Here is a 61,779-nt window from a genome sequence, read left to right on the forward strand (position 1 = left end):
CTGAAATGCCATTTATTATACAGCAGATGTGCTGGTAAGGTCGCAATAAATCACAGCAGAGATGCTTATCGCTATGAATAAACGAAGGCAACAGCGGCTAAGGAAGAGTACCGTCGAGGAGACACTGTCCCTTGCTTTATTTAATGCATAACAAGAATCTCCAATACATGAGCAATCAAAGTTTAAACCATGGAACAAAATAGTACAACAGAATTGTGTTTTGTGCTAAGCCCAGTCTGAACATATCTCTGTTACTAATTCAAAGCTGAAAAAAGACATGTTTTAGTCTTACATGTAAAAATCACTGGTTTATTCAACAAAAATTTAAATTCATTACTATTGAATGAGCAAGTATTGTATTTTGTATTGTAATGTATTTTCCAAAGATTAGGGGACCCAGTAGTTTCCTCTTGTGATTTACCTCCAGTTGAATCTATGATATGCAAGAGGACACATTTTACTGAAAAATGTTTTACTATTTTTTTTTGTCCCTGATAAATTATGTTTTATTAGTCGAACCAACTCTTTTTAAGATAATAGGCACAATTTGAGACGTAAAAAGAGCAATGGGCTATTCTGACGCTTAGAAAAGCGCAGCTGTGGGGCAGCTGTGAGGCAAAAAGAAAACTAATAGCAGTTGTGATTGTGAGAATGGTGAAATGTGTCAATTTCATCTAAAAAATTGTATTCCTCTCACGGGGACAAAAAAAGATGTCTGCCAGACACTTGTGTTATTGTCCCTCTATCTGCCTTTATTTTTCTCTCACCGCACACACTCCTGCACACACGCAAAGCTTCTGAAAATCTTTGCCATTATTGCAAACTCATGTATCCACTGCGCTGTTCAGCTCAATAATAGAGAAGCGCATATGGCCCAGGCAAAAGCGCTGCCCGTGGTGCTGAATGCAAAATCCCGGCAATTGACATGAAAAACGCAGGAATCCCTCAAAAAATGACAGATTAAAAAAAAATTAAAAATTAAAAAGCAAAAAATGATCTTTACACGATGTTTATTTCACGTCGTCTTCCCCGTGCCACGAGTAATCCAGCAGGATTTGATTCCGCCTCCGTTTTTATAGAGATCAAAAAGCCAGATGCGATGTGAAAAAAAAAAAGTAACAAAACATTTCAGGACACGGAGCAAATTTGGCACCATAAAAATTCCACTCGCGGTGCATCAGTTCTAGTGGTATATACGTACTTAGTTTAGCGGGATTCCAACTTCACATATCCTCCTCCTGCGGTGATGGGTCCTGTCGTTGCCCGGTGCGTCCCGCGTCTCACGGTCCGTTGCCGGGCTGCGAGGGAGGGGGAAGAGAACGAGAAAATGAAGGGGGTGACTGAGCCGCCTGAACGGGGAAAACACAAAGGAGGACATGGACAGAGACAGCGGGGCATTGAGGAGGGAGAGAGGAGGAGGAGATGCGCATAAGAATGAGCCCCGGATGAATTTTTAAAAAAAAAAGAAAGAAGAAGTAGTAGTAGTGGTGCTTGTCATGAATTGGCAAATTTCAACCAGCTTCTTTTAAAAGATATAAAGCTTTCAACGGACATCATCGCGCTGAGTTAGTGTGGGAAAAGAAAAATGATGCTGAACAAGTTCCGGTCTACAAGGAACGGTCTCTGATTTGGTGCCAACCCAAGGCACCCCCCCCCCCACCCCCACACCCACCCTCACTCAAAAAAAAAAAAAGAAAAAAGAAGGGAAGACAGCAGAGCGCGTGTTGGAATACATGCCAAGCATAATGCAGGCTTTCCTCGTGACATTGGCCGTAAAATTGGGGACTAAAGCAAGAACAAAACGGGTATTGATTAGTAGGATGGATTCCTGCTCTCAGTTATCCTCGCTCGCTGTCGCCCTGTTTGAAGTCCGTGGCTATGCAGACATCAATGGAAGCACAGAAACACACACGCACACACACACACACACACACACACACACACACACTCACAAATATCGGGTAAATACTTTCCATGATCCATACGAAATAGTCTATAACTGCTCACCTTAGTTTTGTTGAGCAATTGGAAAGCATCGGGGGGAAAAAAAGATCACTAGTTTGAATCTGGTAAATCTCTCGTTCTCCCCTTCTCCTCCTCTTCTTCTCTCTCTCCTTTTCTCTCTCGTTCTCACTCTCTCCCCCCTCTCTCTCTCTTTTCCTCTCCCCCTTTTCCTCACCCTCTCTTAGTGGCTGAACCGAAAGAGAGGAGAGAAAAGAAATGAAGACGTGATGAGAATGCGATCTCTCCCCCTATCTCTCTCGCTCTCCAGTGATACCGACTCTCTCTCTCCTCTCTCTTTTTTTCTAAGCAGTTTGTTTAAAATGCAAGTCCTCCACTTCTGCCCATCCTCTTCCTTTTCCACCACCACCTTCTCCTCCTCCTCCTCCTCCTCCTCCTGAGCCGCCTCTCGGGCGAGCCTTCAACAACCGGGTGAGAGTGTTCTCCTGGCGGCTTCAGGAGCGCGTCTCCGAAAGCACAGCGGCACGGGCATGTGGATCATATCGGCCTCGACTTGGTTTTCTCTCCCCCCCCCTCGTTGTGCGTCAGAGAAAAGTGTCGGACCGAACTGGGGAGAGGGCTGCGAAGAGATGGGAGAAGCAGAGAGGAGAGAGATCTCTGGCAGTGAGAGAAAGACGGAGGAAGGGAGGGGGGGAGCAACACGAGTGAAGGGGGACTGCTGCTCTATAGTTCTGGATGCTGTCGAGAGGAGGGAAGGAAGTGAAGTGAAGGGAGGAGAGCAGCGAGTGAGAGAAGCGCTGTAAGCTGCGGCGGCGGGAGCGTGCGTCAGTGAGAAATAAATGAGACCTGTGGATCCCAGACTGTGGACGCAGGACGCATCCTTCTTTCTTTGTGTCTCCCTGCATAAATATTTTTTAAATACTTGTTTCATTGGAAAGAAAATTATTTAGTCCCGATTTTTTTCTTATTTCTCTCTCTCTCTCTTCTCCTTTACTTTTTTTTCTCCTCAGGACACAGCCACATTTGTGGAGAGGTAGTCGCAACCTGTCACCCTTGCTGAGAAGACAAAGAAGGTGGCCGCGAATGTCTACAACCAGCAGGGCAGGGACTGCAAAATTACGGAGCATTTCTTCCTTCTATTCTGTCTGCATGTCTTCCCCGGTCTCGCCTGTAGCGGGCAACACAAGCCCACTTTGTGAGCAGGAAGATCCTTCTACTTTTTTTTTTTTTTTTTTTTTTTTTGCAGCTTAACAGAGGAGGGTGATTGCAGCGGAGAATTGTAATCTTCTTACAGGATCTCTGGTCAATACCTTTAGCATGGCCTCTGTACCACATACACAACCGGAGTTTAGACTTGCATCTTTAAAACTAAGATTGCTGTAATTTGGCCTATAGGCGACATTGAATATCAAATGTTAATAACTTCAAAGATTAATTTTAGAATGACTCATCTAGTGTGTCCTTTTTGTTAAAAGGAAACAAACAAAAAAAAAGGCTTGTTAATATTAAATACAATGTTCAATTGTTTGTATTGAACATGAACTTTTTTGTGACAATCACATCTAACATTTTCTGGTTTGACTTTAGTATTAGCCCTTTTACTAAACCAGTTCACACTGTAGCACATCCTGAACGAACTCCCCGCACTTCACCTGTGTTACATTCACAGTGATTGTGAACCATTGGTTTAAATGGACTTGGAAAGTCAAACACACGTCTATAAAAGGTCCTGTAGTTAATAGTACAAAAAATATATATATAAATAATTCTGCTGCTTTGAAGATCTCAGTGAGCTCAGTGGCTTCTATAATTCATAAATCGAATAAGTTTGGAATCACCAGGACTCTACCTAGACCTGGCTGGGCGTCAAAACTGAGCGGGTGACCAAAACCATGATGGTCACTCCATCAGAAATCGAGTGTTCCTCTGAGAGATGAGAATCTTCCATAAGGACAACCATCCCTTCAGCAAACCACCAGTAAGGCCTGTATGGTGTCCAGATGAAAGCCTGGCATAGCAGCCTCCTGGACGTTTGTCAAAAGGCACCTGGAGGACTCTCAGACCACTGGAAGCAACATTCTCCAGTCTGATGACACACAACTCTTTAGTAAATGCCAGGTGTCATGTTAGGAGGAAACCAGGCATGGCTCATCAACAAGCCAATATTATCTCTAGAGTAAAGTGGAATGGTGGTAGCACAGACACTACAAGACCTTGGCTAATAACGGGGCTGTAAATACCCCTCTTGCCTTCTAAGAAATAAAAAAAGACACATTGTATTAAATCCCCCATGCTATCCCAATTCTTTCAGAAAACCCAGACAAATGTCCTTTTGTAAATATTGATTTAAATTCTACTCCAAAAAATGCAACTTCTTACAATAATGGTTAAATTCTAACAGCTTGTTTCATTTGAATAGAACCTGTTGTCTGAAGGCTTGTACAAAGATTTGTTTCATAGTTAGACAGAAACAGTCAACTCTACACTTTTCTACTAGAGTTTTCCTGTTAAATGTATTAAATACTTCTGAAATTAATCTGCTGAGATATAAGGCAAGCGAGCAAATATCCCATTTTGTAATCCCTGCTGAGATTTGTCACTTTACGCATCATGGTGGATTAAATGATTGAGCTCTGGAGACATTATCATGTGCAGGGTATATAGGACATAAATTAATGTTCTCTGTGGTTGCAACCTTAAACACCATTTCATAGACCTCTGAGGGTCCAATATGTTTAAAAGGCTTTTCCTTGTAATACACAGCTTCTACCCTTGACTTTTCATAACTCAGAGAATCTCACTAAGTACATACAATGACCAACATGACCCTCAAATTAAAATAAAACAAATATCAGTGAATAAATAGTATGGGACCATGAATGATTTGTAAAAGGATTGAAAAAAAAATTCATTTTGGTTTAAGTGGAATCAGCTCCTTTCCTACAATATGCTACTTCAGGAAAAAATGTATAGGCCTTAGTCAATAAATACTTGAAGACACATCCACTGCCTGCATACACACTCGCAGGCAATCCAGTGCAGAAAGGTCAGAGGAGTGTTTGGGAGCAGCTGGTCTGTAAAACTGCCATTCCTCCTCATGAAAAGCCATCATTCACTCCGTCAGTCTGTCAGCTACTGTCTCACTGGGTGACATAAGGCCACGCCAAATCCTTCATTCAGTCACAGGACATCGGCTGCAAAGACTTTGTGTTTTAGTGCTGTTTGAAATTGACAAAGTGCAAATCAGGACTAATGAGTTTGTCAGCCAGAATGTACAGTGGACATTGATGTCACTGTGCTTGACAAATATCACACAAACTGTCATTTCCCCTATGTAAAAAAAAAAAAAAAAGTGAAGGAGGAAACTGAAAAGTTTTGACCAAAAAGGTTGAGTCATGACAAATGGTGTTTAACTTAAGTGGAGGAAAATAAAATGTATTCACCATAAGCTGTCATTAAAGGAAAGAATAATTTGACCAGCCTTGGAGCAGGCAATCTGAACTAGAATATTGTGCAAAAATATGAATATCCTTTTAACCTATTCACATTAAATGTTACAACAATATTGGGGTTTTGCATGATGAATCACAGACCGTTAGTGTCATATTGACTGAAAAAAATGCACAGCTTTTATTTTTGTTTACAAATATGGCGTTAATATGTATTCAGCGCCTTTTCCTTTGACACCCCTAAGCAAAATCCTGTACAACCAGTTGCTCTCAGATGTCAACTACTTAAAAAATTAGAGCCATCTTGAGTTTAATTTAATCTAATTTTAGATACGGTTGTTCTGTGAAGCTCTCAGAGGCTTGTAGGAGAATATTACCAAATAAACGTCATCATCGCTGACAGAAAGAATCAGAAACAGGCAATGACGAAACTACAGAAAAGTTTGAGAGATGTTTGGTTTAGAAACTGATATCCCAAGCTTTAGGCATCTCACCAAGAAATGGTCAATCCATCAGCGAGGCATGTATAAAGTATGGCACAACTGCAAACCTGCCAAGAGATCTCTATCCATCTACAATTAAACAGTCGAAACATTAATCAAATAAGTTGCAAAGAAACCCAGGGAACTCGATTTGCAAAAATCCCATGGCTGAGGTGTGGTATCTGTTGACTGAGAAATAATTAACTTCTAATGCATTGTACATATAAGAACATTATGAAGTGAAGGTCAAAAGTACAAAGTCATTGTTGAAAGAAAGCAAAGTGAACAGGTTCGGTTTAGGTATGATTAATGATTAACAAATGCCAAGGCAATTATTAGTAAAGTTAGTTATACTGAATCAAAGTTGGGGCACCATTTGATTATCAAGAATTAATAGGAAGATAGATTTTAGTCTCTGTCATTTACTGTTTTATGAATACCTGCCTGATGAAGTGGGATTTTATAGCACAATGGATGAAGCAGTTGGGATAACGGAGTCACAAGTTAGCATATTTATAAGGGCTGTGCAGACCTATTTTATGTGAAGAGGAAGCTAAAAATACCAATAAAATGGAACAAGCTCAGTGTTTAATCCTCTCATTGAAACAAAGTTTGCTGCAACTTTTAATCACAACCCACAACAAATTTTGGTAGCATCAAATTCAGCAACCTACATCACTCAGAACAAGGAAAGCAATATACAATGAAATAAACAATATTTGAATTACTGTATCATAAAAAAAAATCTCTGACACAACTTCCCACTGTGAACTGTTCTGATGAATAAGGGGACACTTTGAGTTTTGCAGCTCCGATGAACACAGAAGAAGTGGCGGTCACTAGCAGATGGAGAGAGGGTTTGTGTAGACTGGTGAATGTGTCAAGTGTGCAGAGCTTTGGAAGAAAACAAGTGACTATGCTGTGTGAATGCGGCAAGAAACATCAAAATCAACCCGAACATCTGTGGCCTTTTAAAGTCATCGCTACAAAATAAAAAGACATGAGTGACAACACTGTCCTCACAGACATCAAACAGCTCCCAAACCAAGAAGGAGAAATGGCTGACAATAATACCCAACCAAGACTTGAATTAGAAAACAAACAAAAATAACAGTGTTGTCACTGCTGTTGATGTTGCAACCAGGAAGATAATGAATGTCCATTATGTTGAGTAACATGTTACAAGAGAAAACAAAAAAATTATTTACTTAAAAAAATATTTTAACTTATGTACTTTTTAAAAGAGAAGAGAATGTATTCATATCAAAATTCTGAATTATATGAGTGCAAGAATGTCTAAAATGGAAACAATCAGTGTGGAAATAAGAGTCAATTCCTGAATAAATCTTAAATGTTGCAGTATTAAATATGAGATAAATCCTCTTTATCACCAGCTAATACTGAGGTAAATATGTTTTCTTTAATAATTTTACTTCAAGTTACATTTTAAATAACGCAACTTGAAATAATGAAATAAATTAATACATTATTAATTAAAATAAAATAAAAAAAAATCAGAAACAGGAAAAAAAAAAAAGTTTTGTATCCCATTAAAAACTTTCCACTCTTCAGCTGTCTCTTTTAAAGTATTCCATTACTGCCTCTCTGCTTGTCATCAGGGGCTTTCAGTGACATACCACATGCCACCCGCTCCAGCCCTTAGTGGACCCCAAGGGACGACGAGGGGCACAGTCAAGCAATTCCCAGCCTGTTGGTCTGTCTGTCTGTCTCCATGTCTTACCTCCTGTCACTCTGCCTGACTACTTGAGTCAGTGTAACCAACGTGTCACCTTGACTGCCGTTCTTGCTTTCCACTTACTTACATCCCCACCTGGCTGCCCACCAGCCAGACCACCTACCTCCTGCCAGTCTTTTCTGCCTGATGGCCTGCCCGTATGGCTCACTGCCTGCTTGCTTTCATGTCTCCCTGTCTCTATGCCAGTGTATCAGTCCATGAAGCTTTCAGTACACCAATCTGTCTCATAACATTCCACTATGGTTAGCACATGGTTGAGTCATAATCTTGATTAGCTTGTTTCACTGACCAACATAGACAAAATGAATTATAAAATGAAGGGTAAAAAAAAACAAAACAGTCTTTTAACATGTAAAATACCGTTCCATAATCGCACAACTTCAGGCTGTTTCATACTTGGAAAATTGAGCATGGTTGTTTGATTTTTGGTACATCAAACAGAAGAAAAATGAAAGGCAAAAATTTATTTGCTCTCCATGCTTGAGGGCCAAACTGTATGAACGTAAAAACGTATTTAATTATTCATATGATTTTAATGAAAGCAGCAACCTTGCAAGAAAAACTGACCAACTGTTTTATTTGAGGTTCTCTTTTGATAATGTATTCATCGGTTCACTGAATATATTACAGGGACTGTATAAAGTTGCTGACTGACAGGCTATATGAAAAAGCTCTCGATAAGGTTATGCAGAAGACATAGTGAGAATATGGAATACACAGCTGCTTTCACTTTAAAAGTTGCTCTCTGTAGTTCAGGGCCTGGCCTGGTTTGAAATTTCAATCTGTTTTCAGGGTAAGAATCTACCTTAGCCTATGTGTTTAGAAGCAGTGGCTGTTCGCAACTATGGTGTTAAAAAGCAGCACCGACAGTAATTCAATCAGCAAATGCTCATTCATTCTAAACACAGATGTTTTTCAGTAGTATAGAATAGTTTTCTTTTCCTCTTTCATTTCATGGTATCTTACAAGAAGTTTGAAGTGAGAATTTTAATTAACCCTGTATGATTTTAGATATGTCTAAATAATCATTTTACTGGAGAAGTTATTGCTTCTCAATAAAGTAAAAAATAAAACTAAATCTTGGACAAAGATTTGCTTTTGGTGAATTCTTATTGCATAAATTCCTTTTTTTTCCAGGGTGCATATTTGTGTGTGTGTGTGCGTATTTGTGTATCTTGTCCATTTGTTGGCAGACATGTCTTAGTGTCACTCACTAATCTGGTCACGTCTCAGTGATTGGGCAGACAGTGTAAATGAAGTTCAGGACAAAAGAGCTTCCAAATATAAAACGTAGACAAGTGTTCTTTATCCTTTGTTCTCTTTCACACACACCGTCTGACATTGTCCCTGTCTGCAATTATGACCTGAAAGCCCTTGTAGAGCTACTCATCAAACTAGGAGACATATTACCTTCCTAACCTTAGTCTTTGTTACAAAACTGCAGAAGCCATGTAGGAATTAATTTCTATGATGCTATGCCAAATTGTATTTCAAATTGCTTGGCACATCAAATAATTGACTACAGTCAAATTATAATATTTTTATTATCACTTCATTTCATAACACACAAGTAATAAAAAAAAATAGCAATTGCTTGTTGCATCTTAAAAATACAACTACTTATACAATACCAGGAGTATTTTTAGACTGATTACAGTGCTGTACACACCAGTATAATTTGAGGAAGATTAAAAATATGCATACTACTAAACTGTATTCAGGAGAACTAGGGTAAATAACATTCAGTTTTTTTAACATTTTAAAAATTTAAAAATGTAAATATAGAGAATCAATGGGGAAACAATCTGTGATGTTTGCCTGTGTCATAAAATTTAGTCAGTCTTTTAATGAGTATCTTTTCTGTTTCCATGGTGCATTGCAGACATTTCCTTCCAAATACTTCACATTGTTGACTTAAAATAACATTTCCTGTAGGTGTTTGTGTAGATACATTTAAATAGGGAAAATAAAAGTTTGCAACTTTTGCACTCCTAGTTTACACCTGGCATTTACATGCAGACTACAATAACACTTTTTTGGCCTGATAAATAGCTTGTACTTATATAGCTCCTTATCAAGTCTAGAGGACCCCAAAGCTCTTCACCCTACATTCAGTAGGAATACTCCATTGCCCATTCCTGCACACTGGTGTTACTGAGTCATGTTTATAAGCTGCCTTGCTTAGTAAAACCTCTTCATCTCCATCCACACATTTCCCACAAAAGTGATAATGGGCCTTTTTGATGGTCACTCTTTCTTGTATTTATACCACTCAAACCACTCTGTATGTAATTCAGCAATAGCAGGCATGTCTGTGTCATGTAATGATAATGGTTGATGTTGGACCCAAATGCAGAGAGAGAGACAGCAAGTTAATTTGAATGAAGATCTGATGAAAACTGAAAAAAACTTACAAAATCACAGGGAGCCAGGGCAAAACACAAACCATAAATCCAAGGGAAACACAAGGAATATCTTGATTCACTCCAGAGAGGAGTGAATCAAAGAGGTGTGATTAAATACTGGGAAAGTGAATTGTGAAACAATAGACCTGGGCTGATTGGCTAACTGATTGCAGGGAGAAAAGTGACAGTGGGAGAGGGAGAGTACACAGGGGTCTAGGAAATGAATCTTGCAAAATAGAATTAGAAACAACAAATAAACATAACTAGAACCACTAAAAGGGAATTGAAGTGAAAATAGAACCAAGACAGAATTAATAGAGATAAAAACTAAGGAGCACAAATCACAAAACCCAAAGCAAACTCAAACAAACCTCCTAACAGTCTGATGATGCCAAAGTTCTTCAAAGTTGGATTTGTGTTATCAAAGCTTCCCCCAATTTCCTCAATATGTAACAGTGCTAATTAAGTTGACTTATTTCAGACACAGGGCATGTCTCCAAAATTAATGTCTGTGTCCCAGTGCATTTGTACCGTGTAATCTTTCTTTATGTCGCTCTTGGAGCCCTGGCTTGTCTTGCAGAGTGACTTATCTGGCCATTTTAGTAAAGGACTCATTTTATTGGATCAGGAAACTTTGAAGTTATTACTTTCTAGCTATGGTAACTGGACATTCCCATAATGTTTGTGTAACGCTAAGTAAGCGTAGGCGCCTGACTACGGCCAAATATGGCAATAGCTGAGGACCCCGTGTGTGTGTGAACAAAACACCATCAGACAGGTAGTAAGTTTAAGTTGTATTCAAATTTATATATTTGCATATATTTAGAAATGTATTCAATAATAATAATAAATAATATTTTCCTATGAGTATAAGCAATAAACACAACAGGAAAACAACAACAAAAATTAAACCCCGATGACACCCAAGAGTTATTTTCGTATTCTAAGTCCGTGGTTTCATATGCAGGATGATTAATGATCCATCATTCAATAATCCGAATGTTTTTAGTCCAACATTCCAAGGCAATAGGTCTGGAAAAGGAAAGTAGTTTGGTTCAATAAAGTCCTACAGCAAAGCTGTGGTGATCCAGTAGCTCTCCATCCTGGGTTGAAACAGGGGGTGGAAAAATAAACCTGACCTAAACAAGGTCATAAATAAATATAATAAAATTAGCATTCACATTTAAACAGGGTTAAACTGTAATCCAAAAACAACTAAACATTCATCAATGAAATAATTGCTATATTCCATGAAGCATTTTTCAAGTTTCAGCTATTTGTTTTGTCAATGTATCTGTGTTCTTTTTCATCAAGGACAAACTATGTACTTTGGCAAGATTACAAAATGTTGCCTTAAATTGATTGAAGCATTAGGTGTTTCATGAGAGTCAAAAAACATGACTTAATATTCAAGTGAGTGTACCTCAATTAACTAGAATACAATTTAAAAGTTTATTTAGTTCAGTATTTAAATTTTAAAAATCACAATAAAGATGCATTGCACACATATTTTAAGTGTTTTTCTTTTCTTCATCGTGACTATTTCATGAAAAAGTACAAACAACAGGGATAACCACATCCTTGAGAGGTTTGTAGAGCAAGTTTCATTCAAAAGAATCGAGGGAATTCACAAGATGTGGACAAAATATGCATATTTTGTTCTTCATCTTGCAGTCATCCTAAACCCATGGCCAGATGGTGTCTTCTAAAATCCCTGTAGTGCGACCAACCTCGACACACAAGCAGGAAAGCTAAAAAATCTAGAAGCCTTCCATCTTGTCCTACAATTTCTCTCTGCCTGCTGTAGCCTCAAACTGTCGAAGCAAAAATACCCACAACATATCTACTGAGAGACCTAATTCTCACACCCAGCTCTCCCTGGAGAACAAGACAGCGAGAGACACAGAGGAACATTAGATGCTGCTTCAACAATATTTTTAGGGGCTAAATTTCGATGACAAAATAAAAAAGTGAAGGTGAAGTGGGGTCTAGTAAGGGAATGATAAAAATAATTTTACACACAAGCAGATAGTGAGAGCAGGAGATGATTTACATTTTACCCTTATAAGCATAAATACTAACTGCCTCACTGATGCAGATTTCCAACACAGCTTTGGTAACAAAAGCTGAGTTGAAAATCAAGAGAAACCCTCCCAAAAAGGGGGAAAAAGGACAAAACCTGGTTTTTGGCTGATGAAAGCAAAAACATAATTAATTTTAAGGGATTCTATATGGACTTTACCTTTTGTTTTTCTGTCTCTCACACTCATTTAAATGTTTGGTTGAGTTTTAATTTGTTGAAAAGATTTTTGTAATTAAGATTTTCTGACAATAGGGTTAGCAGTGGCATCGTTGGTTTAAATTAGCTGCATAGTCTCTTGCCTTCGGTGAACCTGAGTAGAAAAAATTACTGTCCGTGGTATTCTGAACAAGCTGTGTAACTCATGCTTCTCATTAAGATCTCAACAACTACTTCCAACTTGTTAAAAATGAAAACATTATGGTGCTCTGGTATTTTGTACATATCAAAAAAAAAGTTCAATGGGTCACCCTTAAATTAATAGCAAGCGTTAATATTGAAGTATAAATGTTTGCGCTCTTTTTTGTCAGGAACATTTAGTTGTGAGTTACCACAAAGCCAAGAGGGAAAGACACCAGGTCTGATTTTAGATGGGAAATTAACATCTGGTCAGTCAGTTAAAAAGAATCTGGCACTTTGAGCTATTCATTTTTCTTTGCTCTTTTCTGTTAATGCAAAAAACATATACATGCATGTCCCTGAGTATGCTTCCTTCCATGTGAAGAGTTACACATTCCATGGGATTGTTTTGAAGAGCAACAATTGAGACATATCTTGCAGGCATTTATTTTACATTAAAAATTGACTGAAGTTGTCCTTAAATTGAGTTCCAGTAGAATCTTTTTCTAGCCCTTGGCGACATGATGAAGCGCAGTGGGGGTGAAGAGAAACAGCAGGGGTGACTTCCATCTCTGCTGTTTCTTAGTGTTGATTTAGTGTACAGAGCCCTTAGAGGGGCAATTGTAGCTGTCTATCAATCACTGGAGAGGTATAATGACATTTCTAATCTTTCAAGAAGTTGGCAACTGAGAGAGATGATCATGAAGTCAGTCTGTGGATTGCTTACAAGTTATTCAGTCTAGTTTGAAGGGTTGTCAGAAAAAAACAACTTGTTTTTAAAAATACTAAGTATGGATTTAGCTTGAAGAGTCCTATGTGAATAAAGCAAAAAGCCAAAAAAATAGATGCTTGAGTCACACTCAAGCTGTACATTATGCCCAATCAAATACATATACAGGAAAACATCATCCACTGTATACTAAAAATAATTTTGACTCGCTTGCATAAAAAAACCTAAACTTAGTAAAAACAAGACGGAGAACAAAATAACCATCACCAAGAAAAAGGCAAATATAAACAGAAGATGTAATAAAACAATAAACAAAAAGCTGCTGAATTGCATGAAACAATACAAAGAGAACTAATGCGATCTGTGCAAAAATAAACTTCTGTAAAATAGTACTAAAATTTTATGATTCAATGTTCTGATAAAATGGCACATAATTACAAAGAAAGTCTTCTAAACTTATTAAATGAGGAGTTGTCCTGAAATTCTATCGCACTGTTTGTGGATTTAACATCTGTTTTAAATTAAATTAACAGTAGGATGCCCTTATGTTATGATCGGGGGCAAACTAGCATATAGGACTACCAGAGATTTCTCCAGTGGACCCATGAGAGGGTGGGCTGCTAGTTTAGACCGACATTGTTGCTTTGGGATGACACTGCCTCAAACTATGCCTCAACCAATGCATCTCTGTCTCTCCTCCGCTCCAGTTAGGCAGATCTCAGCACATGAAGGAGTGCTAAACGGCCAGCCAGCTGACAATGAAGAGCACAGATCAGAAAATCTAGTTTTATGAAATCTGGCCCACAAAAATAAATAGGTATGGGGCCTTAAGCACAATACGATTTAAGGGCCGCTCTTGCTTTTAGGAACATCACCATCACTCACAGCATTTTAATTCAGATTTGGTGGAACCTGGAAGAGAGGGCCAAGTTTAATTGGCCAAGCTTAAAAGCAATTACGAATTTGCTGAGAAATATTTGAGAACAAACTGGGTAGTTCAAAAACATGACTGTCAGGTCAATTGGCCTCTTTAGGTTCTCATTAGGTGTGAGTGTGTATTTGCGTGGTTGTTTGTCCTGCTTATCTCTGTGTTGCCTTGTGATGGACTGGTTACCTGTCCAGGGTGTACCCCGCCTCTCGCCCATTGATCACTGGAGATAGCCTTTATCCTCTCTCGTGAACCAGCAAGACAATGGATGAATGGATGGATTTTGCAAAGAAAAAAATCACATGTTTTTTTAATTTTTCAAATTATTCCAACAAATCATTGTAGAAAAACTTACAATAACAATATCTGGCCTCAAAGTACTTCTATTAGTAATGAATACTTATATCAGATTATTGTTCAAACTGTAGTAAATTACTGTAACGCTTTACTCTCAAGAGATGCTGAAATCAGAAGTACATTAGTCCTCCAATTTCCTGTTCAAGAAAACTCACATTAATCATCATCAGAATCATTAAGGTCTTTGTAGATATACACCTTACTTACTATAAGAAATTTGTGAGAAGGTGATTCTAGAGCATTGTGTAAAGCTGTGAATGTCATGGTTCTTTTGGAGTTTAGTCCTATGATTTTGTGAATTTCTGATCATTTTTGGATTTTTGTGGTGTGACTATTTTAGTTTTTGGTGAATTTGTTTCCCTGAATCCACAGTCATTCCAAATCAATTAGTCATTTTCCCTCTGCTCTTCCAGCAATGACACTTCCCCCACCTCAAACCTTTCACTTTAATTTGGTTTGAATCACTAGCTCCTTGTTCCATTGATTATCCCTCTTTGTATCAAAGTTCTCTTTGCCTTCACTCCTTCTTTAATGCATCATGACACCTACTGCGCCTGTGGTTTATGTATGTTGTTTAATTCCTGTTGTGGTTCCTGTACCTATCCATTGTAAGCTTGAATTTTATGAATTAAAACGTTTCATTTTGACTGTCAGCCAATTTGTGCCTCCTTTAGGTCCTCAATCACAAAATATGGCAATACATCTCCAATGCCCCCGTCACACAATGGAATTGTGTGACGGGGGCATTGGTATTAAAAATTGAGCGTGCCGAAACAGCTGGTTGTATTAGTCCACCAGATCAGTCCAGACTCATTATTCAGCAGGTAGAGGTCCAAGTTCATCAAGCTTTAAGTGAAAATAGAGATGAAGCAAAGCTGATTTTTTTTCTAATTTATATTCGAAAAATTAATTTAAGCACCAGAATGAAGGAATGCAGGAAACTGCATTTTGTGAGACACAGACTCACTGAAATACTGCCTACACTAAGCTACGTCTTTGTCAAATTCCCTTCATGGCAGCACTATCAGTCAAGATATGATGGCAACAAAACATAGTTATCACCTTTGTACCTCCAAGTAGATTGTGCTCTCTTTGGAGTTTCAGTCCACCATTTTTCTCTCTGCTGTGTTTCTTTGCTCTTTTACTGCAAGTTACTTTGGATCACACAAATCATGTCCTGCCTCACCAAAAAAAGTAGCCTTCACCAATTTGATTGGTTGTTTTGCAGTTTTGAAATGATAAAGGCAGAAGAATGAGTCCTAACTAATCATGCAGATTGTTATAACTTTTACATGTGATGTGGACATTGTTGGACTGAGCAGTGGTGGTTTCTGATATGGGCTATATGGGCATTTACCCAGGGCTGTACTGAAAGAGGAGATGTACAAAAGCACCATATTGGAAAAAAAATTGCATTACCCTGTGTTGAGTAGGAAACCCTATTGCTTTTAAGAACAGATAAGTTGCACTGTTTGCTGTCTTTCCAACTGAGCTCATGTTAAGAAGGAGGTGGATGTTACTCTGAGTGCTCCATTTAGATAGGCAAAACAGAAAATGTCAATACAGTCTTTTCTTAAACTGTGCAGTACAGGAGTTAGGGGATGCTAAAGTAGGATACTTGGTCATTCATGCAAGAATCACTGCTATGGCTACAAAAACAGGTACAAACTCTGGGTTTAGCTGTTTTATAAGGAACAGCAGTTTGACAAGGCAATAACAGTATTCCAACAAGAGAAAGTTTCTTTTTCCAAACAAACTCTTGCATAATCAGGAGAGGTACAGAGTAAGAGTTTTTACTTCAAAGATCGTCTGCTTAACCCTTGTGGTTGTGTTTATGGTCAAGCAGGATATCCAATATTTGAAATCAACTCTAGAAAGTATCTGTAATAATGTACATCCTTCGTAACGGTTAATAACTTCTAAAAAGACTGAGTGCATTTTTAGATAGCTTTAAACTCCACAATTTAGCTGGTTAGCTTTAAGATAATTTTGTCTGTTCAAAAATAAGCACAGATTGCAACAGCTTAGGGGGAGTAACCTGGTCATTTTGTTTTAGATATGTGCAATCTGCCCATCAATATTTTCTACTGCCTGCTTTGTGGATTTGAACAAAATGGGTGCAAAAAGTTAAGGATATTACATTGCTTTGTAACCCCCATTTTCTCAATGTGTTAATGGTTCCCAGAATACCAAATTAATACTTAAGCATCCATCTGTTCTCCAGCATGTAGTTCGGTTTTTCAGCTAACTTTGTGTCTGAACTATAAGTTTAGCTATTTTTGTATCTGTGAGTCAAAGTCTTTTTTGTTTGTTTTTTTTAGAGTGAATGGCACATCCCACTATTTGAAGATAAAATTCCATTTCTTTTTTCACTTTTCAATTTGATTTCGAATTTTCCTGAGGGAGCTATTTTTTCCCCAGTCTAAGCTTTTAGACACCATATGTTCCGCTTGTGGTTATGTTTAGGAATTTAAGTGCCTGCCAATCTGATATCTACTGCAAGGGCTCATCATGTGGTGATAAGCACAACACATCATTATCTCTATTCTATTGTGTAGAGATCAAGAGAAGCCAAATCTTCTTGGAACCATTTAATTTACTTCAGGCAACCTTCTGCCCACATTTGCTTATCACACTGCTTTGATTTGCAGATTGACTAGGCATTTACTCTTTTTGTTAGACTGCTTGCATTTCTTACCTTTACCCAGTAATTAACAGCATCATTTGAATGGAACAAAACTGTAATTTATCACAGCATTTGCAAGTGATTTATTCACAACACACCCCTCTGTGTAATTTTTCTAGAAGCTCACCTGAATCTTTTGCAGCTGTCCTCACAGATTTGGGAATCAACAGCGTAGAGCAATCAGATCTTCTGATCTTCTGATTGCTTCTGTTTTGCAATACACAGACTAAGTAATTATTTCACACAACTGACATGTTCCAGGATTCACTTGAGCTCATTGTTTTAGTCTTCAGTTAAATATTAAACTAAAGATGTGAGATTTGTGTTGCTTTTAACTGCTTTGCTTTTTAAAGCTTCCCCACAGTAGCAAACAATCAGCTCAACTCCCTCAAGAGAATTTGCTCCCGATTCTTCAACCTGAGATCATTCGGGTTATGTTTAGCAGTGGATGATGTACTGAATGCTAAAAACATACCCCAAAAGTCCATGAGATAATGGCTCAAGTGGCATTTGTGTCACGCAAACTAAGACTTCAGAGTTGACTCTGTCTAGTTTTGTAAATGCTAGAGACTTGAGGCCATCTTCCCTTTGGGATCAATAAAGTATTTTTGAATTTGAATTGAATGTGAATTTGAATTACTCTCTCTTTGGAACTCAAGTCTGATGAACAAACTTTATCTTGTATTAGCACAACAATGAACACAATTTGAGTACTAAGTATGACTGTCTTTTCTGAGTTACCCTACTAAATGGGTGCCAAGTAAAGTCAAGTTTATTTGTATAACACATATCAGCAGCAAGGAAGTTCAAAGGAATTTAGTATATAGAAACATAATACAGCAATTTACTATAAAACAAGGAGTAAACATCACATTTTGTCAAATACCATCATCAAAATCATCAAGAATAATCATTAACTATACATCAAATATATTGATTAATATTCCATTTATTATGAATCAAAGGGAACTTGTTAGCTTTGATGTAAAGGATCTCAGTACTTAAGCTGTCTGTAGGTTTGTGGAACATGAAAACTGAACGCTTGTTCTCCATGTTTGGTTCTGGCTGCAGAGCAGACTTGACTTGGTCCTGGAGGTGGTTCAATGACAAAAGGTCTCTCATGTATTTTGGAGCTAAACCATTCAATGATTTATATTGAATGGATTATACAGAAACTAAATTCTAAAATGAGTGTAGTTTTAATTATTTACTTAAAACAAGGTTAAGTATCTTTCTGAAAAGTTACTGTTAAGTTAGTCTTGTCTTATCTCATTTGCACTAGAAAGCTGTGAAAAATATTTAAGAAGATTTTATGTCTTTAGAGTGCAGTGCTGCCAGCTGTGCCACCACACAACTCTATTGGAAAACCAATACTTTCTTAAGTGACTTTCCAATGCAGAACATTTTTACTTATCCTATGTTGACAACTTAAAAGTAGGTATGCTTTAACAAATCATCATAGGGAGCCTACAGAACTACATTTGTGCCAGTGCCTAGAAAAAGTCAAATTATACAGTAAAGCAAAATGCATGACCAATACATGTACGACAAAGACTGACTCATAGCAAAAAGAGACCCATAAAGGTTGCAGTGTTAAGTCACTAAGGGGAAAACCTTCCTGCATCTGAAATTCATTGAGGTAGTTATCGCTCTGTTCATCTAGATTTATACTTTTCGAAAGCCATGAGAGACGATAAATGGTTTTCTATTCCAAGCACTTTTCTTTCTAAGTGCCCAACTTTAACGACTATGGGGTAAATGGCAATTTAGGTCTCAGCACTTCTCCATCTTAATGTATTTAGCCTTACTTTAGTGTTGAAAGTACAAAGTGTAAACTGACTGAAGAATTGATTTAGTGAATTCAAACCTGCCAGTTGCTGTATTTGGTTTTAGAAGATCATACTTGCCAACTTATTCAAATGTCAAACACAAAGTGATTGCACTTTAAAAGATACATAAAAATAACTCATCTCACTATAAATGTGACATTACACAATTAAATACTGTATATGAACACTAACATAAATTTGTGTGACCCTTTAGTCAATGTTTGCTTTTATCTAAAGCAATCACAAGTGGTAAGTCCATACATTTACAAGTTACAGACCACAGATTTACAAACCAGACCCCAGTCTTTGCTAAAATTCTTTTGAGAACACCCCAAACAAGACCAGAGAAATGGAGCAACCACAACGCCATTTTATAGCACAATAAAGTAACCATACTACCTTCAGTTGTTATAAAAATGCTGCATCTATCCAACATGGCTTAATATTATTTTGACTTTGCAATTTATCACCTTGAAATTGGGCCTCTGCCTCTTTAAGAAGCTCCTCCTCTTTCTGACTGTCAGCACACTTCAGCACACCATCACAACAACGTTTCTCCATTAAGTTGCTTCCAACGTGTTGTTAGGAGGTTTGCACTTATGAAGTAGTTTGTATGATGAGTTAGGCAGATGCACACTTCTACCAGGTGTTAGTTGTTGCTGCCACTTATCTGAAGTAGTTGAGTAGGTAAGGTGCAGGGTAGGGATGGTGTGAGGTGGAAGCTCGGCTTGGAGACTGCAGCTCCAGTGCTTGGTGAGAGAAAGTGGTTCTGCATCCCAAATGGCCGAAAATGGAAATTAAAGGATTTCTAAAGAATTAAAACAACACTTTGATTTTGGTTTCTGAGGAGGGATTAATATTACAACATGATGATGTAAAGCTAAAAATTATACATCATACTCCACCTTAATGAAAAAAGAGAGCCAAAAACCAGTTATATTTTAACAAACTTTACTATATAGGAAATATATTTTTTCTGGCTATCATCTTGATGAAGAGAATGTGATTGATTAAATCATAACTGAACTTTTTAAAACAAATGTTTTAATCAAGGTCAAATTGAAATATAAATTACTGTTTTAGGCTTAATGTGAATTTGGTAACTGGGCCTTCAGAGGGACTTTACAGATTTAATCCACCACTATAATGTTACATTTATACAAGCCACCAATACCATAGTAAACAAAAAAACATAGTGACCAAGGTAACACAAAGATAATCTAATCCGATTGGACAGAACTCCGATAATCCACACTGACATGTATGGGAAGCAACGCAGCCAAGAGAAAAGTTATAAAAAAGAGAATGGATTATTGGGCGTAGGTTAATAAAAATTGAACAAAAATCATAATTTAGGTTGTAGATATATTTTAGGTATTTTGATGGCCTGCAGAGAAGGCCTTGCAGGCCTGATAGGCCCAACACTGATTTTTACATAAATTGCTCACCAGTCATGAATGTCGCTGGTTCATATTAGACTACCTTGTGACCTTTTAGCCAAACAAGTTTTGATTACGATATACTGTTTCCTAAAACAGATAGAAAGTAAGGTAATGCTTGACTAAAAAGAAATGAAAGCTAAATTACATGGCAATAAAACTGAACAAGTTGGCTTTATAAACAACACAAGCAGAAGTATTAAACTTTGCAACATGGACATGGGAAAGTTAAAAATATATTCTTCATTTCTAGTGCTGGGCAGATTTTTATATCAACTGATGACATCTACCCACACTCTGCATAATGTATGCAGGCACTGAGGTGGTTTTTAAAGGAGAATGCCAATTACGTTGTCACTGTGAATGACACCAAAGTGGTTATACATTTAAAAGACAGTCAGTACAAGGTTGGCCATGTAATTAAAACTCTATGTTATCACTGGTTAAATGTTTAAGTTACAAAAAAGCATCTTCGTGAAAGTGAAATGATAACAGGTATAAAGCTATGTGGAAAAAAGAAAAGGGAAAAACTGGATGTACATAATATTTTCTCTTTGTCTTTTATTTCTTCTGAATTCTATATATTTATATTTGATAACTGTATAATGAAAGCAGATTTGACCAACCCTTGTTTGTGCACACAACCCTGGACAATAAAGCTGACTCTGATTTATCTTCATACTATATTAGATTTTCTAAATTAAAGTCACCAGAAGTGCTTTGAATTTGAAGAACGCCATGTCTCTTTGCAATAACCCCTGCTGCACCATCTGGAGACGTTTTTGAAAATAATTTGATGTTATTATGTTCATTAGAACATAATATAAAGAAGAATGCCATTGACGTTGTCATTACACAAGGACAGAGACATTGATTTCAACTGAAGCAGTTTATTGAAGCAAGTTCAAAAATTATGACTTGCAGAAAAACAAAATTAGGGTTGAAGAAATTCTGGCCCATAAATCTGCAGGAGGGACTTCCATTGTGCTCCAGCAATAATGCACAAGTCCTCTGGTGATGGGTCAAGTCTGGTGGTGGTCAGTGCATGAGAGACCAACCACAAAGCACAATGAGGTTTTTTTCCCCCTGTAAATTAGTTAATTTCATATAAAGGCTGAACACATGCATTAATTGGATGAATGAGAACAACTGGGAACATTTTGTCCCCATGTGACGCAGACAAATTAGTCCATGCACTTGTTACATTATTACAGGATAGAGTTTTACAGTTTTTTTAAACAAAATGTCCCCTGGAAAAGCTCTAAAAAATAAACATTCTGCTTAACCAAGGAGCTCAAGAGGGAGAGAACAGCTTGGAAACTCAGATACACTGTTGTCTCTGTGTTGCTCGGTAATCAATTGGAGATCTGTCCACTGCCTCTCTCCCATTGGCCATAGGAGAGAGAAAATGGAGAGATGGATGGTATCCAGGGGCAGGGAGGGGTTGAAATTCAGCCTGGGAGCTTGGTTTGGAGTGGCCTTTTATCCGATCGTGCACAAAAGTGGAATCACAATTTTAAAATGACAGAACTTTCTGTGTTGTATGAAAACACTAAGTTTTTTCAACAATCAAAACTACTGTGTGTGTTTATGTATTTAATGACAGACAGTCAACACAAATTTATTAACCCCTTAACTGTCTCCCTGAAAACGCTTGCATGTTGTCCAATGGGTTTAGGAGAACAACTGTGTCCTCATGACAGCTATACAAACAGCCTATAAAGCAAATGTTGGGGAACAAAAAACAACTTTCAAAGTTATACAGACTCAGACATCAAGAAGGGAAATTAATAATTTTATAGAATGTTTTTAGATCTGAAAAACCTGAGGCTTGGATTTTAAGAGGTCAACATAATCCTAAGGAAAGAAACATAAGTAAAGTAATGCCATCCTAAATAAAAGGCCTGTGCCTGGCCTTTTATTTTCATGGTTCCAGATCCACTCTCCTGTTTCTCCTCCTTCTGCTCATTTCTACTCTGACTGGAAACACCCTGTCCCTCTTTTACAACTCTTAGACTACAGCTGACACCGTTCTTGTCTACTTAACAGCAATAATGATAAACTGTATATGATTTTTGCAAAGAATTCATAGTGTTAGAGTACAAAAACGATAAGAAAATCAACTTAAGAAAAGCACTAAACAGACAGGAAGTTAATGACTCACTTTATATGTATATTTCTTGAGCTATCAAGAAAAAGGCTACGTATTAATAAAAAATAAAAAAAAACAGAACAGGACCACTAGATGTATAGTCTGAATATTCAAATATATTTTCTAAATTTGAACACACTTTGTCCTAAAATGTTTTTTTTTATAAAGAAATGTGTCTTCTGGTCAGATGGTGTACAATTATTTTAACTTACGGAGCAGATGAATTATTCATGCATGCATACTGATAGGCTGCCTTTAATGTCCTGTGTGTCCAGAACACATTGAAAATCAAAAAAAAAAACACAATATGCCAAGTCTGGGAACGGATTGTAGAGCCATGCAGACAGTGCTTGCTTACCGGGTGAAAGAAAACATCTGTTAATTTACTCATGATACCTTTTTTGGTTTTTTCTGTGTACTTTTTTCAGTCACTTCCATGTCTTTCACCTGTCTTTTTTGCATATTGGCTAACTTAACCCACTCCTCCTTACTCCTTTCCCTTTCAAATTGGCATGCAAACTATCAGGGAGACCCAATCTGACCTTTCACTGCATGTGAAGGACCAAAGTGGTTGTGAGGGCGGCAGTGTGGCAGCACTTTATTTATGGGGTAGGAAAATAAAAACACATTCCAACCACTGGCTGGTTTTGCCTTTAACACACCAGCTGCTTGGGTAACGTCCAATGGCGAAACCAGCCAACGATGCTGTGTCCTGACAAACAAACCACAAAATGAAGTGGAAATTCTAATTTTACATGTGGTCCAACAGTAAATATTGCTGAATGGGAGCCATAACAACAATTTCCAAGAGTTTCAACAAACAACAACACTACTGGAAAACTATCTAGTCAATATTTTTAGCCTCAACTCAACTCAAAATCACAGAGTTGTTCTTGCACTGTTGAATTTTCTTCCACATTTTAATTTAGATTACATACATGTTGCACATACCAAAAATCTAAAAAGAAATATTGGTAAGGTTACTCTAAAGTAATGCAGACGCAAACATTCTAAAAGTCACACATTTCTACGTATCCAACAATGCATAAACAGAACCACACTGTGGAGGCTTTAGAATAAATGTGCAACTTGCTTTCTGAAGGAAAATGAAGGAGAAGGACAATAGATAATTGTGAAACACCTTCACAGAAGATCAACTTCATAAGTATAATTATTTTTAGCTTTTCTCTCTGAGCGGCTATTGCTTCCTCTTTTTGTTTGATGTATGTTTGTATATAGATTAACTGTGGTGTGCCACATTTTTGAAAGGGTGAGTTAAACTTTTTTATCTGAACTCCAAGTCAGGTTCCAGATCCAAGCACCTAAAGTGAATAATGAGCCTGTTTTCATCTTCAAGAAGAAAATCCTCTGTCTCTAAATTCACTCGCTGAGGATAAATATAAGTAAGCTGGATGACATGAATTCACTGCTGGTTTTTTTTGCATCTATTCCTTTTTCTGAGGATATGGAAAAAGTAAAGTAGCTATATTATTTATCTGTCTTGACCTCTTGTCTTGAAAGCTCAAGCCAATAGGTTGAATAAGGATCATTTGTACAAGATTAAAGGACAGTTATTAAAGCCAAGACATACTTACAAAGCAATATAAAAGATAATATTATCAAAAGTGTTCTATCAATATTCAAAATTGATGAAAAGAACTTTGGATTTTGATCTTAACTTGAATGAAACATATTAATGCAAAGTTAGACTGCATTAGGCTTAAACCTGCTCTAGTTGCTGCTTCATTTTATTTAAATCTGAGATAGAAAAAAACCCAAACAGTGGTTTCTAAATCCTTACTGCTTATTTGAAATTTTTAGCACATATTGGGGAAAAAAAACCCTTTGAAGTAAAGAGAATCAAGGGTGCCTCAAACAGATAATGCTTGCATTGCAATGGAAATAAACATAAGAACTACCCATCCATCCATTTTCTAACACCCTTGTCCCTAGTGGGGTCTGGAGGGGTGCTGGTGCCTATCTCTAGCAAATTTTCTGGGTATTTTTTTCTTTTCTATGGACAATAGCACCTAAAATAGTAACAACAATAGAAGGGCAGCATATTCTTTGAGAAAGGTATTGCTTAAGAATCTAACATTGTGGACACAAACCTTTTGTCACATTTGTTAAGACACTGAGTCAGCTTTCATGTTTGAGGTTAGTTCAGATGACCAGAGTTGTGTCTGTTTGCTACAAGATTGAATAGTATAGGGTTACAGCCAATAAGCTCAAACCCCTGAGTTTTAATTTCTTGAAACTCAGAAATTGACATGAAGTAGTTACTCTGCATTTATACAATAACTGGAAGCCCTGAGGATGATGTAATAGTTTTGTAAGCTTTTGATGGGTTAATACTAAAAGTTCTCATGTGACGTTACACTTCAGTGAACTTTGTAACTGATGGCCATCTTGGCAAATAGTTGCTATGGAGTTGCTATAGCAATAACAAACAAACCACAAGCTTAGAAATAGCTCTTGCAAATGTAGCTTATAAAGCTTATAAACAAGAGAGAGAGAGAGAGACTGACTACTGGACCATTTTCTGTTGCTATTTTCCCATTTTTATTTAATAACAAGGTGTTAAAAAGGCCAAGAAACAACTGGTGACTTCTTGTGTGTCTATAACAAATAAAAAAACAGCCAATGGCACACAGCAAAACTTGTTTTAACAACTATTTCTAATAAGCATAGGAAGGAAGTTATTCAAACAGTGTAAAAATAGTTTTAAAGGGCCTTTTTTCAAACTATGATTTTCAGTGAACCCTCAAGTAAAACAGGCTATAGGCCCCAAGGATCAACATATAGCCTTCAGGTGGTGCTCTGATAATATTTTACATATTTAAGAAAAGCAAGCACCCACCTGTTACACATTAGACATTAAACACATGAACTAAACAGAAAGCAGGAGCTCAGTCAATGGGTAAAACTGATAACTAACAAAGTAAGAAGGAACACCCAATTGTAGTGAACAATCCCACTTGAAGTGCACCGCGTCAGGGAATCTGTGAAAGACAAAGAGCAAAGAGATTGTGTGTGGGATTAAGTAATCTTTCACAAGGAATAGCTTCAGTTACAAGCTTTAATTCCCTCTTTGAGGTGAATTTCTTTAGTTTAAAAACCTAGAGCAAACCAAAATGGCAAATCTCAACAGGCAAAACATCTCTTTTCGAGATATGAACAAAAACTTTCCAACTAGAGATGCTTTATATGAAACCTAACGTGTACATTTGTGTCAGACTGTATAGATTGACTTGTTAATGTGTGTCTCACCTGATAACTGCTGGTATTTAGGCATCAAATTGTGCCACAAATGACACTCATTAGCTTTTAACCTCTTCTTTACTCTTCTAGTATCGTCATTCAAAGTGACATACTCCTGAGTATCAGCGGTAAACAGCGGCCATTCACCTCCTTTAAACCCTGGATTTCTGAAAAGGTGAAACAAAATAGTTTTTAGGTTTCTCACAATCCCTTCATGACTGACTGAAAATCTGTTTAGCCTACCCAGACCGGGCAAAGGCGCCAAAGTGATGCATAATCTTCTTGGACACAGTCATTTCATCCCACGTGTACTTAAGGGACTCATTCAGAGGCATCCCAAAGACAAATTCTATCTCGTAGCCATGCATAACACCCGCCCATTTTGGCCAGGGATTTTTGGATGACATTTGGTCAAAAAAATACAAAAACGTATTACCGCCACGTTCTGCATACCTAAAAAAATAATGAAAAGTCAATAAATACATCACATTTGCATTTCCTTAGAAATATTGCCACAGTTCAGAGGTGACATATTTATTTCAGTGCAGATGAAGCCCCAAACAGAAATCTGACATTTGAAACCCTTTTGTCCAAAATGGAACTGCATCTCACTATTCCAGCCACATGCTTTATAGAGTACGTCATGGTGCTAAAAGAAAAGTATTGAGCCACCTCCAATTTTATTTTAGCTTTTCTTTTGGAGTATCATGAACTCTATAGTAGCTGTATATTATGCTTTTGCTACAAGCAGCATCTATAGAATCCATTATTTATTTTTTATCTTGAAAACCACTGATAACATCAAATAATTACCGTAGTTTAGTTTGACAACTAGAGTTTTTTTTTAACTCAAATTATCCATTCATAGTTCTGCACTGTAACTAACCAGAACAGGGTTTTTTTTTGTATTATTGATATTTTTGTAAAGATAAGAAAACATTCATTTCCCCCTTTATCCCACCTTCAACTTTTTTATAATTTGGCCAATTATAAACACAGCCTTATATGCACAGGCATATTAAAAAAGTGGCAGTGCTACTGAAATGTATTAAAAATTAATCAACTGAAACATTAGAGTAACTACTGATAGTTTAATAACTTATTTCTGGTAATTATGATAATTTTTGCTGACAGATCATGAAATCCAAAAATAATCCAAAACTGTGGCCTACAGAAAGGTATGTTAATAACTGCTTAAAAGTTATTTTCAAAATACATTTCTATTCTGAAAAACAAGCCTCATCAAAATGCACATTTAGATTTGTTGAATATGACTGTATGTGTTTGAGATTTTATGTCATGGATTTACACAAGACAACCTGTGTTTGGTTGTCATTTCAATTCAAAAATACTTTATTAATCCCAAAGTGAAATTAAGTAAGTTCTATAAATATACTTCTATAAAGTAGTTCTATAAATAGTTCTGTAAAGTTTTTTGGTATTGCTATCAGGGATCAAACATATGTAGACCACAGTAAGAACAGAGGATGTTTTTTCTATATAAAAGCATTTATCACTTAACCTGAAACCTGGAACTTACCGAGTAGCAAAGTCCATTACAGGACAATTGAACAGCACATCTCCAACCATCCTCCCCATTTGATCACGGTTGGTCTTCGTATTGTTTTCATCTTGCCAATCGGTGTAGTGAGAAATAGCGGTTTCTTTAACAATCTCACTTGAATTTGTCAGTGCTAGTGGTAAACCGTCCATAAAGTTCTTCCTGGTGATGAAACTTTCACCTTCAAGAGTGAAACCAGGCATTCCATAAAAAAGAAAGTAGGTTCCTTCATCTTTATTCAAGCCTATCAACAGTTCTTTTTTGGGAAGAGTAGAGCTGTTTAACAACGTCTGCAGATGAAAAATTATATGATTAAAATAATTATGTTGGACCCATCCTCAATTAAAAGTTTTCTTGTTGTTAGGTATTCATTGACAAGTTATTTTTTTTGTTACACATAGGTTTCTAAGACCAGTTAAAAATTATGTTGAATCGCATTGTTTATTGGCAATGAATGAGTGAGTAGAACATTAACAGGCAATAACCACACAACTACTGATTTAACATGTGCAAAATATTGTCTGTCCATATCCAACTTAAGATATTTCTGGGACCACAAGTTTACAGTGCCATACGGTGGAAAACCTACAGGAATGTACCACAAAATCTTATTTTAAAAAAAAATCATAAAATGAAGTATGTACTGGAGTTAAAAGATTTTCATTTCCCTTTGAAAGTTTGGAATTCCATAAGAGAGGAGAGAATTAGAGATCCTTGGTCACTGAGACAAGGTCTGCTGTTGTTGTTTAGCGAGAAGTTATTATTTTTCAAATGTTAACATAGCATTCAATACAATTCAAATATTGCAAGTAATATGTCAAACATTTGCAATTCTTCACTTTTTGAAGAAATCTCTTATACAAACACGTAGAGACTTACTTCTATATCAGATGGTATGACGTCTCCATCAATATGTGGGACAAATGGCATGGACAAAACTGAAGGCGGAACAAGATTTTCAAATTGCTTGAGTGACATCTTTTCAGGATCAGCATTCAGCAAACAATACTCCAGACTAGCAGGATCATCCACGGAGCAGCCTAGCAATTTTGCTAGTTTTAAGGATCTGTTTGTTGGGAAAGAAGTTCAATAAAGCAACTAGTTAGCACCAAGGAGGAATGACAGTACTATGTAAAGTAAATAATACTGAACATATATAAGAAAGAAAAAAAAAGATGGGTCAAAAGCTAGAATGAAAAATATAAGTTCTGGGTTTTGGGATGTTGGTTGTCTTGGTGTTTTTGGATTTATAGTTTTGATGATTTGTTTTGTGTGTTTGTGTTTGTTATTGTTTATTTTGACTGATCTTGTGCTTTAGATCAGTCTGTCCTTGGTTAATTTAGTTAGATCATGTTTATTTTTTATTTCTTGTGCTTAGATTAGAATGTATTTGCATTCTCACTTTTTAATAAGATCATGTTGTTCTTTATTATGATGGACAAATATTACTATTTGTAGATTTCATGTGTAATGCAGCAGTTTGACACTTTGATGATTAATGGAAATGGTGTGCATAATGAGTGAAGTGCCAATCTGAACAAGGTGGCTGTTAATCAGTGAGAATGCATTACGGCATTACTGCCTTCTCATTTATTAAGTTCCTGTTTCTCTTATATAACTGGTACATTTTACTACATTTAACTACTTCTACTAACTAATTCTGCTAATTCATATATCAAAGCATTCTGCTTCTTCTGGAGAGACATGCTATATCTTTTGCTGTACTTTTTGAAATATTTTCACTTTTGTGCAAATTTCAGCCCCATTGGAAAACATTGAAATTGTTCAAAATTCTGCTAAAATCATCTGCTTTTTTACAGCTTACTACTGCTGCCTACTTCAACATATAAACTTCATTCAACTTTAAACAAGTTACAAGACACCAAATTATCTTCAAATGTCTCAAACATTATTGGACGTTTTTTGAACTTTTCATGCTTGTTGACAAACAAAATGATGCTGTTCATACATATTTATCTGTACAGAAATAATTTATGCATCACGTACATGCATGTCTACTTTAAGGAACTATGACTATTATTGCTACAGTTCTTACAGTTTTCTGTCAAACTCTTCTGGAGCACAGACATTACAGCTTCTCCTATTTCTTCAATGTGTTTCTCTCTTGTGCTCTGTTTCTATCTCTGTGTCCCCTTACAAAAAAATCCTTTTTCCTATGAAATTCACATGGGGTCACATGTGGTTCCCATGTTCCACATGTGGTTCACATTTCCCACATGTGATAACATATTTTGTTCACGTTATCCACGGTTTATTCAAAAGGGGATCACATGTGATCACATATTTCTCACATATGCACCACATATGATCATATTTTTTTCAATGTAAAGATTGGGTGATTGTATTGAATATGTAATAAAAATCTCATTAATTTTACAAGTAAAAATCCCACCTGAAAATCACGTACCATATAAAAAATGCACATGTGGTTCGCACAAATTCTCACGTTTACATGTGATTTTGGAATACTTTGTGGTAAAAACCCATGTGATTCCCAAGTTTACACATGCGATTCCCATGTTTTCACATGCGATTCCCATGTTTTCACATGCGATTCCCATGTTTTCACATGTGCATCACATTTATATCACATATTTCCACATGTAGAAATGTGTGTATCACGTGATCACATGGGAATCACATGTGATTTTACCATGAAACGTTCCAAAATCACTTGTAAACATGTGCTTTCACATGTGATTCACAACAGTCACACATCATTCACATGTGAAAAGTTGTGTCAACCACATGTGCAGTTTTCATGTGGCACATGTGATTTTCATGGGATTCTTTTGTAAGGGTCAGCATTCTTCTTGTCTTCCTTTTGTCAGATGCCTTCTGCTTTTACTGGTTTTACTGTCTACCAAAGTCTTCTGCAAACTTTCATCAATTTTAGCAATTCATATATCAAAATGTTCTGCTTCTTCTGCTGAACAACTATATCTTTTACTAAATTTTACAATTAAACTGTTTCAACTATTTCAGGTTGCATAGAAACTTCTGCTTGAACATTTTCAAATATTTCAAGTTGCATAGAAACTTCTGCTTCTGATGACTTATGCTATATCTTTTGCTGAACTTTACTATTTAGCAGAATATTTCTGCCATGCATGACTGTTGCTTTCTTCTGCTTTTTTCCTAAATCTTTTGCTTTGTTATGCTCTTTATTGTATGTTCTGCAGATTTGCATTCTTATGGCTGTTTCGCTAGGAGCAGCAATTTTTCTAGTTCTAATTCAATATTTGAATTAATTCAATATATGGGCACAGAGTTGCACATTTACATCTACATAACGTGACAAAAAAGAAAATATCCTATTTACATCCAATTGAGGTCTCCCATATTTTTTTTTAAAGTGGGTTACACTATTTTTGGAAATAAAGTGGTTAAATTTCATAATTTAGCTTTAAACAATATAAGATTAAAATCATAAAAATTGGGTTTGATCCTCTTCAAGTTAAATGACACTGAATTGAGTAATTTTTCAGTGCACGTAGGTAAGCTTTTATTTAAGACTACAAATCTAACAGTAATTGGTGGAGAATGAATGTTATCCTGGGGTGTTTCTTAAAGTTAAAAGATAACTAAAAGAAGCAATTATTTCACTTGATAATATTAATGTTAGTCAGTCAGTTTAGAGTGCGGCCATGCAATTTTTTCCTGATATGAAAAAGTTATGGCTTTATGTCCCTCACCTCATTTTCTCCCTCCCTGTTTGTCCTGTTTGTTGCAAAAAATAACATGATGGATGTTTTTACTTCTGCAAATGTGCCTGTAGTATTTGTCTTAGTTGTATGTATTTTAGTATTATTTTAATGATTATTTATTTATTTTAAAAAATTCAGCTGATCATTATTAAAAAATAAACAACCCATCTATTTATCTTGTGTTGCTAATAACAGTCCTCCCCCAATCAGAACTTCCATCACACGGCTTTGATCAACTTATCTTAGTTTAGATTCAAATTTTAGATATGTGTTCATTGTAATTGTTGATGTTTATTTGTAGTTGCTTTAAGGTGAAGAAAATAACTGGGAGTAAACCATTAAATCTGATTGAGATGCTGTGGCAGGATTTTAAATGTCACTGATGCTTGGAAGGTAAATGGCTAATGGAAATCTTGTTACACTTATAGGTGGCACAACCATTTATTTTTAGTATATCAAGCAGGAATTACTTTTTCACATAAAACTAGGCTGGTTTGGATTGTCAATTGAAATTAACATTTGAAAACAGTTTTTTAATATTTCCTAAGGTCATATTTGATATTACAAATAGTTTAGTGATCCATTAAGTCCACTAAAAAGCCAAAAGAGAAGAAAGCTCTGTCTATTTCAAGACCCTGTATTTTTGTACTAATAATGCTAGTTTTTTGGACACTCATTGCACTGCATATGACTGGAAAAGAAAGCTTGGAATGAATGTATTTTTTTATGCTTCATTTCTAAGTTGCCTTCAGTACTAGGAGCCAGAACTGCTGTAGAACATGTTCAAAATTACCCTTCAATATCAAATATTTTTTACTATATGGTCATAAGATATTTTGAAAGGTAATTGTCATACTTCAGAAAAAAACAACTAAATGATCTACACAAAATATCTAGGAACAACTAGCTCAATACTAAGCACACATACCTGTCATATATCTCAGTTTTATTTGCTATGGCCCATGCTGCATTAGGGGAGCCGCTCTGCATCACAGCCCTTTGAAAGAGGTACTGGCTGCCTGGAGAGAGCAGGTGGAACCCCACAGATGCTGCTCCAGCACTCTCCCCAAATAGTGTTATCTGGGAGCAAAAGTAAATGCCAGTGCATTTACATTAATTCATTCACGGTCCATACAATATTACTCTGATTTTAGGAAAAATAAGGACAATATTATTTTACCTTGGTAGGATCACCTCCAAATGCAGCGATGTTATCGACCACCCATTTAAGTGCCAAACGCTGATCCAGTAGACCTTGATTTCCCTGGATGTTTGGGTTGTTAGGAATAGCCAGAAAGCCAAGAGGTCCCAGTCTAAAAATCATGACCACAAGAAAAAATAAAAAAAATACTGAAAGCATTCACCATATGTCAATATGGTGACATATTTTGCTGTCACTTACACCTTGTGTTCAAACTGACCATTGTTATCATTTTTGCAGATAAAGCGATGTAAAGGATACTTTATCGAAAGTATAGCAGTAACAAGAAAAATTATGACAAAATATGTAAAACGATTCAATTCAAATTGTAAAATGTGATTTGATGAATATACTATTATGATATATTCCACTGATACTCTTTTTATTAATCAGACTTTTATTAATCAGAATTTTGCAGTATAGTATTGTTATAATGTTCGCACGTTTGGGGTTCAGAATGAAAATGGTGATCGCAGACTGTGCACCGATTAGATGTCCAGATGACCCCGAGCCAATAATGAAGCCAAGTGATGGTTTGACTCTTTAATCAGCAGAATACAACTACTTAACAGGCCAGATGTTTGTGGATTGAAATGTGTAGGTGTGTGGTTCTACAAAGAAAATGAATAAATAGAAATTACCATCCACCACGAACACAGATGCTCTTTTACAAACACATTATAATCACATTACTTGTCCTTTTCATTACTATTAAAATTAAATAAAGGAAAAGAAAGCAACTAAATATAATATGGTTTACCATTTTAGAATAGAAATTAGCTTAACCTAGCCTTTGCTTATTCTAAAAAAAAATCTAAGAGAAAATGTTCAAAGTACTAAAATACCATATAATGCCACTCAAACATAAATACACTGCAACCTACCACTCATATGGATGCACACTCGAAAGAAATCACAAAACCCCCCTCAAACATCACGCCCGCTGACCTGCACAGCTTTTCAACAATGTTTTGCTATATGAAAAAAAATATACTACCCACAATGGCCACCTGGTGGCAAAGCTAGGAACTACAACATGGATTTCAGAACAAGTATATAGATAGATAAACATCAACTACCTTTCCGGGACTATAGAGCGCACCTTACTGTAAGCCGCACCTACAAATTAAAAAATAAATAAATAAATAAATAAATATAAAAACTGGAAACGTAGATATATAAGCCGCTGGTATCTCCTCCGCTCTCGGTTTTTCACAAGGACACAGCAGAGGGCTGCGTCCTTAATAAATCTGCTATTAAGGACGCAGCCATGGATTCGTGCAGCGGCTGTTTCCCTCCTGTACTGCCAGATCGATACTCCTAAACTTAAAAGCAGCATCTTTTTATTCGTATTGTTTCCATGATGAGAGGGTATGAATGAGTTTGAAGAAATATCTTCGTTGTGTCTGCTTGTTCTTCTGCTTGTTCTGTTGTTCGTGCCTGCTTGTGCTTGTTCTAAATGAAAATGAGCACTTTCTTCTTTTATTTCCAATTTGGACTTCCAATGATTCATTTCCTGCTAAAGAGCCCCCTGGTGGTTGAAGAAAAATCCACCGAAAAGCCGGACCGGACGATAAACCTCATGGTTCAAAGCCTGGGAAAAAAGTAGTAGTAGTAGAATTTTTTAGTGATTTCACTTCTTCTGGCTGTTGTGGAGTGAATATGAACATGTTTATATTAAGATGAATATTGAACTTGCTCTCATAGTATTTGAGATTATCAGTTCAGTCAAACAGATGTATGAGATGCCTATTGTAGACTTTGTAACAGCGTTTCTCCAATCCTGGTCTTTTGTTCTCACTTTTAACTTCCCTGTTCTCGATGACTCTCATGTCTGAACAAATGAGTCAGAAAAGAGTTGTAAAAACTTGATTCTGTTGACATAAACTTTTTCTTTGAAAGCAATGAAAACTTGATGAAATGCTTTTGAGCAGAAACAGCCAAACACACAGAAAGCCGTGTCGCAAGAACTAGGATTGGGTACACTCGTGGTTTCAATTGAAATGTTTTCTCACCTGTAATTCATAGATACCACAACAACCTTCTGAGATTTACACAAGAAATGGCCTTGGTAGATATCCAGGGTGGATGTTCCTGACATAAAGGAACCTCCATATATCCAAACTAATACAGGAACACTATCTGCAGGTTGGGGTGTGGGTGTCTTGAACATAGGGGCCCAAACATTCAAGTACAGACAGTCCTCACTCACAGGGGTGTTTGGATTCCACATCTCTGCACCTTCAAACCCTGCAAAAATATCACATTGTTATTAACAATAAAGTTTGATTACAGCCAGAGTAGTTGCAAGATTATAAAACCTTTGAGTCCATTGAATCCTTAGCCTTTATCACAAGCATTTCACAGATTAGATATGCTGAACTACAGTAGCTCTTAACTATTATAATCTTAAGGTTAAAGTCTATTTAAAGTCTAAAGTCTATAATGTGCAAAGTTATGAATCACTCCATAATTTGTTGATTATTGACAAGCTAGGAACAAGGCATGGAAGGGAGCTTTTTACAAGTTTTCACAGTTACAAATAATTCCTGTAAATTATTTGAATGTCTTTAAAAGCTTTTCATTGGACATCAGCTGCTTTTTCACTTATTTTCAGCACCAAAGTTTTTAGTTTAGTGTTGGGCTGTTCATCACTCAGTAGAAGGCTGAAAATTATAATGATAGCTTTATAAAGTTCATTAGGATACGAATTTCAATCAGCACATAAGGCAAAAGTTCAGTAACTTTCCTCATTAACATGAGTATATTGTTTGTGTTTACCTTAGTAAATACAAACCAGTTGAAATTAGAAATATTTCTACCTTTAGCTCACACACAAGTGACATCTTCTGTCCATAACAGAAGGGGAAGGTGTTTGGTTAATTTTCAAACATCTATTGAAAATTAACCAACAAAGATCAGACAATGCTTTTCAAATGAGGTTCAACTAAATCATTTTAAATAATAAACTAATGAACAGTCCTGGACAAAAATGATGGCACTTTTAGAAAAAAACTTAAAGAAGTTCGACCAGATAGGGATATGTTCAATAAAAGTGTGTCTTCTAATTAGTATTAAAGGTATCTTAAAGCTTGTAGTCAGTCAGTGATGCTCCTGCGACTACAGCTGCACATAATTTATTTAGAAGTTTAAGGTACACAGGACTTTAGTAAACGTCTCTGGCTGTGGCCGCAGGTGGAAACTGATGACAAACTGAAGAGAAGGATAATATGAATGGTAACCAAAGAGTCCAGAACTCAACATCCAAAGAAATTGATGGTAAACTTAAAGGTCAAGTTACGCCTGGGTCAGAACCCACCATCAGTCATTTGAGCAAAGTGAAATTCATGGGAGACGACCAAGGAGGAAAACAAAACATAAAAATATGAGACTGCAATGTAGGAGAAGGCTTATTGACTAGCCACAAAGCTTCTTGGAGAATAACCTTTGGACAGATGAGATAAAACTGGAGTTTTCTGGTAAGGCACATAAGCTTAATGTTCACAGATGGAAAAATGAAGCATATCAATAAAAAAACACCGTCCCTGCTGGGAAACATGGAGGAGGCTCAATTATGTTGTGGGGTTGCTTTTCTATATCTGGCACAGGGTGTCTGGAATCAGTGCAGGGTGTCATGAAATCTGAAGACTATCAAGGCATTTTTGAGTAAATATGAAAACCTAAAACACACAGCTAAAAACACCCAATAATGGCTAAGAGCAAAACGTTGGACAATTGTGAACTGGCCTTCTATGAGCCCTGCTCACAAAAACCTTTGAGCTACATCTGCCCAACTGGCAGACAGGGAAATGTCTCATGCAGGATATTTTTGAAACACATATGGTTACACATAGGATAATTTACTTGTTTGCCTCAGATATATATCAGTTTAATTGAGGGTACTGTAGTGACCTCCAGTATCAGCATATTATACACTCTACATTAAACAGTAGATAAGAATTTTATGTATATAACAAATTACAGCTGCTGCTGTCAAGGTTAAACCTTAGTAGTGAACAGTGGAATGCCTGACTTGTTGAAATAATTTTTAAAAAAATCAAACCTTTGTTTATGCAAAACCTTTCTACTAGGAGGTTTGGACAGTTACTCTGCTTATTCAATTATACCAAGGCTGTACAAACCACCACAGATTAGGTCACCCTACTTCCCCTTGATAAGAAAGTCTTGTATGGGTAATATAAAAAATATTACGTAGTCTGTCCTTCTGTAGGACAGACTACCTAGTCCAGTCTTTACAAAGAGATCAAGCAGTTTCTATAGAGGGATTATTTGTTTGCAAACACAGCGGATGCTCGATCAGTTTGACTGCAGCAAGGGTCGGCCGGCCTTTAAAAGCTCACTGGTTGCCATGGTTACCCGCATTTATCTTGCTGTTATAATATTAGCCAGCATTTTTTCAGTGTACTACAACTCTTTATCACAGCGTGATAAAATGAATTATGCTACAACATTGACATTACTGAATGAGATGAGTTCTAATGACCCATAAGCATTAAATTTAGGTGAATCGATAAACGACGAGAAAAAATGGCCCAAACGACGGACATTACCCAATACCAATGTGCAATCAATTTGTTCACTGTAAGATCATCAGCAATCATATCTTGAGTCCCTCCAAATAAGATAAACATATAGGTAGTCAGCAATATCGAACCAAAACAGGGATTTCCTAAAATGTAATTTAATTTGAAAAAAAAAAATACTCATATTTACCATGCAAAGGACAAATAAAATACAATAATTTCTTCCTAGTTTGGTCACATTGAGAGGGAAAACAAGAATGTTGCAGCATTCATCAAGGCAGGCGATAATCTAAGTCATCAGAAATTTAAAATGCAGTGAGTTGAATTGCTGCATTCAACCTGCGAATTGTAAATTATTTTATTAGCCTATTGTAGTACTTTTTAGCCTAATCAATGAGAAATTAACTATTGAAAGAAATCTCGGTTCTTTATGTAATATTAGAACCAGTTGAGTCCTACCCAACTCTCCAGTCGTCTCAGTAATACTGTATGTCATGGTCAACAGTGTCAAGTGCTGCACTGAAGTACAACAGAACCAGAATTATGGTTCTTGCACAGTCTGTATTTATATGGATGTCATTGAACACTTTGACGTGGGCAGTCTCAGTACTGTGCTGAGCCCTGAAACCAAAGTGGTTGGTTGTCATTAGGAAGCTATTTCACTGTTTAAATATTACTTTTTCAATAATTTTGCTGTAGAATGGGAGGTTGAAAATTTAAGTTATCGGTAAATGTATCATAATTTTTGTGAAGGTCTTTTTCATTAGTTCTTGCTTGAAATGATAATGTTGAGCCACAATTCCAAAACAATGTCTGATTTTCATTGGTTAATTTTTCCTAAAACTCTACTAATTTCACTTTTGTCCAATTCAAGTTATTTTAGTGACCATTGTGGGATTTTTGGTAATTAACATTTGACATTTCTCTTCCTATGTCCAGTGTTATAGCCAACAGTTTTGAATTACTGGTTTAAAGGACTTTTAAAGGGTCAGTTGATAATTGTGGTTTAAAGAAAGGCATTAACATTTAGGTCATTGCATTTTTCCTCCATTGAGAATTTCTGGCCACTTCAGTTTTGCTACCTCAGTTTTACAAATGCCCCCCACATCCACCTTGCAACAGCAGCAGATCATCTTTTTGTTGTTTTTTACTATTGTTTTATTCTCCTAAATTTAGTCAATGCAAAGGACAGAACTTCCATCATATTAAGACAAGTTTTTCAATGATAAACAATATCTAGGTGAATTAAACATATTTTGAAATATCTTTATTTGTGTAGTATTGAATCATACCTGGAAACGTTTCATCTCGCAACTGGTAGCAGGAATTTGGTAAATCTTGGGCATTTTTCACATCATCCCAATTATCCATAGGCTCTGGAGGACGGAATCTTCGATATTCAGTAGGCGGCTTTGCATACGGAATTCCACGAAATGCTTGAATATGACCATCTAGCACATTAAATACATTCCCTTGAACTTTTCCATATTTGGTGGTGATTATAGGTTCATTTTCATTGGCAAATGATGTAGTCAGGATGAGAAGCAGCAGAAGCAAAGGCTGAAAGTCTGCCATGGGAAATCTAAGAAGGACAAAGCAAAGGTACAGATACCCATTATTAATCATTCAAGAACTAACACTTTTAATAAACAGTGATTTTACTTGATTTTATCCTCCTTGCTATTCAACTATATTCACTTCTTTCATTGTCTGGTTTTATGGGATATTATTTTGTGTGCTGTTTAAATATCCATATCTCTCTATATCTAGTTGTTTTTATTTATATATTATTTCTGGCACATTAAGTTTACGTTTGTCATGTGAAATTTGTCAAAAAAAAACATTACAACATGTGCTATTCACTTTAAATAGAAACTAATAGAGTTAGAGTATATTATGCTTTGAATCGCTTGTTACAAAAAACATTACCAAGCACTGTCAGGTGAAATTACTCAATCAGGTTTATTCATATATTGTGCACAATTCAGAGAGCTTGTAGGACAATCAATAAAGAAGGAGTTCTGGGTGAAAAGCTCTCCCAGGCAGAGACAACACATGAGTTTTATACCAAACTAAGGAATCTAAAACATGGGCGAGACAGTCTGGTTCCCTTGCAGCTGCAGCAAAACAATTTCCAACTTTTGTGTGTAGCCCAAACAGGTTCTTTTGGTGAGAGTTCACAAGCATATCACATAACATGATGAGCAGATGTTTACTTAACATAATTTTCCACCACACGCTGACTCTGGAACACACCGCACACATTTGTCTATGTCTCTTATTTTTGAGTAAAGCTAACATAATCGTATAGTTTCAAATCAAGTAGATCACTTAGCGTCCGAGCCCTGTGCCAGGTGGTCAGGGGCTGAATGCGGTGAGTGGCATGAACGCTGCTTGTGACAGGCGCACAGCCGACAAAAAAACTGATCAAGCTGAGTGTGTTGCTATTTCTGCATCGTCTATATTCTTCAAATAGGGGTGAACTCCGAATGCGTGACAGTTCAGGTTACTAGATGTGCACAAGCTCTTGGGGAAGGGAGGGGAGAATGCAAGAGAGTGGGACTCTGCGCACACATGTTCAAACGCATGCAGTAATTATAAAGGAAAGCAACTTAGAAAAGAAAACACACACGTGCACGTCCCCCCATATATATATATATATATATATATATATATATATACATACATACATACATACATACATACATACATACATACATACATACAAACACAACGTTTTAGGCATGTCTTACCTTGTCAGTCAGTTAAGAATGTATTTGCGTGGACTGAGTCGGGACACAGCCTTAATGAGATGAGGAAGGCGTTTACACCCTTAGGGTAGTGTCTACCCGGCTGTCCCACCCATAATATGACTTCAACAGCTCCCGCCAACACACAGTCATTACAGCAAAGAGCAATTATTAATAGAAGCATTTTTGGTCACTACGTAATTTTAAATAATAACAATAAAAAATAAGTAAATGATAAAAATCGAATCATTTCAGTTTACTTTATAGTGCTAATTGTGCAACTGATGTCATCTGCTTTATGGGACGAACACGCCCAATTCACCCTCACAAATACCTAAATTAATCCGATAAAACATACACATTTTTTTTTAGCACAAATTACAACTAGTCCTAGTTAAAATAAAAATCGTTCTGAGTTTAAAGGTGTGTGCAAAATTCACATTTTGAAAGTTTCCCTTCCATTCTTCTGTTCTCAACTGCTTCTAAAAACAACCCAAGCGCTTAAAAAGACACTCAGTTTAAGTTTTTTGCTGCCGTTTCAAAAATCTCCAGATACGTAGTTGCAATTAAGGAAAACTACGCCATTACCTAGACGTTACCTAGCAACCCCAGCCGAGCCCATTTTCTCACGAAGCAACCCAAGCAGATCTCCAGCACCTTTAAGCCTTGTCCACACGGCAGGATTTTGGTCACGATTTTCCCTTTCCAACAACAATTTAGATTGTGTGGCGTCCCCCTACTGCAAAAGACAACGCAGCTTTTTGACGGGTAAGCCAATCAGAAAGCACGGTGACGTAAGCACAGAGGGGACTAACAAACGTGATGCAAATATGGCATACTACTACTAAAAGACAATATTGTCAAAAGTGTTCTATCAAAAGGGAAAATTGATGAAAATAACTTTGAATTTTGATTTTAGCTTGAATGAGAGATGAATGAAACATATTAATGCAAAGTTAGCCTGCATTCGGTTTAAACCTGCTTTAGTTGCTGCTTCATTTTATTTAAATCTGGGATAGAAAAAACAAACAAACAGTGGTTTCGAAATCCTTACTGCTTATTGGAAATTTTTATCACATATTGGGGAAAAAAAATCCTTTGAAGTAAAGAGAGTCAAGGGTGCCTCAAACAAATAATGTTTTGCATTGCAATGGAGACAAACATAAGAACTACCTCAAGAAAATAATTTCTCTCCAGCTTTAATTGCCATACCTCTTAAACAGTAAATAATTCATTATTCTACGACATAGAACTTTCTTGATATTTCAGAATATTTCTTTCATATACTCAACAATATTAAGTGTAATGTTTAAGTTTTCCAAAATCATGTCAACACAAATCAACTGAAAAAACAAATATAAATCAACTCGGTAATGTCACTCATTGTGTCCAAAACTGCATAACACAAATTTAAGCACAGTCATTTGTGTTACTTGTAGCCGGCTTCTGCAACCAATAATGGAACTGATATCCCTCCTCTGTCTGAGAATATTCAGTCTAAACTGTCAGCATTCTAGAATGTCATTGTTGATCTACGATGCAGATAAAGATGAATTCACCCTCTTGGATGTTTTACCCTTTTCATGTGTTTACAGGATTTTAATACATGAGTTTTAATCTACTGATTCTGATCAGCAGACAATTTATTATTATTATTTTTTCTATGGACAATAGCACCTAAAATAGTAACGACAATAGAAGGGCAGCATATTCTTTGAGAAAGGTATTGCTTAAGAATCTAACATTGTGGACACAAACCTTTTGTCACATTTGTTAAGACACTGAGTCAGCTTTCATGTTTGAGGTTAGTTCAGATGACCAGAGTTGTGTCTGTTTGCTACAAGATTGAATAGTATAGGGTTACAGCCAATAAGCTCGAACCCTTGAGTTTTAATTTCTTGAAACTCAGAAATTGACATGAAGTAGTTACTCTGCATTTATACAATAACTGAAAGACCTGAGGATGATGTAATAGTTTTGTAAGCTTTTAATGGGTTAATAATAAAAGTTCTCATGTGACGTCACACTTCAGTGAACTTTGTAACTGATGGCCATCTTGGCAAATAGTTGCTATGGAGTTGTTATAGCAATAATAAATAAACTACAAGCTTAGCTGTTGCTATTTCCCCATTGTCACATTTGTATTTAATAATAATGTGTTAAAAAGGACAAGAAAAAATGGGCGACTTCTTGTGTGTTTATAACAAATTAAAAAAAACAGTCAAGGGCACACAGCATAAACTTGTTTTAATGATAAACCACTTTATAAACCATTTCTAATCAGCATAGGAAGCAAGTTATTCAAACAGTGTAAAAATATATTTTTTTTGCACAAACATTCTAAAAGCCTTTTTTCAAACTATGCTTTTCAGTGACACCTTTAAGTAAAACAGGCTATAGGGCCCGAGGAACATCATATAGCCTTCAGGTGGTGCTCTGATAATATTTGACATATTTTAAAAAAGCAAGTACCCACCTGTTACACATTAGACATTAAACACATGAACTAAACAGAGAGCAGGAGCTCAGTCAATGGGTAAAACTGATAACTAACAAAATAAGAGGGAACACCCAATTGTAGTGAACAATCCCACTTGAAGTGCACTGCGTCAGGGAATCTGTGAAAGACAAAGAGCAAAGAGATTGTGTGTGGGATTAAGTAATCTTTCACAAGGAATAGCTTCAGTTACAAGCTTTAATTTCCTCTATGAGCTGAATTTTTGTTTAAAAAATTAGAGCAAACCAAAATGGCAAATCTCAACAGGTAAACATCTCTTTTCGAGATATGAACAAAAACTTTCCAACTAGAGATGCTTTATATGAAACCTAACGTGTACATTTGTGTCAGACTGTATAGATTGACTTGTTAGTGTGTGTCTCACCTGACATGTTCTGTAATTTAGGCAGGAAAGTCTGCCACAAATAACACTCTTTAGCTTTTAAATTCTTCTTTACTCCTCTGCTATGGTCATTCAAAATGAGATACACCTGACTTCTAGCATTATACAATGGCCAATCACCTTCGTTAAACCCTGGATTTCTGAAAAGGTAAAACAAAATAGTTTTTAGGTTTCTCACAATCCCTGCATGACTGAAAATCTGTTTAGCCTACCCAGTCCGGGCAAAGTCGCCAAAGTGATGCATAATCCTCTTGGACACAGTCATTTCATCCGACGTGAACTTACGGGACTCATTCAGAGTATTTCCAAATACATAGTCTATCTCGTAGCCATGCATAACACCCGCCCATTTTGGCCAGGGATTTGGGGATGACATTTGGTCAAAAAAATACAAAAAGGTCTTACCGCCATGTTCTGCATACCTAAAAAAATAATGAAAAGTCAATGGCCTAAAGAAAGGTATTTTAATAACTGCTTAAAAGTTATTTTCAAAAGGCATTTCTATTCTGAAAAACAAGCCTCATCGAAATGCACATTTAGATTTGTTGAATATGACTGTATGTGTTTGAGATTTTATGTGATGGACTTACACAATAAGTACATAATTTTGAAGTGTAGGGAAAATGATGTATTTTTTTATTATTATTTTAGAAAGTTAACCTGTGTTTGGTTCTCATTTCAATTTCAATTCAAAAATACTTTATTAATCCCAAAGTTAAATTAAGTAAGTTCTATAAATAGTTCTATAAAATTTTTTGGTATTGCTATCAGGGATCATACATATGTAGACCACAGTTAGAACAGAGGATGTTTTTCTATATAAAAGCATTTATCACTTAACCTGAAACCTGGAACTTACCGAGTAGCAAAGTCCATTACAGGACAATTGAACAGCACATCTCCAACCATCCTCCCCATTTGATCACGGTTGGTTTTTGTATTGTTTTCATCTTGCCAATCAGTGTAGTGAGAAATAACGGTTTGTTTAACAATCGCACTTGAATTTTTCATTACTAGTGGTAAACCGTCCATAAAGTCCGTCCTGGTGATGAAACTTCCACCCTGGCGAGTGAAACCAGGCATTCCATAAAAAAGAAAGTAGGTTCCTTCATCTTTATTCAAGCCTATCAACAGTTCTTTTTTGGGAAGAGTAGAGCTGTTTAACAACGTCTGCAGATGAAAAATTATATGATTAAAATAATTATGTTGGACCCATCCTCAATTAAAAGTTTTCTTGTTGTTAGGTATTCATTGACAAGTCAAACTTTTGTGTTACACTAAGATCAGTTTAGAAATGATGTTGAATTGCATTGTTTATTGGCAATGAATGTCACTTTCCTAGTGAGTAGAACATTAACAGGCAATAACCACACAACTACTGATTTAACATGAGCAAAACATTGTCTGTCCATATCCAAATTAAGATATTTCTGGGACCACAAGTTTACAGTGCCATACGGTGTAAAACCTACAGGAATTTACCATAAAATCTTAATATTAGAAAGATAACTTTTTTCTGTAAGTATGTACTGGAGTTAAAAAATTTCAATTTCCCTTTGAAAGAGAGGAGAGAATTAGAGATCCTTGGTCACTGAGACAAGGTCTGCTGTTGTTGTTTAGCGAGAAGTTTTTTTTTTTCAAAATGGTAATTTAACATAGCATTCAATATAATTCAAATATTGCAAGTAATATGTCAAACATTTACAATTCTTCACTTTTTGAAGAAATCTCTTATACAAACACGTAGAGACTTACTTCTATATCAGATGGTATGACGTCTCCATCAATATGTGGGACAAATGGCATGGACAAAACTGAAGGCGGAACAAGATTTTCAAATTGCTTGAGTGACATCTTTTCAGGATCAGCATTCAGCAAACAATACTCCAGACTAGCAGGATCATCCACGGAGCAGCCTAGCAATTTTGCTAGTTTTAAGGATCTGTTTGTTGGGAAAGAAGTTCAATAAAGCAACTAGTTAGCACCAAGGAGGAATGACAGTACTATGTAAAGTAAATAATACTGAACATATATAAGAAAGAAAAAAAAAGATGGGTCAAAAGCTAGAATGAAAAATATAAGTTCTGGGTTTTGGGATGTTGGTTGTCTTGGTGTTTTTGGATTTATAGTTTTGATGATTTGTTTTGTGTGTTTGTGTTTGTTATTGTTTATTTTGACTGATCTTGTGCTTTAGATCAGTCTGTCCTTGGTTAATTTAGTTAGATCATGTTTATTTTTTATTTCTTGTGCTTAGATTAGAATGTATTTGCATTCTCACTTTTTAATAAGATCATGTTGTTCTTTATTATGATGGACAAATATTACTATTTGTAGATTTCATGTGTAATGCAGCAGTTTGACACTTTGATGATTAATGGAAATGGTGTGCATAATGAGTGAAGTGCCAATCTGAACAAGGTGGCTGTTAATCAGTGAGAATGCATTACGGCATTACTGCCTTCTCATTTATTAAGTTCCTGTTTCTCTTATATAACTGGTACATTTTACTACATTTAACTACTTCTACTAACTAATTCTGCTAATTCATATATCAAAGCATTCTGCTTCTTCTGGAGAGACATGCTATATCTTTTGCTGTACTTTTTGAAATATTTTCACTTTTGTGCAAATTTCAGCCCCATTGGAAAACATTGAAATTGTTCAAAATTCTGCTAAAATCATCTGCTTTTTTACAGCTTACTACTGCTGCCTACTTCAACATATAAACTTCATTCAACTTTAAACAAGTTACAAGACACCAAATTATCTTCAAATGTCTCAAACATTATTGGACGTTTTTTGAACTTTTCATGCTTGTTGACAAACAAAATGATGCTGTTCATACATATTTATCTGTACAGAAATAATTTATGCATCACGTACATGCATGTCTACTTTAAGGAACTATGACTATTATTGCTACAGTTCTTACAGTTTTCTGTCAAACTCTTCTGGAGCACAGACATTACAGCTTCTCCTATTTCTTCAATGTGTTTCTCTCTTGTGCTCTGTTTCTATCTCTGTGTCCCCTTACAAAAAAATCCTTTTTCCTATGAAATTCACATGGGGTCACATGTGGTTCCCATGTTCCACATGTGGTTCACATTTCCCACATGTGATAACATATTTTGTTCACGTTATCCACGGTTTATTCAAAAGGGGATCACATGTGATCACATATTTCTCACATATGCACCACATATGATCATATTTTTTTCAATGTAAAGATTGGGTGATTGTATTGAATATGTAATAAAAATCTCATTAATTTTACAAGTAAAAATCCCACCTGAAAATCACGTACCATATAAAAAATGCACATGTGGTTCGCACAAATTCTCACGTTTACATGTGATTTTGGAATACTTTGTGGTAAAAACCCATGTGATTCCCAAGTTTACACATGCGATTCCCATGTTTTCACATGCGATTCCCATGTTTTCACATGCGATTCCCATGTTTTCACATGTGCATCACATTTATATCACATATTTCCACATGTAGAAATGTGTGTATCACGTGATCACATGGGAATCACATGTGATTTTACCATGAAACGTTCCAAAATCACTTGTAAACATGTGCTTTCACATGTGATTCACAACAGTCACACATCATTCACATGTGAAAAGTTGTGTCAACCACATGTGCAGTTTTCATGTGGCACATGTGATTTTCATGGGATTCTTTTGTAAGGGTCAGCATTCTTCTTGTCTTCCTTTTGTCAGATGCCTTCTGCTTTTACTGGTTTTACTGTCTACCAAAGTCTTCTGCAAACTTTCATCAATTTTAGCAATTCATATATCAAAATGTTCTGCTTCTTCTGCTGAACAACTATATCTTTTACTAAATTTTACAATTAAACTGTTTCAACTATTTCAGGTTGCATAGAAACTTCTGCTTGAACATTTTCAAATATTTCAAGTTGCATAGAAACTTCTGCTTCTGATGACTTATGCTATATCTTTTGCTGAACTTTACTATTTAGCAGAATATTTCTGCCATGCATGACTGTAGCTTTCTTCTGCTTTTTTCCTAAATCTTTTGCTTTGTTATGCTCTTTATTGTATGTTCTGCAGATTTGCATTCTTATGGCTGTTTCGCTAGGAGCAGCAATTTTTCTAGTTCTAATTCAATATTTGAATTAATTCAATATATGGGCACAGAGTTGCACATTTACATCTACATAACGTGACAAAAAAGAAAATATCCTATTTACATCCAATTGAGGTCTCCAATATCTTTTTTTAAAGTGGGTTACACTATTTTTGGAAATAAAGTGGTTAAATTTCATAATTTAGCTTTAAACAATATAAGATTAAAATCATAAAAATTGGGTTTGATCCTCTTCAAGTTAAATGACACTGAATTGAGTAATTTTTCAGTGCACGTAGGTAAGCTTTTATTTAAGACTACAAATCTAACAGTAATTGGTGGAGAATGAATGTTATCCTGGGGTGTTTCTTAAAGTTAAAAGATAACTAAAAGAAGCAATTATTTCACTTGATAATATTAATGTTAGTCAGTCAGTTTAGAGTGCGGCCATGCAATTTTTTCCTGATATGAAAAAGTTATGGCTTTATGTCCCTCACCTCATTTTCTCCCTCCCTGTTTGTCCTGTTTGTTGCAAAAAATAACATGATGGATGTTTTTACTTCTGCAAATGTGCCTGTAGTATTTATCTTAGTTGTATCTATTTTAGTATTACTAATGATTATTTATTTATTTTTAAAAACTCAGCTGATCATTATATAAAAAAACAAACAACCCATGTATTTATCTTGTGTTGCTAGTAACAGAAGCTAGCACGTCTTTTCCTACCCCAATCAGAATATCCATATATGGTAAGGGTATGGTACGGCTTTGATCAACTTATCTTAGTTTAGATTCAAATTTTAGATATGTGTTCATTGTAATTGTTGATGTTTATTTGTAGTTGCTTTAAGGCGAAATTAACATTTGAAAACAGTTTTTTAATATTTCCTAAGGTCATATTTGATATTACAAATAGTTTAGTGATCCATGAAGTGCAGTAAAAAAGCCAAAAGAGAAGAAAGCTCTGTCTATTTCAAGACACTGTATTTCGTACACAAAATGATAATTTTCTGACAACAATTTCACTGCATGTGAGTGGATATTTGGAATCAAAAAGAAAGCTTGATGTGAATGTAATCCTTTATTTTTTATTTCTAGGTTGCCTTCAGTACCAGGTGTCAGAACTGCCAGAACATGTTCAAAACATGTTCATGTTCAAACTTCAGTATCAAATATTTTTTACTATATGGCTGTAAGATATTTTGAAAGCTAATTATCATCCATACATCCATTTCTTAACACCCGTGTCCCTAGTGGGTTTGGGAAGAGTGCTGGTGCCTCCCTCCAGCTAAAGTTTCGGATGAGAGGTGGGGTACACCCTGGACAGGTTGCCAGTTTGTCGCAGAATAATTATCATACTTCAGAAAAAAAAAAAAACTAAATGATCTACACAGAATATCCAGGAACAACTAGCTCAATACTAAGCACACATACCTGTCATATATCTCAGTTTTATTTGCTATGGCCCATGCTGCATTAGGGGAGCCGCTCTGCATCACAGCCCTTTGAAAGAGGCCCTGGCTGCCTGGAGAGAGCAGGTGGAACCCCACAGATGCTGCTCCAGCACTCTCCCCAAATAGTGTTATCTGGGAGCAAAAGTAAATGCCAGTGCATTTACATTAATTCATTCACGGTCCATACAATATTACTCTGATTTTAGGAAAAATAAGGACAATATTATTTTACCTTTTTAGGATCACCTCCAAATGCAGCGATGTTATCGACCACCCATTTAATTGCCAAACGCTGATCCAGTAGACCTTGATTTCCCCGGATGTTTGGGTTGTTAGGAATAGCCAGAAAGCCAAGTGGTCCCACTCTAAAAATCATGACCACAAGAAAAAAAAAAAACATACTAAAAGCATTCACCATATCTCAGTGCTGTACTCAACATATTTAACTGTCGCTTCCACCTTGTGTTAAAACTGACCATTGTTATCATTTTTGCAGATAAAGTGATGTAAAGGAAACGTTATAAAAAATAGCACTGATGCTCTTTTTTTAATAAGCTGACTTTGGCAGTGTAGTATATTTATATAGATAAACATCAACCGGTTCATCTTGTGATTTTTTAGTGATTTCACTTCTTCTGGCTGTATGGAGTGAATATGAACATGTTTATATTAATGTTTCAAAGATGAATATTGAACTTGCTCTCCTAGTTTTTGAGATTATCAGTTCAGTCAAACAGATGTATGAGATGCCTATTGTAGACTTTGTAACAGCATTTCTCCAATCCTGGTCTTTTGTTCTCACTTTTAACTTCCCTGTTCTCGATGACTCTCATGTCTGAACAAATGAGTCAGAAAAGAGTTGTAAAAACTTGATTCTGTTGACATAAACTTTTTCTTTGAAAACAATGAAAACTTGATGAAATGCTTTTGAGCAGAAACAGCCAAACACACAGAAAGCCGTGTCGCAAGAACTAGGATTGGGTACACTCGTGATTTCAATTGAAATATTTTCTCACCTGTAATTCATAGTTACCACAACAACCTTCTGAGATTTACACAAGAAATGGCCTTGGTAGACATCCAGGGTGGATGTTCCTGACATAAAGGAACCTCCATATATCCAAACTAATACAGGAACACTATCTTCCGGTTTGGGTGTGGGTGTCTTGAACATAGGGGCCCAAACATTCAAGTACAGACAGTCCTCACTCACAGGGGTGTTTGGATTCCACATCTCTGCACCTTCAAACCCTGCAACAATATCACATTGTTATTAACAATAAAGTTTGATTACAGCCAGAGTAGTTGCAAGATTATAAAACCTTTGAGTCCATTGAATCCTTAGCCTTTATCACAAGCATTTCACAGATTAGATATGCTGAACTACAGTAGCTCTTAACTATTATAATCTTAAGGTTAAAGTCTAAAATCTATAATGTGCAAAGTTATGAATCACTCTATAATTTTTTTGATTATTGACAAGCTAGGAACAAGGCATGTGGTGGAAGAGAGCTTTTTACAAGTTTTCACAGTTGCAAATAATTCCTGTAGATTATTTGAATGTCTTTTAAAGCTTTTCATTGGACATCAGCTGCTTTTTCACTTATTTTCAGCACCAAAGTTTTTAGTTTAGTGTTGGGCTGTTCATCACTCAGTAGAAGGCTGAAAATTATAATGATAGCTTTATAAAGTTCATTAGGATACTAATTTCAATCAGCACATAAGGCAAAAGTTCAGTAACTTTCCTCATGAACATGAGTATATTCCTGCTCAACGTTGTCATGACAAAAACGTCCCCATAAATAATGACTGAAAGAATAAAATGTACAAACCAGTTGAAATTAGGAATATTTCTACCTTTAGCTAAAATGCATGTGACAAAATTGTTGGCATCCTCTGTCCATAACAGAATACCCCTCAACCGTCATTTAAATAACTTGAAAATTACAATTAAAAAGGTAATAATAAATAAACATCTATTGAAAATTAACCAACAAAGCTCAGACAATGCTTTTCAAATAAGGTTCAACTAAATCATTTTAAATAATAAACTAATGAACAGTCCTGGACAAAAATGATGGCACTTTTAGAAAAAAATTTAAAAAGTTCGAACAGATAGGGATATGTTCAATAAAAGTGTGTCTTCTAATTAGTATTAAAGGTATCTTAAAGCTTGTAGTCAGTCAGTGATGCTCCTGCGACTACAGCTGCACATAATTTATTTAGAAGTTTAAGGTACACAGTAAACTTCTCTGGCTGTGGCTGCAGGTGGAAACTGATAACAAGCTGAAGGGAAGGATAATATGAATGGTAACCAAAGAGTGTCAATGATATGTTCAATTTGTTGAAATAATTTTAAAAAATGAAAGTATTATTTATGCAAAACATTTTTCGTTTGGACAGTCACTCTGTTTAGACAAATATATATACGAAACCACTTCAGATTAGGTCACTCCACTAAATCCTCCTGATGACAATGTCTTGTATGGGTAATATTTTTAATGCATCCTTATAGGACAGACTACCTAGTCCAGTCTTTACAAAGAGATCAAGCAGTTCCTATAGAGGGATTGTTTGTTTGCAAACACAGCGGATGCTCGCTCAGCTTGACTGCAGCAAGGGTCGGCCGGCCTTTAAAAGCTCACTGGTTGCCATGGTTACCCGCATTTATCTTGCTGTTATAACAATAGTCAGCATTGTTTCAGTGTACTACAACTCTTTATCACAGTGTGATAAAATGAATTATGCTACAACATTGACATTAGTGAATGAGATGAGTTCTAATGACCCATCAGCAATATCGAACCAAAACAGGGATTTCCTAAAATGTAATTTAATTTGAAAAAAAAAAACCCTCATATTTACCATGCAAAGGACAAATAAAATACAATAATTTCTTCCTAGTTTGGTCACATTGAGAGGGAAAACAAGAATGTTGCAGCATTCATCAAGGCAGGCGATAATCTAAGTCATCAGAAATTTAAAATGCAGTGAGTTGAATTGCTGCATTCAACCTGCGAATTGTAAATTATTTTATTAGCCTATTGTAGTATTTTTTAGCCTAATCAATGAGAAATTAACTATTGAAAGAAATCTTGGTTCTTTATGTAACATTAGAACCAGCTGAGTACTGGACCGGAGAGTCCTACCCAACTCTCCAGTCGTCTCAGTAATACTGTATGTCATGGTCAACAGTGACAAGTGCTGCACTGAAGTACAACAGAACCAGAATTATGGTTCTTGCACAGTCTGTATTTATATGGATGTCATTGAACACTTTGACGTGGGCAGTCTCAGTACTGTGCTGAGCCCTGAAACCAAAGTGGTTGGTTGTCATTAGGAAGCTATTTCACTGTTTAAATATTACTTTTTCAATAATTTTGCTGTAGAATGGGAGGTTGAAAATTTAAGTTATTGGTAAATGTATCATAATTTTTGTGAAGGTCTTTTTCATTAGTTGTTGCTTGAAATGATAATGTTGAGCCACAATTCCAAAACAATGTCTGATTTTCATTGGTTAATTTTTCCTAAAACTCTACTAACTTCACTTTTGTCCAATTCAAGTTATTTTAGTGACCATTGTGGGATTTTTGGTAATTAACATTTGACATTTCTCTTCCTATGTCCAGTGTTATAGCCAACAGTTTTGAATTACTGGTTTAAAGGACTTTTAAAGGGTCAGTTGATAATTGTGGTTTAAAGAAAGGCATTAACATTTAGGTCATTGCATTTTTCCTCCATTGAGAATTTCTGGCCACTTCAGTTTTGCTACCTCAGTTTTACAAATGTCCCCCACATCCACCTTGCAACAGCAGCAGATCATCTTTTTGTTGTTTTTTACTATTGTTTTATTCTCCTAAATTTAGTCAATGCAAAGGACAGAACTTCCATCATATTAAGACAAGTTTTTTAATGATAAACAATATCTAGGTGAATTAAACATATTTTGAAATATCTTTATTTGTGTAGTATTGAATCGTACCTGGAAACATTTCATCTCGCAACTGGTAGCAGGAATTTGGTAAATCTTGGGCACTTTTCACATCATCCCAATTATCCATAGGCTCTGGAGGACGGAATCTTAGGACAGAGCGAGGCACCACTGCATACGGAATTCCACGAAATGCTTGAACATGACCGTCTAGCACATCAAAAACATTCCCTCGAACCTTTCCACTTTTGGTGGTGATTATAGGTTCATTTTCATTGGCAAATGATGTAGTCAGGATGAGAAGTAGCAGAAGCAAAGGCTGCAAGTCTGCCATGGGAAATCTAAGAAGGACAAAGCAAAGGAACAGATACCCATTATTATTCATTCAAGAACTAACACTTTTATTAAACAGTGATTTTACTTGATTTTATCCTCCTTGCTATTCAACTATATTCACTTCTTTCATTGTCTGATTTTATGGGATCTTATTTTGTGTTCTGTTTAAATATCCATATCTTTCTATATATGTAGTAGTTTTTATTTATTTATTTATATTTTATATATTCTTTCTGGCACATTTAGTCTATGTTTGTCATGTGAAATCTGTCACAAAAACATCACTTGACTCAAAACATACGCTTTTCACTTTAAATAGAAACTAACAGAGTTAGAGTATATTAATCTTTGAATCGCTTGTTGTGGAAAAACAAACATTACCAAGCACTGTGAGGACAAAAATGAATTAACTTCAACCAATTTTTTTTTGCTGTCTGGAAATTGAGCTGTTTCAAAAATCCCCATATCTCAAGTTACAATTAATAAAACTCTGCCATTACCTATATTACCTATAGCAACCCCAGCCGAGCCCATTTTCTCACAACCCAAGCAGAACGCCAGTACCTTTAAACTTAGTCCACAGGGTAGGATTTTTGTTCCTGATTTTCCCCTTCTGACAACATGTTGGATTGTCTTGGCCCAATATCGCGTATTGTGTGGTGTCCCTCTACTGCAAACCAGAACGCAGCTTTTTGACAGGTAAGCCAACCAGAAAGCACGGTAAAATAAACACGGAGGGGAATCCCAGACAAAAAAATAACAGACATGGTGGAACTAGAGTCCGGTGGACATCAAAATTGGAGGACTGTCTGGTTGATATGTGGAAACACCGTGAGCCATGCAGCTGTACTATGGTACGCACTGTGCAAGAAAGTAATACACTGCTCAAAAAAATAAAGGGAACACTCAAATAACACATCCTAGATCTGAATGAAAGAAATATTCTCATTGAATACTTTGTTCTGTACAAAGTTCCATTTGCACAACAGCAGGTGAAATTGATTGTCAATCAGTGTTGCTTCCTAAGTGGACAGTTTGATTTCACAGAAGTTTGATTTACTTGGAGTTATATTGTGTTGTTTAAGTGTTCCCTTTATTTTTTTGAGCAGTATAGTTTTTGAATTTTTTAAAATTATCTAATCCTCTTACACAACCTACTAACACAATTGTAGAGAAACCTTATTGACCGAACGGGACTGTAACGCAGTTGTACAAAGCATAGATGAACCATAGCTTCCAGATCAACAAAAAGAAAGTATGAGTCTAGACCACAGGCGTCAAACGCCAGTCCTGGAGGGCCTCTGCCCTGCACCTTTTAGATGTTTTATGTAAATTCCTTCCTCTTTCTTCTAAATTTCATCTCTCCTGCCATATGTTATTTATTTTATCTGTAATAATTGATAACTTATCTACACAAGGAGGAGGTAATTAAGCCATTTCATTCCAGTGTTTTGTACCTGTGGCACATCTAAAAACTGCAGGACACCGGCCCTTGAGGACTGGAGTTTAAGACCCCTGGTCTAGACAAAGGTACAAGAGAAATCAACAAAATCGCTGCTGAAGGGATCAACCCTTTTGAGATAGGTAAGGAAAACAGGTCAGTCAATGTGGACAAGCCGCCTCCGAGCTCTATGACATTTCATTGCTTAGTGAACACGAAGAGTGCGCATAGCATGGAGGAGTTGTGCGGCTTAGAACATAGTTATACAGTAACGTACACATGTCCGTCTCAGCTTGGAGATAAAAGCTACATTAGCTAAGCTAATTTTGCTAGTTCGGCAGTAAGTACTACAGTAAATACCACTGATATTTATCTTAGTATTACAGAGAGGTGGAAGAGTACTCAAAAATAGTGGTCGAGTAATATTTGTAGTGTACTTATGCTGTTTTCAAATTAGATAGGAAGAGATGAGAGCTGGTTTTGAGCCTGCGGATTGTTTCTTGTTGTCATAGCAACTCCATAGCAGCTGCCTTCCAGAAAGACTGTCAGTTACAAAGTTTCCGGAAGTGTGGCGTCACATGACAACTACAGGATTATTTGTTTGTAAACACAGGAGAATATTCAACTGCCAGAGAACCGTTTGACAGAACGAGGCCAGCAAATGAGACGGTTTCGGGCAAAATAACGCTGGACTCAACAAATTGCACCAAAATGTCAAACTTCACTCAGAAACATAAAGATAGAACCCTGAATAACATATTTAGATAGTTTATCAGCAAAAATAAAAGTTGATTTGGGTGTCAGTTTCAATTTAAAGTGACAAGAGTGCCCAAAGCAGTTCAATCTGAAAGGAGCTCAAAACTATGGTGTACCACTTGTAAAGTTACAAGATAAAAATAAATAAATAAATAACAGTAATATTTTTGGTTTATATAACCTGTCACATAAAAAAGGGTGTTTTTTTTTCCAAAGTCATAATTTCATCATGTTGTTTGGATGTAGCTTTACTTACGATTTAATGAGATCTAATCCCTTTAAAAGCACATTCCATTCATCATAGCATTAAAATCCACATATCACCACTGTAAGAGCTGAAGCACATATAAGATGTGAGTAGCTAATCATTTTACAATGCTTAAATTCAGATGCTACTTTACGTTTATGCCAAATAAACATATCAACAGACAAAATACACATTAAAAGAAAATACAATGTACAATTAACAAACCTTTTCAGTATTGGCATGGGCTGCCAGTATGAAACAATGTTTCTTGTTGCAAGGTGAAATACAAGGTGAAATACAAAGTGCTGCACTAACTGCTGTAACAACTGTACTAACTGCTGCAACTGCTGTAACTGTCATAACTCCTATACCAACTGCTCTATTTGGGGAAAACCAAGTAACTGTTATACAACAGCACTAGACAGAGCACAAATTTAAAAAGAAATGTATACAGCTCAAAACAGAAATCAAGGACTTCACTACATAAACATCAAAATTACTGGCAAAAATAAAATGTATTCAAATTTGCTGCAATAAAAGCCGTTTATGGTTTCTCACATTATTCATACATTTGTAAAAGTCAGCATTCCAAACTAGATATTTAATCCACACCTTTTAGAGTACAAAATAAATATTTACTGTACACTTCAAATTAAATATTTAGTTAGGAAGCTAAATATTTAGCCTTCAAACAAATGTTTAGTTTCCAACTTGATGTTTAAATATGCATTTTTCTAACTATATATTTAGTTCTAAACTAAATATTTATTTTCCAAGCTAGAAATTTAATTTTCAAACACTTTTTTTTTCAAAGCAACAAACAGTTAATTTTCAAGCTACACTGTAAAAAAAAAGTCATTTTTACGGTAAAATACTGACAGCTGTGGTTGCCAGAATTTAACCGTTAAAATTACAGTCAGACAATTTTTACAATTAATGATTCTACAGTAATAAATGGTGTTTTATTTAACCTTTTACTGTAAAAATGACAGTTTTTACCATTGAAATTGATCAAGTTTTATCCTAAAATTTCCATTAAAACAATATTACAAATACAGTTAGAGCCATGAAATATGAAAGTATTTTGCTGTAAAATGAACACTCTAAATTATAAAATATGTCACTGAACCTGTATTTCAATCTGGAGAGACTCAGGCGGAGATAAGAAGACAATTAGAAGAGTTTATTGACAAACAGAATTTAAAGTCTTTGGCGCTCGGGCCCCGGCTGGGGATAACGGTTATCGCAGTGTTAGCGATAGGCTTCAGATGAGCATCCCCGATGCTGTTAGGAACGTCATCCCCCAGGGCCCGGCACTGGTGGTGGAGGTTGAAGAAGGGTGCGGGCCTCAGGACCGGGCGAATGGAGGAGAAGGGGTGGTAGTGGGTTGAGCTCGGCTGGAGAGCAAAGGACACCATGAATGAAGGTCCTTATCAGCTGGGACTTGGTCGATGATTGGACGTGACGTGGCTTGGTCCGGCGTTGATAGGTCGACGATTGTGGGCAGGTCGCTTCAATTAATGGGTCCCGGTGGGGATAAAAGAGTCTTCCAGTTTGAATTTGTGCCTAGGCTTCATAATTACAGGGTTTTGTCTGTATTTTAAACAGTAATTAGCCAGCAGCTGTGGTTGCCAGCATTTCACCGTCAAAATTACAGTAAGATATTTTTTACAATTACATAGATGAGTATTGGTGTTGCTGATTCTACAGTAATAATTTTTTTTTAACCTTTTACTGTAAAAATTACTATTATTACCATTATAAAAAATGATATTTTGTCCTAAAATTGATATATAAGATGCGGTTCATGCCATGAAATTTGAAAACATTTTACTGTAAATTTAACAGTTTTACCATGCTAACATTTCCCTAAATTACTGTATTGATACATGTTTTGTCTTTATTTTTCAAAAGGAAAAAACTATAAAAATGTAGGATATTTATCCTTTTCTTTAATGGTAAAAGAGCACCAGTATTGCTGATTTTATGGTTAATTACTGACTTTGAAGCCATAATGTTATATAAAACTAAGAAAAAAAAACTTTTTGGCTAAAAATTAACATTGAAACATTAAAGAAATGTTTAGTTAGTGCAAATTGTGAAATTAAAAAGTGCAAATTTACTTGGTAAAATTATCAATCGATTAGAGCAGCTAAATAATGTGTTACCAGTTTTGTCTAATGGTAAAAACATGGAAAAGTATAAGTAAATTTTACATAAAATATCCAAAAACCAAACTTTATTGTATTTTTTCCATTTAATGAAAACTTTTTGGGCTGTGCAAACTTCTCACAACCCTGTGAACACTGATTACAAAGAACTTGTAGCACATCTTCCAAAAAGCAGCAAGCACTTATATTAGTGCAAATGTTTGAACAGATATGACACAACATTATCACTTCAACCCCGGTGCAGTGTGTTTGAAATGAGTAATCCATATCATATGGAATTGGCACATACACAGAAATAAGAACTTTCTAACATATGTGCTGGGCACCATTGTAACCTTTCTGAAATAGATAGCTAAAACTGTTCACGTTTGTCAGGTTTTTTGACTTGTAACTTGTAAATCACCACATATTCATTAAGCAGTGACAGTGGTGCAGCATAAAATCTGTTTTATTGTCATCTGCTATATACATATATAGAAAAAGAAATGTCTAACACAAATTTGCAAGATTTAACATGAAGATGAAAAATGTGAAATCTTACAGTGTAAACCTTAAATACCAATAAAATGCAGTTTTCAACATACCGCACCATAACAACATTACACATCATATCACATGACTCACAAAGTATGGTCTAAGTCCACTCATGGTCTGCAAGGTCAGCGATGAGTGTGAGGACTCTTGGGTTGACCGCAAAGATCTTCCTCCTCTTGCTATGCTCAACTTTTGTTCCTCTCTCCGGATTAATTGAAAAGAAACACCTTGAAGAAAATAAATTTTATTGCATTTAATGTTATGTTTATAAATGACTTAACAGAAAGATATCACGAGATCCAGCTTTGTGGTGGCTGGATTCAGTGGCAGAGCCTTTTAGTGACAGGCTTTTGTGCCTATTGTTAAGGAAATATGGATATTGTTGAGTGTTTAATATGGCTAATCTCATGCCATGTGCGTTTAAGAGATAAACATTCCTATTTGGACAAATGTTAAGCAGAGATAAACATTCTTCTGGCAGGGCTGTAACTTAGAGCAGCCACAAAACAATATTCTCTTGAAAGGCTTTAAATTAGTAGGCCATAAAGAATATCTTCCCCTGCCGAGAGGTCGAAGGTTGGGGGTTTCCCAGGGGCTCTGAGCTGCATCTGGAGTGGATCACAGATTTCGAATCTGGGAAACATCTATGTTTAATTTCGGATACACCTTTTAAATATTGTTCGTGATAAGGCAAAGATTCAAATCTTGGGAGATGCTGAGTCCAAAAGAGTAAAATAGGTTTTGTGAAATTAACTTATAACTTTAACAACTAAAATGACTCTTGAGTTTGGTCATTAAAACTTAGGGGAAGGTTGACGTTTTTCCAAGGTGGCTCTCTGATTGGTTGAACTACGGAACGCCTTCGTTGCATAAATTAAAATACGGAAACACCCCTTTTGTATAAGACGAAGTGTAAAGAGAAAGAGAGAGAGTTTTTTCCATCTTTTTCTCTCCACGTGGGCGCCTTTGTCTGTCTGTGTGTTTCGTGTTTGTTTTTGTCTCTCCTTGTGTGTTGTTATTTTGTGAGAAAATGCATATCTCTGTATCTCTGCAGCTTTGTTGTTCATTGCTTTGTATGGAATTAAACTCTGTGATCTGTGACGTGAACACGCTTTGTTTAGTTTCGTTTTACAGCTGGCCGCTGCTCGCCGAGAAGAACCCGGCTGTGTTAGGGAAGAGACGAGCCAAACGTTTTGTTCAAAGTTTTAATAAGAAATACTTCCTTAATACTATCCTGCTTCACAAACAGACTGAAGAACTCTTCTGTCTCCATGGCCATAAAAAATATACAATTTAAACACTGCTCAGCAACAGCAAAGAAATGATAAAACATTTTCACAGTTTCTACTGGCATTATTTCTATCATGAATATTTAGATTTAGCAGTTTTTTCCCCTCCATTTCAATTGTCTTTTGTATTTATTATATTTCGGTAACTAGTAACATTCTGATCTATATTGTGAAAACTTTATCTTGCTGGTAAATATAGACTGTGTGTAAGTATAAGAATTACCTCTGGAGGAACTCCAGTGTTGACCGCAGTCCCACTGGGTAGTGTATATTAAAACAGTAGTAACTGCCAAACATCAGGCAGATGGCACAGGAGAAGGCAGTGATGTGGTCATTGATAATCTTCTGATCAATACTCAACATGAAGCAGTCCGCAGTGAAGCAAGAGGACCCTTTGAATAAAAAACATGAACAAATTTATATCACAAAAAGCCCCTGTGTGAATCATTCAACTACTTTGTCAACTTGGTTCAGACATACGACACACAATAAGGCAGGGTGTTGCTGGCACATCCTCCATCTCAACCTCTTCAGCAAGGCTCGTCTTCTCAACATAGTGGAACATATGCTCTTCCTTCTCACCAAAAAAAGCAAGTAGAAGAAGAATCATCTCTGTACAACCACTGGACTGACCTTTTTCACTTGCTAACTTGAGGAGAGACTCCAGAATTTGTTTTTCTATCTGAGCAAAAACAGTTTTAAGGAAGTTGATGATGCGCTCCCCCTTTTTGTCCAGATTGGTGAAGAAGGCTTCCATCAGACTGATGCCAGTAAGTTGCTGGAAGTGTTCTGTCATGCCAGTTTCATGGAACAAAAAAGGCCATTCTTGGCATAGCTTCAGGATGCTTATACCTTTATTGATGTCCTTTCGTTGCATGTAATAGGTGGACTTGATAAGTTCTTTCACATCTTCTGCAGCATATTTTTTGTCTTTGAACATCTTTTTCATGTATTCTTTTTTCTTAAGCTGACTCTCTACAGTCTCAGAAAGGGGCAAAAACTTTGGCCCCCAGTTGACACAGCCATACGTGTCTTGAACACTGGCTTTCTGCTCAGCAGGTATCTCATCAGTGTCATTATCTGATTCTGCCTTGCGTTTAGTTATCTTTGGTGTGTCTTGTCGTTTGACATTTTCAATTCTTGCCTGGAGTTGTTTTACCAGGGAATGATAACCAAGTATAACGTCACCATCAATGACATCCTTCAGTGACTTTGGATACCTGCTCACCATCCTTTCTGCTATTTCAGTAGTGTTGCGTTTGGTTGGATTCTTGCAAATCAGCATCATTTCAGAGACAATAATCCTCACCATTTGTCTTCAAAGTCGTGCACTTGGCCTTTTCTGTCGTTCCAAAGTCTGTATCAGCTCTTCTGGAAGCTTCTGCCACGGTATCTGAAAACTGTCAACCCAGGTTGGCAAAACTGGGGAGCAGCTCAGGGAAGGCGATGAAGTAGCAGCAGACGATGGTTGTGAAAGTGAGGCTGCAGATTGAGAGGACTGAACGGACTGTGGAGAGGAGGATGCCCCACCTGAAGTTGAAGCCATTGAGTCTGGAAAGGTACAACTAGGCCTATCGCGATAAACGATAAACCAATTAATCGTACGATAAATTAAAACTACCGACGTCATTTTAATTATCGGCATTATCGTCTCTTCTGACCTTTTTCTTTTTCAGCTAATGACACTGAATGAAAAAGGGCTCAACTCCGGTGCTCTCCACTGACTCCTCCCTTCCTAATTTCCTTAGTTTAATGCCCAGCACACACTACACGATCTTAGAGCTGTCAGCCGATTGTCGGCCCATTTTCAAAACCTGACAGACCACACATTAGCCGACAGAAATCCTAGGCATAACGGTTCGATCGGGTTCGTTCCTGCCGTGTGGTGTCCAACAATGGGCACAAAATAATGGCTACAAGTCCAGTGAACTAATTTTAAAACCAGGTATTAATCAATGCATTACTACAATCTACCTGCAATGCATGTGGCTAGTGTCAGTCCTGACTGAATGAAAATCATTAGAACCTATTTACGTCACGTTAACGAAGAACAGCTGAACAGTTACCGGTTTTGCTCCAACTCCTCCCATTGTCATTTCTATATTCTTTGCATGTTGAATAAACATTAATGTTGTTTCCAGTATCATCTCCAATGTCTGCTGGTTGTGCTGTGTCAGCTGTTTGGGATTCCCCTCTGTAATTTCCCCTCAGAAAACACGGAGGAGAATTCGCGCTTTCTGATTGGCTACCTGTCACATTCAACAGGCTGCATTAAGCTCCCAGTCGGGGAAAACCCCTGATTTGGATCAGAGCGGCAACGACGATCTACCATAACACACCACACAATCTTAGAAAGACCAACGTTCTAAGATTGTCCTACGGGGAAAAATAGGAGCAAAAAATCATGTAGTGTGAACTATTGCATCAGGTAGTCGATGTGCCCATCTTCTCTATTTAGTTCCGGTAAACCTAACCCTCCATTACTCTTTGAGGACTGAAGTATTTTAAATTTGATTCTTGCCTTTTTATTTACCATACAAACCTTGATATTCTTTTATCCATCTCTTTAAAAAAGGAGTTAGGAATGGAAACTGGGAGTGATTGGAATACAAACAGTAGTCTTGGTAATACATTCATTCTGACTGTTTCTACCCTCCCCCCGAGGGTCAGTGGTAGGATCTCCCATCTTTCTAGGTCTTTTATAATTTCCTTCTTCAGTTTCTCATAATTTGCTTTGAATAATTGTGAAGTTCGAGGTGTGATAATTATGCCCAAGTATCTAAATCCTTTATCGGTCCATTTGAACTTTACTTTATCTTTTAGCTGTGCTGGGCATTCCCCTGATACCATCATTGCTACTGATTTACTTTCATTACTCGCATACCCAGAGATATTCCCATATTCTTTAAGGCTTTCTAGTAGAGCTGGTACTGACCGCAGTGGTTCTGTTAGGAGTACTAATAGATCGTTGGCAAACAGTGATATT

The 61,779-nt window shown here is 36.2% G+C and overlaps 2 protein-coding genes across 8 annotated transcripts in view; both read right to left on the minus strand.

The window, feature by feature from the left end:
* Nucleotides 1–3,183, minus strand: part of slitrk3a (SLIT and NTRK-like family, member 3a) — a 12,735-nt gene extending 9,552 nt beyond the window's left edge. The window contains exons 1-2 of one of the 4 annotated variants that reach the window (XM_027998964.1): nucleotides 2,008–3,182; nucleotides 1,202–1,298 (exon numbers count right to left, since the gene is read on the minus strand). The gene's annotated coding sequence lies outside the window, so the exon portion shown is untranslated. Of the gene's footprint in view, nucleotides 1–1,201; nucleotides 1,350–2,007 lie in introns of all 4 variants that reach the window. The other 3 variants (XM_027998966.1, XM_027998965.1, XM_027998967.1) reach the window with 3 other exon arrangements.
* A 21,947-nt stretch (nucleotides 3,184–25,130) lies between these two features.
* LOC114133367 (acetylcholinesterase-like) lies at nucleotides 25,131–55,175 on the minus strand. 4 transcript variants are annotated; one of them, XM_027999204.1, is made up of 10 exons: nucleotides 55,025–55,134; nucleotides 38,182–38,471; nucleotides 34,361–34,595; nucleotides 32,325–32,457; nucleotides 32,073–32,224; nucleotides 28,296–28,482; nucleotides 27,396–27,706; nucleotides 26,099–26,308; nucleotides 25,865–26,022; nucleotides 25,131–25,596 (listed from the first exon to the last, which is right to left on the minus strand). In XM_027999204.1, the coding sequence occupies exons 1-10, from the start codon at nucleotides 55,039–55,041 to the stop codon at nucleotides 25,508–25,510; spliced, it is 1,782 nt and encodes a 593-aa protein (XP_027855005.1). In that variant the 5' UTR covers nucleotides 55,042–55,134; the 3' UTR covers nucleotides 25,131–25,507. The 4 variants fall into 4 exon arrangements, with proteins under 4 accessions (XP_027855005.1, XP_027855008.1, XP_027855004.1 ...); XM_027999207.1 differs by lacking the exon at nucleotides 55,025–55,134 and adding an exon at nucleotides 39,643–39,794; XM_027999203.1 differs by lacking the exon at nucleotides 55,025–55,134 and adding an exon at nucleotides 39,111–39,169.
* Nucleotides 55,176–61,779: the final 6,604 nt, after the last annotated feature.

Source organism: Xiphophorus couchianus, chromosome 18 (genome assembly GCF_001444195.1).
Source record: "Xiphophorus couchianus chromosome 18, X_couchianus-1.0, whole genome shotgun sequence".
In the NCBI taxonomy this organism is placed as follows: Eukaryota; Metazoa; Chordata; class Actinopteri; order Cyprinodontiformes; family Poeciliidae; genus Xiphophorus; species Xiphophorus couchianus.

What these genes read in the sequence shown, in the direction of transcription:
- LOC114133367 (XM_027999203.1), bottom strand. Translation starts at nt 39,154, where the DNA reads ATGTGTGCGGTGTGTTCCAGAGTCAGCGTGTGGTGGAAAATTAT. An exon ending in GCGAGATGAAACGTTTCCAG is followed by an intron (nt 34,596 to 38,181) that starts GTATGATTCAAT and finishes ATATTTTTGCAG; the next exon opens with GGTTTGAAGGTGCAGAGATG. An exon ending in TAAATACCAGCAGTTATCAG is followed by an intron (nt 25,597 to 25,864) that starts GTGAGACACACA and finishes TGTCTTTCACAG; the next exon opens with ATTCCCTGACGCGGTGCACT.